Raw genomic sequence first — 52,206 nt, forward strand, 5'->3', positions numbered from 1 at the left:
TCCTCAAGGCAAGTTGTAGGCATATGGCACACTAAGGTCTTAATACGTCCACTGTAAAGACACCACCACTGATGGAAAACTGTTTATGTACTGGAGACGCATCAGCTGGCAGGAAAGCAGAGGGCAGCACATGGACATTGCTCATCCTTCCTCTGCACGAGGCAAGCCCCAGCCACGCAGCTGGCGTGACCGCTGCCTACAGCTGCGTGAGGGACCGAGGCTGGGTGCCCCATTTTAAATCTATGGCATCATCTGCCATCAGCACCCTGGCAACAACACTAAGATGCTGGACTTGATTATTTTTTTAAATAAACTGTCTACAGTATTCACAGTAAGTGAAAAATAAACACAATGCAAATACAATTTTTCATTTGAATGCAGAATTTATTTCAAACAGATTTTAAATATGAAAATCCTATAAATTATGAACATTTATAGAATATACTTTTGCCAAAGAAAAATCTTGGAAGAGTGACGGTGTCAAAATCTGGCTCTGCTAAACCGAATGAAGCTGATCGCTACTCAAAGGGTATTTCTCCTTACGTTTTCATGCAACTGGCTGTTTTACAGAATACCATTACTCAATGCCAGTATTACTTTACAGATCCTCAGTAGGCTTCACTCTTCCACAACTGATTCATGACCAAAAGCAGCTTTTACTTGTTTACATTAAATCAAGCCACCTGGTTTCCTGTACATACATAGCATAGCAAATGAAAAAAAATTCATGCCAACAAGGTGAGAACTTAATCCAACATCTGTTGAACAGGCAGAAAATATTTACAAATAAAAACATTCTAAACCATCCACTTCAAGTCAAGAAAAACTGTATGACCATTTACTTCCCCTGTAAATGGTAATTTTATCATTCTTTACCTTATGTAGGCTGATATTCCCAATTTTTAGATTAACACACTTTGCAGAAATGTACAGCAGCAGAAATTCCTCACCGACACTTAGTTGGTTTTATTGTCTTACTCTACAGAATCCTGTATGTATAGAATACAGCCATTTACAGAAAAACATAACAGCTCCTTAGAATACCACATTTTACAAGATTGCAATTACATGGTAGTCATTTCCTTCCAGCATTGCATATGACAGCGTATGCTTATATCCTTCCAAAACAGGCATGTTGTAGAGAGCAATTCTGACTATAAATACACAGTTTATATTAGTCCTTCTATGTACAACAAAAGACAAATTACCCCAGTATACAGTAATAACACTTATATATCGGTGCAGATTTGAACTACAGAGCCACTTCTTTAACGAAGTTTACAGTATAAAAAAATAAGGATACCAGTTACCTATTACAACATTTTCATCTTTTAGTTTCTTGCGGAGTAGTCAGTGATACAAGCATTGCTTGCTTTGTGTAAAATATATTATTTTAAAATAGCAGTATAGTGTCCTTCCAGTTACAAAAATATAATTATGTCCTACAGAAATTTTGTTGAATTAAAAAGTATATAAAAATATGGATCATAATTTTAGACCATGTGTGAAATTAGAAATAAAGTAGAAGTAAATCTGTAAGTATTTTTAAATACTATCTCCTGGCTCAGTGAGCCACTTCTGATTTTTCATAAAAAGAGATCAAAGCTTAGTTAGGAATTTAATGGGCAAGGACCAGTTTTGGCTACTGAGTATATAATACTACATTATTAGTGCGGCCAAAGAAGAGCCACTGGAAAATATTTAGGGCTTCAGTTTGAAAGATAAAAAATATTGTGGTGACAGCAGGAACGGTTGAAAAATACCAAAAAGGGATGGTAATTTAGCAAAAGGCAAAGAGCATTTCTTACTGGTTTTATTTACTTTCTATGTAAAAACCTGCCAGACTGTAGGGTACAGTCAAGACCCAGCCAAGTGCCCTCTCAGGCCGCTGCAGGTGGTGCTGCCTTGGAGGAGCCCAGCGGCTGCAGGTGCCTCACCCCGAGACCGGTCGAGCACAGAGGCAGCAGAAGAACTTGGGGACATACCAAGCTCTACTGGTTGTCTTCCCACTATTAGGACAGCTTAGGATTCAATGTATGAGGTTTATATAGGAAATAAATAGGGTAAATCTTTTCACCTTTTGCATGGTTTTAAGGTGTCAGGTTATTAAAGCAAATTAACCTGTTCCTAAGTCCAAGGCAGAAATCTTGCTGTTCGCTCATCTGTGACCAAAGCTGTGCTGGTTATGAACCTCCCATGTCTGAAAAGCAGATTTCCATCCTCAGCCATGTTCCTCAGCATCCTGGGGAATTCTGGTGAGTTTTCCAGTGCTGTGCCCTTGGCTGAGCTGTTTCCCATGCGCTAGCAGCACTTCCCTAACTCACATTGCTCACCGCTCTTACAATGCTCAGGAGAAAAATCCCAGTGTGGAATCCACCTCAACTGCACGGCAGAACAAATGCTACTGGAAACATTGCTGCTACGCTTCCCAGGAATGCAGAAAAAGAACTTTCATGCAGAATACGCTATAAAAACTGAACAGGTTTCATTTTTGGGGGCGGTGGGGGGGTGGTGTTTGTTGCATGGGATAGATTGGCTTTATCATGCTTCATCTTGTAAACAAGGAAAACTGGAGAAACAGCAAGTTATTAGCAAAGCAACCCCTTGTTTTTCTGTTCAGTCTTGTACGAAAAAGTAGCTCAAGCTAGAATTTATCCATTCCAGCACTGTGTAGCTGGCAGGAGCCTAAGCCACTGCTTGCTGACTCAGAGGAAAGCCATCTCTGGAGTTACACACTGCCCAAAGCTCCACAGTTGTTTACCTTCTGTTATTCTGGGAAAGGATTTTTTAACACTCTTCCTTCCCTGCTAGGAGAAACAATGCTGAAGCCACACATTTACTATGAAAGTCAAACGCTCAGCTAATGTAACATACTAACTTCTTTAAAACTAATGAAGTTGTACCAGTTTATAGCAGCACAAGAACTGGCTCAAAGTATTTGACATGTTTTTGCCTGCCCAGAAACTACCAAGCTATCGTGCTGTCTTAGCACCACAGGCCCTTCATAGCTCCGATTCTTTATCTATCTCATCTAGGTAGTATTCATCATCGGTGGTGGTATCACTGTCTGAGTCCGAATAAGCTGCTGGGTATTCCCGATGGGTATCAGTCAGCTCTTGGGGGGATGAAGCAGCCGATGACATTTTGCTCCCAGCAGAACTTGAGCTCAAAAGCTCAGCCCTATTTATAGAAGGGGTCTCTCCATCTCTGAGAGCACCAGGGTTGTTAAGAAGACATGGTCTCCACAATCGCCCTTCTGTGAGTGACCTTTTGATATTTTCCAGGAAAGCCAACTGCTGTTCTTTGCCAAATATACCAAACTCAATGGAAGGATACATCAAATTTCTTGTGCTGTAACACCTTTCATCATCCGATGCCCAGTTTTCATTTTCATCACAAGGCAACAGCTCTGAGTAAGACTTAAACCTCTTCCCATGTGTACCAACTTCTGGCAGAATATTGCTTCCCGAGGCAAAGGTCTCAGGGGAATCTTGAGCACAAATACTCTCAGAAAGGTGACGCTCACGCTGACTTTTGGCATGACTCTTGCGCAACTGATAGCTATGCAAGTTAGCATTTTTTAAGCTAGCAGACTGAGAGGTATTTTGACACTGACCACGCACTGTCTGGGGAGTCAAGTTTTGCTCTGGATATATGCCTGCCTGCAAGCAGCTATTTACGTATGTGTTCGAGTTTTTGTCAGTTAGAAGTGTCAGGGGAGGACTGCAGGCACAACTGCTAGCTCTTCTTTTCTCATCATCCACTGGGTCCGATGTAGTAGCACTGGGAGAGATGGGCTGGTTTTTGCTTTCTAACCTGAGATCGAGGCTATGGGAATTCTTATTTCTTGTGGTTACTGCTTTATCTGGAAATAGGGTTGTAACACTTGGTGGATTTTCCACTTTCCCTGTAGATTTTTGGGGACTGATGGCTTCTTTCTGGATGTATGAGCTTGTAAAAGACCTCCACTTGGTGTTATTAACAAGCAAGGAAGGATCATTCTGATTTTCAGTCTTCTTATTCTCAGCTGTTCTTGGTCTGGGCATATTCTTATCAGGGTCCAGACTGTGATTCTGACTTTCATTGTCCAACTGCAGGAATGGCTCACGGCAATCTGTTGAAATCTGTGAGTCAAGGGACACGTCGACCTCTAAAGAAGTGGCACTTCCATCGTTCTGTGAAAAAATGTTACTTATATGTGGTTTGGGGGGTAAATTTTTACTTGAAAATTTTCGACTTGTTTTGTAAACAGCTGCCAGTTTATTTTTAATTGAAGGTCTGTTTTTCCTTTTTTCTATATCTTTGACTTTGTCTCTCGTGCAGTCAGAGAGAAGCTTGTTCTCGTCTTCTGCACTCCGTGTTATTTTCTGATCTTGTGTAACCCTGAGGACTTTATCTTTACAGTTAATGTTCAGGCGGCCTTCACTGTCCCTCTCCAATTCCTGCAAACCACTATAATCTTTACCGATTTGAGTACTCTGTGATTTTTGCTCTTTTTTAATTTTTGAATTCTTTAATTCATCTGCATCTGTGCTAACCCCTTCATCTAGCTGAAGTAATGGGTCAGCACTGGAAGCTGTGCTTACCTCAGGTACTTTGTTCCGAGACTCTGAAAGAACTTTGCTACAACACTTTAAATCATTTGCATTTTTTCTTGAACTGTCAGCCCTTAATTGCAGTCCACTACTTTTATTATTACACAGAGGTGTGCTCTGGTGTAGGAAATTTACTTTCTGTTTGACTTCGGTACTACCCCTGTACTTGTCTTCCACAGGAGGAAGCAGCACATCAGCACGCTCTGTGTTACCACTCCTTCCAAGGAAACTTTTCCCTCCTGGGTGGAGGAGTAAATTGTTCAGATTTTTATTGGTGTTCACCTTAGGGGGCTGACAGCAGTTTTCAGAGTTTCCCTTCTGTATAGTATTTTTATTTGTTGAAGTAGAATACAAAGGCTTTTCTAAACACCTGCCTGGCTTGGGAGGGGTTGATAAAGTGGACATTAGCGGTGAAGTTGTTTGTAAAATTTCCTTCTTTTCTTTTAGACTTATTTCTGTATTTTGGCTACTTGCGGGATCAGAAATAGTCTTACCTGACTTAGCCACTACTGCAGTGGATTGTGGACCACCTAAAGAAATTTCTTTTGTCACCATGTCAGAAAGCACATTTTCTGCTAATGGAAGATCTGTTGAACTATCTTTCCTGCTGTGTATCATACTCATTGACTTTGAAGTACTTATCTTCTCAGAGCTAGGAGATAAGTGGGAATTCTCTCCTTCACTATCAACAGCAGTTCCTAAGTTTTGAGGTGTGACCACAGCTGAAGATACTGGGTCGGAAGAATATGAAGGCACCTCTTTTTCCGAAGGGCTGGGGAAAAAAACATTTGCTAAACTCACATAGCCTTCATTTTTCTTGTTTTGTATTCTTGGTGACTGAACATTTTCTTTGGGACAAGGTAAATCTGCATCCTCTGGATTATCTCTAAAGAGGTTACAGAATGTTCTTGAATGCCTCCGTGGTAACGTGTAATAAATTGAAACTAGTTCATGATACTTGACATGATCTTCATCAACACAAACTGTAAATGTGCTTGTAGTTTTATATTTCTGCAAAAAGTTTCCTCTCTCCTTACAATCTGAAAACACAGAGGATTCTCTTCTGCTTAGATGTTTACATCTGTCTGTCAGTTCAACTGATGTACTACTACTTACTGAATCATTAGGACTTTTGGTTAAAGGGCTGGGGCAATCTTTTTCTTTGTTACTTGTAGCAGCACTTAATGATGCTGATGTTAAAAAGGAATGGTTTGAGTCTAAACAAGACACATCTCTTCGATTAGAACAAAAGGCATCAGCTCTACGTGGAGTTTCAGACCTTAAGCGATCATATATTGTTCTACTTTCTCTAGGTAAGGAGATGGGCTTATCTGACATAATACTACCAGCAATGCTAGCTGATTTTCTAGGCAAAGTGTAATAAATAACAAGTGGGTCAGGAGATTTGAGGCTGTTTCGGCTAGGGGAGCCAGTAACGCTGCAGCTACTGGTGTGTCTCAGTAAGCTGTCTTGCTTGTGAAGTCTTTCAGTACAAGGTGAATTACTCCTTTTTTTTCTGCTTTCTTTTTCAAGGCAAAAATAACTTAAACTCTGTTCAGAGGGCTTGGGGTCTCCATCAAAGCTACGCACGTAAGTATTTCCAGAATTTGCGTTTTGTGGAGAACTAGTAGTGCATTGTCCATTACAGTCCTTAGTAACTAAAGTGCTTGTCTTTTGCAGTGTTTTCTCTTTGGTAACACTTATTCTGCTCACTTGACTTGGTTTTCCATCTTCTGCTTGAGATTCAGGAACTGTGCAATTTACTGAAGAGCTAGTTCGTGTTCCTAAGCATTTAGAGTTGTCTTTATGACAAAGTGCTTGTGGAGAGCTTTGTGAGGAGCTAGATGAGCATTCAGGAGGACAGGAGAACATGCCTTGACAGTTTGCTAATTTTTCAGCGGATGGAGCAGAAGCAACATTCAGCAGTGACGACTGTCTCTTCGGAGTAGCTTGGTTCATGGCTTCTGCACTCCAATTATCCTGTGTGATGCTCTCTCTTTTTGCTGCATAATGCAGATTATGTTCCTGTTCTTTCTGACTTGGAAGAAGAAGTTCCTTTCTGCTGTCATCAGCTGGCAAATTACAGGGAGGCTGATTGAACACACTGTTGGGTGGGCAGTAATTTTCCTTCATTTGTATATTTCTTTTATCACCATTTGATGTATATATTTTTGCAATATCTTCTCTGGCAGCGACTTCGGTTTGTCTCTTTGATCTCATTGTATTAAAGAGAGATGCACTGCGTTGCAACGTGGCAGAAGCAGGGCTCTTACAGGGAAAACTCTGGGTGTTGATGCAGCTTGTATCTCCTTGTTGAGAAACTGACTGTAACGGCATGTCTTTGTCTGGCAGTTTCATACCTTCAACTTTTTCTAGTTGTGTGAAGTCTGCCTTAGTACCTCTTTGGGCAACAACAGCTGAATTCCTGTTCAGTCCTATAGGTTTTGTTTGGTCCTTCAAATTAAGGAAGACTGGCTCATCGGTTCTACTATTAGATGAAGAAACTGAAGAGTTACAACCTAGCCAGGGCTGACAGCCCTCTGTGCATTCTGAAAAAGTTCTATTTGCACTTCTTGTTGTCCTTTTGATATTTGTAGTTTCTGGAGGATACATGTGAAAATCGTTCTGGAGGCGCTGTGAACCAAACTTGGCATTCTTTGTGTGTGCCCACTGCTGGTCATTTAAATTAGCCATAATCATTTCAAAACTGGCATCAGGGGAAATAAATGTTTCATCATTGTAGTACTGAGGAATATCAGCCCAAGAAGGATAGCTGTCTTTTTTTCCATATGAAGAATTTTGCTTTGCATACAACTTGCCGTGAGAAGAAGTATCTCTATAGTAGGATCTAGAGAGATTATTTTCTGATTTGTATAATGGATAGTTTTCCCAGTTATCAAAGGGCAATGGAGAAGTAGCCTTGTCAGGGCAACTAACTCTACTAAAGCAATTACTGCTTGAAATCGATCTTCTGTAATGGTGTTTTGAGTGGTAATATGCATATTTCTTGGTTTCTTGCAAACAGCTAGGATATCTACCATGGTCTGTAGCATGAAACTCCATCAGTGATTGGGTTCTAAACATTTTTTCTTGAGCTGATGTTTGTCCAGGAGAGTCTGGTGTGTTGTTCCATACAATAGAAGACAGAGGAATTCTCTTTGGGTTCTGTCGACCAAACCTTGGTAGAAAACCATTGTTGCTCTCCCTTGCCAATGGATGTTGTAAACTAGATGATGATAGTTGGTCAGAAGATACTGATGATGGACATCTCCGAAGGGAACACACAGAGTAACTTCTGCCAGCTGTATCCCTGTTCATGCAGCTCTTGTGCCTAAATCCACTGTTCTGTGTTATGGAAGGAGGATATAAGCTACCTTCTGAAGACCGTCCAAAAGAAACAGAAGACAGCCTGCTGCTCAGCCGATGAGGATTTCCATCAGCTGGATCACCATATTTGTAATCTTCTTGAAAGGCTGCCTGGTGCCAGTTTATATATGCACTGTGTAATTTCCTTGGTCTGATGAAAATTTTGTGTTCATCTTTGGCTCTTATTGTTCTCAGTCCATCTGGGAAAAATGTGCTAGGCATGTCACTCCAGTCATTTCTGTGTTGCCCTCTACTAGCAGTCTGTCTCTTTGAAGTAGGGAATGCATTAATGTATTGGACACTTGATGCACTGCTAGTAGACACTGTCCTGTCCAACGGGTCTTGGGCTTGTTCCTGGGCCAGCTGGTCATCCAGATCATTTAGAACTGCACAGGGAAAAAGATAATTGAGTTTGTTTTCTTTAATAATTTATGACTATTTATGTTAAAAGCTTTCGTGTATTACATTAATAATCAGAACTGGTTTTGAAAGGAGTCAGCTTCTCAGCATTCAAAACCCTTCCCGAACCGCACGTTCTTCATCCATAGGACCTTTCAGCAGTTACCCATTAATGACTGCAAGGAAAAAAACACACTGCTTTATGACTGATCTTAAAACTGCTCTTTATGTAAATGTTAGTCTTTATGCTATTTAAAAGAAAAACAAAACAATTTGAAGTCTAAATCCTTACTCATGCCCTCTATACATATATGTCTGTGTCTATGTGTGTGTAAACTTTCCAAATCTAGTTTGTAAGCAAAAAATTCCTGAAAAGAATTCACTAGGAAAACATGGACCTTTCTGTGTGTATACAAAGCACAGTTATGATGTGACTGTAAAGAACACAGAATCCTGCAAACCATCAAACAAGCATATTCAGTGGTCTGGCATGTCCACTGTTTGTTTCATTCAGAAAAGAAGTTCTCCACTAAATTGTAGCTTTTAACTTTAAAATGAGCACTGAAAATGTCATTTTCTGGATAAAAAATGGTAATTAAATAGTTAGGAACCTATGATTCATCATGGCAACATAGACAGTCTCAGTCTCATGAACTGGAATTAAACACTGTAACAGCTCAGTTAACCAACATATTCAGTCATAAGACTAAGCCACAGCTATGTATTTAAAATATTTTTATTGGCAAAAACAATTATGCCTTTGCTAATTGTATTATTTTTGTATTTTGAAATATTATGTGTATTAGTACACATAAGATAGAAACACAAATGGGTATGGCTGTTTTGTTACAGCATTTCCTAACCATTTAAATAAAAAAGACTGATCGGTCATTACAGATCTGTGCAAATAGTACAGACTGATTAAGAAAGCATTGCTAGGTACGTATAGGTGGGGTAAAAGGCAGTAACAAAAGTACTAAAATTTTCCATTTTTCTAAGTTTCTTTTCAGCACAGAGGAGATAAGGCTCCTGAGAGAGTCAGCTTAGAACAAGGAAAACGATGTGTTGATTCTGAGTCTTCCATTTGGAGGACATCAGCCAAGCTGTGTATAGTCTTTCTCTGTTAGTGGGCAAGTGTGCAGTTACGACTGACACCCAAAAGCAGTGCGAGGCCTGTGAGTTGCAGAAGAACTACCGTCCACCATGCAGGGGTCTCCTCTTCCAGCACTGCTGACTGACCCACTGCCTCCTGATCATGCTTTCAACCTGTGATCACTTGTAATTTTGGGTGGTATAAAGTAATATTCATGGACATATTTTTTTTTTGCATATATCTGAGAAAGTTTATGGAAGAACACCTCTGTAGTCCCATAGGCTGGGTCTGACCTTGCCTCATTTCCCAGCAGTGACAGGAAAAAAAAGGAAGCAGCAGCTTTTGACTGGTGCTATAAGGGCTGCCAGAAAGCTAACTGAATGCCATAATGGCTCTTGCTTCTGTGGTTTGAGGCTTTACAATTCATAAAACCAGGCCCAGTAATTCATCATTATCAAAATTATGCATGCAGGAAACTGGGACGAAATTCTTTCACGTAACTGTATGACTGCACCTAAAGGATGCAATATGGGCTCCTGTCAGAATCAGCAGAGAGCAATGTACGCTTTTAAGGTGCGATTCTTCTGAACTGTATCAGTATGAGATGAAATGCACTCTAAGAGTAATCAATGACACATCTTGAAGTCAATGTCAAGCAGACATTTTGCTGGCAGACAAAGCCTGCAAAAAGTAGCCACTGTGCTAGAAAGTGATGACCCATATTTTTACAGCCTCTCTTTTGCAGAAAATTCTCTGAAATCAGTCACACAGTCACTTCTGGCAAAATAATATTAGAATAAAGTAAGGACACACACTTACCACTGAAAAACTCTTTCTCCAGCTGTTCATTCCATTCCTGTGTACTTTTCTCCATCATTTCATTTTCATTTGCACCAAAAGAATGATCACTTGTTTCAGTCGACATTGGGGAATTACACATTTCAGCCTGTAAAAAATGTGAAGGCAACATGATATTAGCTCTACATGTTGGTTCAAATCATGTTTCACATGTCACACCACAAATAGTGTCACAAGTCACAGAGGTCAGTAAACTCTTTGTGGGTCCGTTAAATGCTGCATTATTAAAATATACAACTGAGGACTGTAAGGTTGCATGCATTTTAGAGACTTTTACATATGTAATAAGGAGATTTCCTCATCTTGTCCTCATACCATAGCCTATTTTGGATACATGAGTTATAATGACCTTATAATATAGGGCATCATTTACCTATTTCCTCCATATGCATCCTTACTGCATTGTAGCTCTTAATTTAGTTTTTCCTAATACTTCTTCCTTGACCAGCACATTTTAAAATTCCCACACTGACCTCCCAACAGAGATTCACTGAATCAGTTTTCATATTGCAATACAGTACTTTAGGGGGCTGTGATAGATTACCTTAGCAGTGGGGGAAATGTCATCCTGTTCCCCATCTGTTAAGCTTTAGTTTTAGTTAAGCTGGAGAGGTTCCTACCACATCCATATTTCTCTCAGTTCACAGTTTCAGCTGGTAGAACTGCACACAACTGCTGAACTGCTGATGCATTTTAGCTGAGACTCTTCCTCCCTTTTTAAAATAAAAACTCTTACTACTTTCTAGTTCTCAATATTTGTAATATTTCACTTGTCTAGCTACAATAGTCTACTTATAGGCGGGATTCTCTGATAAGATCTTGGTTCAGTCATGTATTAATATAGATTATCCCTTTGTTTTTGAAATATGAGAGAAGAGAGGTGGCCAATTTACCTCCTCTATACCTTTGATTATATACTGTGTACCTTCTTAGTCCCCTCTGTGGTTATACCACACAATTGAAGAGGAGGAAAGATGTGTTAGTAATACAGGGCAATAAACTAATTCAAATAGCAAATATCATCCTTGGAGAAAATCTGTTTATTTCAACAGCATGCACCTGAATTACATCAGAAATAAATCTTGTTTCATCCTTAAACTGAGCTTATGCTTCTAAGGTGGCACATTCAGCCAAAAAATAATTTCCTACTGTCAACATTTACATAGTAATTCTGTACATGGAAATGCTGCAGGAGAGGCTCTAGCTTTCTGCCTGCCCAAGTCAGTTACTCTTTTCCACCCTTGTACAAATGAAAAGAAAAAGTAAATACACGAGATTATTCATTCAGTGTGAGTTTTGCAGGTTGATTACAGTTGCCAAAATACATGAGGGTTTTGGCCTAGAAAATTATCCATGCAATTATTCCGTCATTGAAAGAGAATTGAAACCTGATCAGAGCTTACTTAGGAAAGCTTTGGACTTCTATAGTTTACAGGGCAAGTTCATTCCACTGTGTTCAATAGGTTCACAACACAGATATTTTACTCAGCGTTTAAAACAGGAACTGCAAGAATACTATTTAAACAGGTGTTATATCAACAGCCTAAACAAAGGGGACTAGCTTTTGAAAAATCTGTGGTTTAAACATTGCTGACAAGAGAGTTGATAAGCTACTCACCGCTGCCATTTCTTCCCCTTCTGAAGATGGACTAGCAGAACTGTCATATCTGTAGGCAGAAGGATTTAAATGTCGGCTTTGAAAAGGAACGTGATGTAATTCTACCAGGTAGTAAATATGCAGCAGTTTCTCTTCCACAACTATTGAGAAGCATCTGAAAAAAGACTGCTCTATGAAGAATCCACACTTTCCCACAAAAAAGTCCTGCTAACGAAAAAATGCTGGGGAAGCATACCATTCAGTTTGGCCTTGTCAGCTTGCAAATGTAGCTGCACAGCCAAGAATGAGCTCAGCCTACTGATATCTCACTGTCTGCAATAGCCATAAAGTAATTGTTTCAATCCAGCCTTACTTTGTTGGTAGGTACTACTAATAGCCAAAGTTAAATCTGTAAGTGGTTTGCATCTGCAACTCTATTGTTTTCTTCTACCATTTCACCCTGCACAGACAGAGCTGTGCTCTGCCCCTGCAAAGGAGGACAGACAGACTGCAGATTGTTTTCCGTGTGAACTTTGGAACTTGCTGCTACTCCCCTGAAATGGCTTTTACTTAGCGATTTTTAACACATGGTAGAAAGCTCATCTGGTTTCCTAAGCTATATAGAACTGCAAGGGCTTGGCAGAGAACTGGCTAGAGCGTCTGTGAGTAATGCAGTGGTTAGAACAAGCTAAGAAGCCCTGAACATAAAAGGTATTCTGTTCTATGGGGTGACTTGCAGACATACAAACTAAAATAAAAAACCAAGAACAGGACTTGTCTTCACTGAGTCTATTTGAGTCTGCAGATGCTTATTTTACAACTAAGCAAACCCAGTCCCTTAAAAAGCCCTGCAGGAAATGTTGCTCTGCTCGTGCTTATTGCTAGCTCTTCCTTGTCTCAGAAACTGTTTTTTCCCAGGAAGTTAATTCTTGAGAGAAAGTGAAGTAGGGTAAGACGGTTCTGCTCAGTCCTGTTTGTCTCAAAGTCTTTTTGAATGACCTTGTTCTTAGGCTCTTAAAACCTTCTTGTGCTCCGGTAAACTACTTTATTGTGCTTCAACAGCAAGTATAAACCGGCTTGTTGGCAGGTTCTTTGTGGCCCAGCCTTTCCTCCTGAAGTGCTTTGTCATTTGTTTGTAATGTGCTTGCAGGCAGGGAAGAACAGTTGAAAGGTGCAATTTGTTTTTGCTTCTGTAATTGTGAACTGTAAAACCAGGATTCCTCTCTGACATGGGGTCCAACTGAAACCAAAGGAAACAAGCCTGTTGACCTCAGTGGGCTTAGGATCTGGCCAGACAATCTGAATCTGAAATTCCTAATTTTTCCTCATAGAACCCAGTATGAACAGCCATTAGTTCAGTGGGCTGCTGCCCCCGGGAATGGAATTTACAAAACCAGGACTCAGAGATGCATGTAGCTCTTCCTTTAAACTAAAATAATGTTGAATATGTTTTAACACTTCTACAGCGAATTAAGAATGAAACTTAGGTTTCAGAGTTTTTACGGTGATTTCCTGCAAACCAAGTTCAATGAAAGCCCATGGCTTAGCAAGTTACCTTAATTTTAATTATATGCATAACAAAAAGGTAAAAGCTTTGTTAGAAGCTTTCTTCTTCAGCTTTACTGTGCAAAGCCGCTCTACAGTTCTTCCCACTTGGTGCTGTGCTTGGTGTTGCGTTAATTGCTCTTTGCAACGAAGCTACACAAAGCAGATATGTTAGTCAGAAATGTCTTCTGATAGTCTAGGCAAAAATTAACTTTTCATTTGAACCTCTGGCACTATTCTAAATTTTTCCATGTCTTTGTTGTCACTGTTCTTTCAGAAATAACTGGTCATTGCATCCTGCTTTATTTTCCTCCCTGCCAACTTACACAGACAAGGGTATTTTAATCTTTTCCCTATGCCAATCCCTCCACTTCTCAAACTGTTTCATTATTTCTTCTTAACTCTTTTAAGTTTTGCAGCATTTCAAAATTAAAGTTTTGCTTACTTACAGAGAAATGTTGCTTAATTTTAGGAAAAAAGTAATTCAGTTTCTTTTTTGGTTAAGAACATTGAACAATGTTTACATTATTTTGCACACACATGCACACGCACATACACACTTGTAAACATTATCTATTACTCATAAACAGAAAAGAATTCATAAGTATTTCCCATCGGAAAAATACTACTTGCTATGGAAAATAAGAAATTATATTTTATACTTTTTCATTTATATACATATGTATCTTTTTATGACAACCAAATGTTAAGATTAAAAGATGACTCCACTTACTTCTATCAATACTGGTAACAATAATATAAATCCACAAACCAAAATCTGCTGCAAACTAGTATTTTCACCGAGGCACCTGTCTTCCGTAGGCCATCTCCCAATTGTCTAATGTCAGAGTGTAATCCATTTTCTTCTATACTACTCTTATCAGTACTACGTAAAAAGCCAGCTAAGCAACAAGCATATAACTCAAATATGCTGAAAACACAATTAAAACAGCTTTTCTTTTCCAGCATGAAACACACTTACATATTAGAAAAGAATAAGTATGAATTCAAGAACACCAAACACCTTTGAACCAAGTCATCAAACATTAACTACCTTCAGACTACAGTTACAAAGTTACCTTTTACTAGCATCTTCTGTATCTCCACATAAGCATTCTCTTTTTTGCAGCATCCATAATTTATTCTTACAGCAAAACACCACCGCAGCTGATGAAACTGTCTCTCCAGTACAGAAAGGACCCTCTAAACAGCCATTAATATTTAGCTATTTCAAAGCTTCTGCCGGTCAAGCTTACTTACAGGATTCACAGTGCTGCCTCCTATTGTATTTCACTAGCTCTCCAAAATAACTCTACCTGTGAGAGGCAGATTATTTTAGTGCTTTGTCTATGCATAAAGCAAACCACATGCCACGGCAACACCTAGAAGAGGGTGGGGGAAGTTTTCGACAGAGAGGCGTGACTAGAAAATGTAGCAATCAGCTCAGTTACACGTCAGGATTGACTTGTTTATTTTTCAAGCTGTGCTTGGTAAGAAATCAAAGGCATCTGAGCCTGAGACAAGATAGATTTTTTTGTAGAAAAGCCAGATAAACACATACTAGAAAAGCTGATGCAATGAGTAGGCACGGTTTATTTTTTTGCCTTCTTAAATTAAGAAATTGTTTCAATGCTTAGATTCTACAGCAAAGCCTAGACCTTCACTTGTGCATGGGCTACCTTAAAGTGCACCAGGATAAAGCGCTCTTGAAACCTGATTCTCAGTCACACAAGCCCCCCTTTATTCTGCACGGAGGCCTGTGGTCTGGTGTTGGTGTGTCCCAGTGTGAAGGGCTTTACCATAGAATCATAGAATCGTTCAGGCTGGAAAAGATCTTGAAGATCATCGAGTCCAACGGCTAACCTAGTCCACCACTAAACCCTGTCACAGGAAAGAGGAGGGAGCAGATGACATGTACAGAGCAGTGTTAAAACTTCGCAAATTTTTTTTGTATGCTGCGATGCTACGTAGGAGAACTGTTACCAGTAAACATCCGCAAAGCTAACCTCATGGCCTCTATTCAAACCTCTCCTTAAATCTCCTGCTGCTTTGACAGAAACACAATGGCAAGCTTCTGTGTTACAAAATCTATGGTATCAGACTAACCATCATTTCTTTAGAGGCTTGCTGTCATTGTTTATTATAGCTGTTCCTTGTCTCAGCATCATGCCACCTAGGAGCCCCAGGCATGGCCCAGAATACCAGCCGGAGACTCTCTAAACAGAGTGAAAATCAGCTGTTTGTGCCAAAGATCTTGCAGCTTCCTACTCTGATTTCACAGCACTTAGATTGCACAATGCACCTTTACCTATGATTGTCAGTCCCAAGCATTACCCCAAGATGCACATAAAAATACTACTACTTCACTCAGGTGTTGCCAACATACAGGACCATACCAGGACCAAAGTTAGAAGAGTCAGCCTAACTAGCTAAGTGTAGCCCCTGCTGCCCAGTTCCCTCTGAACAGCAGCTTTAACCCTGTGGATGTCAAGAGAGAAGGATGCTCTTCAAACAGCAGCTCCAGTGCTGCATATAAGACCATCTTTAGTTCAGATCCAGTTGAAACCAAAGCCCTGTTGAAGTACAGAAGACAAAAGCATTGCAGAACCACCCTCTTTGCCCAACTACAGCTAAAGCTGCAGGCCTGACTCTAAGCTGCCTCAGGGCTAGAAATGGTGGGAACTGATGCAGCAGAGCTGCCTGGGGCTGGTACTCTCTGCCATGGCCTGCGAAGACTATGCTTTCCTGTTATATCACAGCCATAGGGCACTAGATCCCCATGCACCTTACACTTTGTCCTCTTGAGAAGGAATTAAATAGGATGCAGCCGCTGCGAAGTCTAGGGGCTCTCATATACTTAAAACCTTTATGCAAAACCTGAGCAAAATATATTTAGCCAAAAGACTTTACCTATTACTTGCCACTTATCTTCTGACACAGAACAGATAATCTTTCATTACATGACCAAGTAAAATCTCAGCGAGGTGAAAGGCAAGAGACTGGAAAAATAATTTAAACAAATTTTTCTAAGCAAAACACAACAATTCATAGACTTTTTAAAAGCTGGACATAATGTATGTTCTGGTTATAGCTCACCGTGGTTGCTGCTGAGTCTGGGTTTTCCTTGATTTTCTAAAGGAGAAAAGCCAAGCAAAAGGTGATCTGAAGCCCAGAAAGGAAGCTGAAGTGTTCTTTTGTGCTTGAGGATTTGTACGGGATGACATTTTCAATTCTTTATGATCTAAAAATAGTGTAAAAATTGTATTTGTTTCAATTTCTTACTAAATACAGCATTAAAATATATAGTAAAAGTTACATCTTCATAAACAATTGTCTTTTGCTTACCTTTTACACCAGGAAAATCCAGTTTTATTGACATTTTTGGATAGACTGTGTGACATAGTGGTTTATAATGACTAACTAGAACACTAAGAGAAAGATAAACAGGTTTAAAGTTTCCAAAAGTATTATTGGTTTTGGGTGATGTGAGATAAATGACGCTTATTTTCAGAAAGTAAGCCGCATTCAACCATTTGAAAACCTGAACCATTTTAAAATACAGTCAAATTAGATATTTGAAAATTCAGGCACCCACAATCATTAGTCACTTTTTTTCACCTTTGTAAGAAATATAAATATGACAACCCCGACTATACAATGGTGTAATAGACTGTAATGTAACTACATAACAGTAGTTCAGACTACGATATCTTCTGTATCATACAGCTCTATGATGGGATTTCCATGGCCACTGGAGTACATTTTTTCTGCTACAAACTGCATATCAGAATTGTGTTGTAAATGTACTATATCATGAACGATTTCTTCATTATGGATAAGATTTGATTTCTTCAGATGGAACATAAACCCAGCCTGCCTGTAAAAGCAGCTGACAACCGGTGTGAAGGAAAGGATAAGTATTGCTCACAGATTAGGGAAAGAAACTGCAGGGTCTGCTATTAAAACATGCCACAGGAAACTGGAGGACATAAGGAAGTAAGACTTCTTCACTCAGGAATAAGGCACTGTATCTTTTTTTCCATTGAAAACATTACATGCCTGAAACAATACAACAGCCTGAAAATGGCTCAACCAACGCCTGTAGGGAGAAAGCAAAACCAGAAATGACAGCAAAGTGTCACAGATAACAACAGCAAGGGGCAGCATTTTGGACTAGTGAATGATTCATGTAATGTGATTTTAAATCTTGTGTGTAAGGCTTTCACTTCGGTGACAATCATTGTGTATTACAAAATGCTGCATCCTTTACCCCTTTCAGAGCCTAACCCCTTGGTGGCATTGTTTTCACTTGACAATGAAGGTGACATCAGGAGAGTCCTAATAGCCTGGATGGTCAAGGGATGTAGACAGGGCAAGGCTAGCAGGTAGAAGTACCACCTTTTGTTAAACCAACTTACACAGTTGGAAATATCAGACAAGCCTCTGAGGCATGTAACCCCTTCTTCAGATCTGAAATAGAAACAGCAGCTTTCAAAGTTAAATACCAGAGAACAATTACGCAAACTTTATTTAGCTACTATATCAATTAGATCATTTCTGAAAGAGAAAAATAGTTGATGGCTGTGGACTGGAGGGGATGTTTGGGAAAAACAGTCAGGACAGACAGAGATCTGTTCTGTATAGGTCTGTAGTATCAGGAAAATTTTTAGGGTTTCACTTTTCTTTCGAAATACATGACTCTGCTTCGAGGTGCTATGAAGCACAAATAGAAGGTGCTCAATGAAGAACATGCAAAAATGTGAATGGAATAAAAGCACATATTATCCATGAAAACTATCTGGATGGAAGATAAAAAAAGACAGTACAGAATGCCGTGCTTCATATAGAGACACCATGTTTCTTGTGCATGTCCATTTTGGATGGGCAACAGAACCTGTGAAGGGAGATCTCCGGAAGTTGCTTCCCAGTCAGCCCAACTTGCCAGGCTTTGTCACCCACCCTGATAATCAGCACTGGCATGCCTTTAGCCCAGTGTTACTAGGAAAAGTCTTCCACTGGTACAGTCAAATCTCTTTCACCACATCCAGATTACCTATGTATTCCAAATGTCATTTAGGTGCCTGTAGTTTCTTTAAGAAAACTAGGTAAGACTGAAACAGGTTTTTGTGCTGGTTTTGTCTGGGATAGAGTTAATTCTTTCCATAGTAGCTTGTACGGGACCATGTTTTGGATTTTTGCTGAGAAAAGTGTTGATAATGCAGAGATGCTTTTGTTACTGCTGAGCAGCGCTTGCACAGAGCCAAGGCCTTTCCTGCCTCTCACCTCATGCCCACAGCAAGTGGGCTGGGGGGGCACAAGGAGCTGGGAGGGGACCCAGCTGGGAAGCTGACCCCAACCAAACAAAGGGATGTTCCAAACCGTATGATGTCATGCTCAGCAATAAAAAGCTGGGGGAATAAGAAGGAAGGGAATGATGGTGTTTGTCTTCCCAAGTAACTGTTACGCCTGACAAAGCCCTGCCCTGCTGGGGATGGCTGAACACCAGCCTGCTGATGGGGAGTGGTGAACAAATCCCTTGTTTTGCTTTGCTTGCACACACGGCTTTTGTTTTACCTATGAAACTGTCTTTATCTCAGCCCATGAGTTTTCTCACTTTTACCCTTCTAATTCTCTCTCCCATCCCATCGGGGGGCCGGCAGTGGGGGGTGGGGTAGGGGAGTAAGCAAGCAGCCATGTGGTACTTAGCTGCCAGCTGGGGTTATACCATGACATTTTTGTACAAAGTAAACATCACTGCTTTGACTGGGAAACCACCACTAAATTTGCTGTAATTACAGCAACTTCATCTTGATTAAGAAACAATTTTTTTCTACAGTGAGGACAATCAATCACTGCAACAAGCTCCCTGGGGATGTGGTGGAGCGCCCATCACTGGAGGTTTACAAGATGTGACTGGACAGGTGCTAGGCAATCTCATCCAGGCTCCCTTTCCCACCAAAGGTTGGACTAGGTGATCTTCTGATGTCCTTCCAACCCGGGCTGTTCTATGATTCTAACTATGGGATAAGAACACCAGGGATTTTGCGTTGTGGCTCCCAGCTGTGCTTTTAACAAAATGTGCTTAAAGAAACATAATCTTTTTGAAAATATATGTTTGGTAAAACTTTGACATGAGAAGAAACTCAATGCAATTTCAGAAACTCCTTAGCTATCACATTCTGAAATGCTCTAAGACATTGGTTTGGTGACCATTGTCATGTATATAAAGAAATGGAAAAATGCAACTCACTGGTGGTTTTGCTCTTCCTTAGCTGATGTTCTAATGGTGGTTTTAGCATTCTATTGACATCAACGTAATTCTGAAACTTTTTTCTTTGTATTTCTTCAAACCATTCTCCAGTCACTCCCTGCAGCCCTGTTTCAGACTTCTTTCTTTTCAAAAGTTTGCTAGAATGGAAACAAACAAAGAACAATTTATTTTTAAGCCATTTTAGATATTACAGGCACATCATTAGGAACTCTCCCTGTTGTTCATTTAAGCATTTACAGTATATTTCTACATATAATGACTTTGTGAACGATACAGTGTAACATGATACATTCACAGCAATCACATGAAAGTTTTAGTGACAGCAGAATTTCTCCAACTTAACAATAAGATTATGTGTCCAGGTTAAGTGGACGACTCATATGTTTGCATTATTCTCTGCCTTGAAGAAGTGCATCCTTCTTCCTTGCAAAAAATGAGGTAATAATTCATAAGCATTAATAAACTAAGAAAGTAAGATTAAGTTCAGCCAATAATTGAATTAGAATAAATAATACTCTAACAAAGCAGTTCTTGAAATATTTATTCACTCGTTTAAGCAGAAGCAATAACAAGATTATTCTGATTTTCAAGAGGAAGCTCACTGAGGCCCAGACGGTGAGGTGCCCACCACACATTTTCTATGTAAAGGAGGATAATAAATTGTGAATTCAGCTAATAGGTATTCACGCAACGTGTTCAACGAGTTTATCACATATTCCTCTTTCCCTGCTGTATAGTGATTCTGCCTGTCTTTAATATGTATGGAAGCAACTAATAATGAACGTGAATGTTCTGCCACACAGAGGCGAAGCCTGAACAAACTATACACATGTGGCTGCAACTGAAGAAGCAGTTTAGTAGCAAGTTAGGTTTTAGACCAAGAAGTCACAGGAATGCATTGCTTATCTGGACATAACAGGGTACAGTCGCAAAGGAGTTGGAATGACACACCGAGTTACTAGTTTTCAAATTACATTGCAGAAGTGCCTAAAGTAGAGATACAAATGCAACAGATCCACACCCCAACTGATTGTGACGGCAACAGAACTAGACTTTGTGCATCTGGAGATGTAGTGCCAATGTTTTAGCACAGCTTTGAAGTAAATTTTCTACCTTAATCAGTGGTAGAAGCCATGTCTAGGAATACAGATGTTCTCAGAGAACATGCATTAGTTCATTAAAACCTCATATTCTCTGAGACAACATTACTTCACAAAACAAGATTAATTATCTAGGCTGGAAACAATGCTTTTCCACCTGGAACTGATACAGTTACATTGTCCATACTAGCACCTACTGTTCACCTGGTGGCATGTGAAGAACAGGAGGACAGGAGAGAGACATTTTTGGTAAATGAGTAATTCCCTTGAAGTAGATTACACAGAGACAGGCACAAGTACTAACCATTTGAAATAAACTCATTACAAAGGCAAACATGTTACTCATCGCAGATATTACCGCACCACGGGCCTGACTAAACACGGTGGAGGCCACCTGCAGCGGGCAAGGCTGCCGAGCAGTGACAGGGCCAGGAGGAGATGCACGAAGCGCTCCCAGCAGCGCCAAGTTCATACCTCACTGCTGGGGCCTGGGCAAGGGGCGCCGCGGCACCAGGCGCAGCGAGAGCACAGCGGTATGTCGGGAGAGGCTGCCGCCACGGCGACTGCCCGGAAAGCAAGGCCACAGCAGCTCAGCTGGCGTCCCCAGCGTGGAGACCGGCTCCCACGAGGCTCCCCGGCGGCCTTTCTCAGCGCGGGGAGGCCGGGTGGGTTCGGCCCGCAGAGGGGCAGGCGGGGCCGGGCGCACCCGCCCGGGATGGGGCACAGGCGCCCCCTAGCGACCGCCGCCGCCCCCGCGCTGCTCCCGGGGCACCACCGGCCGGCCGCGGGCGGGCTGACTCGGGTGGCGTTAAACATCCCTGTCCTATACGTTGATGCGTTCCAAAGAGGAGGAAAAAAAAAAATACACAAACGCCACAGTTACTCTAACATCGACCCTATCGGGCATTGCACGAACATGCCTTTCACTGAAAATTCCATTAAAAATCTTGCACAAACACAGACATGAATATTTAAACACTGTGAGGTCTTTACGGGCACATGCCTGGTGCTACCTGCAGTCATTATCTGTTAGCGTGCCGCTTTGGAACTGCGCTGTCACCCCCTACTCGGGAAGTAAATCCTTTAAATCGCTTGTGCGTATTTATACTTGCACACATGCAGGCCCATATACTGAACCCTAGATACATCGTTATGTGAGCGCCAAATAATACTAATACAATACGTAATATGTAATTGCAGTATTGCATGACTATTAAATATTTCTCATTTGCAGTGACTCCCTGCCAAACCACATCATTTCCCTGTATACCTGCTCTGTCAAGTCTACAAGTCCCTTCATGATACTAATGAATGACAGTTGTGAACCAGAAGGAAAGCCCGTCTCAAGAAACAATTACAGCAGAAGATGGTATCTGCAGTCAGTATTGCAATGAACTTGCCTTTGAGGCAGCGCTATTGTTACTTGGATTGCAAATTATATATTGAGACACTGCTCCGTAGGAGTGTCAAAACACCTAATGCCCTCTAAACCAAATGTACTAATCCAGCTTCCCTGTCTGCTCCATCCATCCTGCCGCCTCATTTCTCCACAGCCACTTTGGACGCACGGAGCTGCTTCCTTTTGAGAGGAGACACCACCACTGTGGGTGGGAAAAGTAACCATAAGCTGTTACAGGATCAAAGGCAACTCCATTCCCCGGATAACTTACAGGAGACTGCTCCACAAACTGGAGCAGGCAACAAGCCTAAATGACCTCACAGGCTACACCTTGTGTTACCTTTTCCCATCTATTATCCTACACAGCATCTAAACTAATGAATCATTCGGGAGCAATTCCTCTGCGCTGTTTTTAAAAACATCTCTTCCTTATTGGCGCAACGATGTCCCAGTATTTTATACAGACATCTCCAGGGAAAAGTTAACCTAAATGTTTGGATGTACTTTCATGTGGGTTATCATAAATATTGTGAAAAGAGCTATAGCCTGCCCCTGCCACTTCCTGTTAGGGTAATAAGGAGCCTTAACTGCTACTGTAAGAGGAAAGGTATTTTCTCCACCATCTTCATCCTGAATATAAAGCAGACGACAGATATGTAAGGTAGTAGAAACTGGGTTGCCAAATAGGACGTCTGAGGACACCTCTGCTGTTTGCAGGGGACAGAGGACTCAATTCCACTTTTGCCAAAGCAGAAATTATGATTCCTATTGATTTCAGGAGAAGCAGGATCTGGCCCTAAAGGACTCTTACCACACGGCTCATGAGAGAACAGATACACAGCAACCACCAAGCACAAGGAATTGCACCGGGTAAAGGTGCAGCTCACTGGATCACAGCTTTCATGTCTGGGAATACAAGGCTGGAAGGACTGCAGATAAAAATAGTGCCAAAAGCATTAGATAAAAATGATGGCAGGGCAGATAATCTGCAAAACCAGTTACCTAAAACAAGCTTATGCCTTTAGTCTGTTTATATTCCTTACTTTGTCAGTGAGAAAAGGCTAGAAATGTTAAAAAATAGTGCCTGAAGAACCAGTTCTTTCCCTTTTTTTTTTTTTTTACTTCATCTTACTGCCTTCCCACTGCTTTATATGTTATGCCGCACTGGTGAACCATGCATCTCTATCATTTCTATGGCCAGTTAAATTTCTAGAAAACTCTAGCTGTTATCACAGCCATGGGTAGCTCTAAAATGCATATGCAAGAATATTTTCTTACTTATAGTTCCTTATAATTTTATAAAGATAATTTAAAGACATACTTTCAAGTTATCATTTGAAAAAAAAAAAAAGAGGGGGGGAGAAATACTACTGATAACGGCAAAGACTACAACAGCTGAAGTGATTAAAAAAATTCTTATCCACCATTTAATCTAAACATGTAACAGCAATAACAACATTCTGGTTTCCAAGGTGCCAGAGATGCTTCTGTGGCAGGTTAATCCTACCAGGGAGAAAAATAATGATATGCAGAGCCAAGATACTCTTTCCTAGCACATCAGACACACAATAGATCTATTTTTTAAGGCAGTCTTTATTCTTAGTAGCTGGTATATTTTTACTCACATTAAAGCAATCTTTTGTTTATTTTTCTTTCTTACCCTTTTCTGTTTGTCTAATGTCAATAAACCAAGTCAGCTTCAGTAAAACATTACACAGAAGTAGATGAATCAGAGACAAAACCTGACTAATGTTTTGGTTGCGCACACTACAAGACAATGTAAAAAGATATAACTGAAAATGTGCTGATTTTTTCTTTGGCTTTTATATGTGTAAAATTAAGCACTTCTGCAGTAATTCTCTGAAAAATCAAGGCCTCCTCTATTTTGATGAACAAAATGTTGTGTTAGCAATAATGCTTGAATCTAACCTGCCAGGTCATTGCTAAGCAACCACTCAGATTTGATTTTCTCTTCCCTCAAAACACCAGTTTTCTACTTAAGTCTACATCCTTTCAATTATTGCTACTGCTGCTGTCATTTTTGTTATTTTGTTGATTTTATAGTGCCCATTAACCTATTAAGTTGCCTACAGAAGATATATTTGTCTGAGTATGTCACCAATAAAACTAAAGATGTGTCTGGGCAAAGTGAAAGTGCCACAACAAGGAAAATCAAAAAGTGTGTTGGTTCAGTGCTCCTTTCTGACCACGACCTAAATACCAATAAATGTAACGGAAGGACTTTCACTGTCCTGAGCAGGCACCAGATCAGGCTGCTGGAGAGTCACCTAGTGGTGACACTCCTGGGTGGAAAGAAGTAACGTAAGTACCAAGAAAGGTTCACCTCAAGGACAGGGGAAACACTTCACAGCCCAGAATTGAACTGTATGGCATATGTTTTCAATCCCACATTGATGGGTGCATTAAGTTGCCAGCTCACAATTATCCATCCCTACATATTTAGATCGCAGAAATGTGCAAAACCAGGAGATGGAAGTGGGGAGAAAGTGAAAAGGGAATGAATCTTCCCTAGTTATCCCTCCCAGGCTGTTCGTTTAATAGGCAGAAGTACTTTAAACACAAAGATACCACTTCTGCACATGATTTTGATACCCATCCTGTAGCACCCTTCCAAGCAGCAGCAGAAGCAGATAGCTGCAGACAGTAAATGTCAATAGGTATCAGATTCACACATTAACTCATGTCATGTGTGTCAGGGATACAGGTGGGGAATATGTGCGTTAATGGGAAGACATCTTTTCCACCCTTACTGAAGTTTCACCTTGTCTGCTCATGGGGAAAATCCTTCCATTTCCACGTCTTTTCTTTTTAATTAAAAAGTAGAAAATGCACAAAATGTGACATTATTACACTACCTTTATTCAGCAGATTTAACTCTTTTAAATTAAAGCTTATCACTTGCTTTGAGATAGCCTAATACAGTGGCAATGTGTACATTCATTACACACAATCCACAAAGACAACGAAACTATCAGGATACATGAAATGTTCTCATCAGACTCCCACTATGTGTTGAATACTTCCTTCCACTCTATAACTCACAGTGACTTTTGTGTCTACTATTTTTTAACTTAAGCACCATCTGTAGAGTGGCTAAAAGTTATCTCTGTTTTTTTCGCAAAGCATTAACTTCTCATATTAAACTATATGAAATTAATATACTGCAGATTATTTACTCTAGCTGCTCTTTTCCTTCACCAAGTCCAACACTCCATTTCTGCCTGAAACTTTTGTCTGTTCCCCTGGGCAAGAGCACAGACTGACATTTTCCTTTGAAACAGAAAACTAGGGCAGGGACGAGGTTCATGCTCATGCTGACACATAACTCCTCTCTGCTCTGGCAGCTCATGAATCAGAAGTTCTCAGTCTAAACCTCAGAAATCAGCTCAGTGACTGTCTTCATGAAGTTTAGTTTTTAAAGCACAGAGCATTGAAAACTGAGATCACGGGAGCTGAGGGTGATTAATCACCCATGTCAAGCTGTAACAATGCCTCAAAACATTACTTGTAACATGAAACTATTTCTTGAGCTGCTACCCCGGGGTTTACAGTGAAAACATTATTTCAGCCCTGCTGGAACAAACAGAAAAGACTAATAAGTATCTATCTTTTAATTGAGTTTCTACATACTCAGAATACGAAAGCTTTTAGTCCTCTGGGCAGCTAGTAAACAGGAGTGTATGAGTTGAAATGCCACTAGTAATGTCACAATTGTCAGTGACTCTCCAGCTCGGGCAAATTCTGTCATTTCCTCTACAGTGAGTGTGAAACAGGGGAAAGGTCCACTCAAATGTTTTACTGATGATTTACAATCTCTCTGTACAGGCTGCAAATGACAGGTCAAAAACAAGAGAGTGTTACTTTATTATGCTGTCAATGCTCACAAGCTACCTACCAATATTATATGATAATAACAAAACAAATCTATGATGCAATGGAAAGGAAGGCTACCTATCATTTTTAAAGTGTGTCACACAGCTTCTGAATGGTAGTAATTAATATTTCTAATGAAGATGACTTCATTAATAGGAATTTCCATTAGCATTATTACATGCTAATAGGTGCAATGGACATAATTATCCATGTAAAGATTCTGATTAGCTTGCAGGGATAGATGTAGTCTCAATCCAAAAGCATCGCATGACAGGAGTAAGTTTTGGGTTCCTGAATTTCTGTCCTGGAAATCTTACAAGGAAATGCAGATGTATACCATGTGTGTGACACACGATGGGTTGGAAGGCTGGGGATCAGGTCGTCTTAGGCCTTTCAGTAAATCTGAAGCTAATGATTAACAGCAGACATGCTCACTCTTCCAGGGTAAAGCTGCTAGTTGATTGTGAGACCTTTTATAAATATTGACAGCATGCAAATAGACAACCATCTATGCAAGTAATTTACAGCTCAGCCATGTATTATAAATTCACTGCCTTACAAATACATACAATGCAGATGCTATTCCTCCTGTTATTGTATGACTTTCTTTATGCAAAACATTTCCTAGGTAACAATATAAGGGGAGAAACAAGAAAATGGACACAGGCCAGATGGGAACTCTGAATGAGGGGAACTGGTTTCAAATGAAGACCAAGGTCTCACCTCTGCAAGCAGGTTTGTGTATGATACCCCATGGGTCTGAATAGAACTCTAAAATTGAGAGGCTCCAGACAGGCTTGGACTTTTGTTTATAAAGAGCTAAGCTTGAAGCCTAGGGCTCTCAAAATACACCTTTGCAATCTCAGGTGATTGTGCAGAGCCTTACACAGAGCTGAGTTAACAGTCCTGGTCAACAGAAATACGACAGAAGGTCAGAGTGCACCTGCACACAATTTATGTGTTACTGTAACACAAAAGCCCTGTTTACATTGCTTTAAATTAAGGGAAGCAGTCATAAGAATGAATGTAAGCTCTAAAAGTTGTCACAGTGGATGTTTCTCATTTGGAAATATAAAGCTTATATACATGTATGTAATGAATACTTACACAGATCCTCTGCTCTAGTAGCTTAGAATGTCATAATTTATCACAACTCTTCCACTGGAAATAGAAAATATTATAGTATAATAATACTTTAAATATAATAATAATAATATATATTATTATTATATATAAACATATATTTAAAAGCATGCAATATAAACATATATTTAAAAGCATGCAAATCTATAATGCAGGAAGAAACAGACTGCAGAGCGTCCCAGCCACACTGAAGCAGCTTTGCTTGACTGCAAGCTCTCTCCCCCTATACCTAGAAATCCAAAGACAGGGCAAGCAGAAGTATTGCAGTTCCTTGATTATTCCAACCACAAATTGAACTGTATAATTTATGTGCAATAAAGTGTAAACAGACTGTACTTTTCATCATGTACTCTTAGCTTTTGTTTTGTGGTTTTGGTGTTTTAGTTTGGTCCTGGTTAGTATGGTACCGGTACATATACCTATATATTTCTGAGGTAAGACTGATAAAAAGAATATAGTTTCTGGTAGGAATTCAAAATGCAGGCATTGAAATACAGCTTATTACATTTAACAGTGTTAATATAATAATCTAGCTCCAAAGAAGGATTAGAAATATGTTTCCTGTGAACATTTAGATACACACATCCTCAGGAAAAAGTCCCAATTTTTCCCTACCTGCTTTAATGCATTTTTTACATGAAATATGTAAGCTTTGAAACTTTTCAGGCTGCCAGCTTTAGGGCACTAAGTCACTTTTCAATTTAAAACAAGTACAGGAAAGACTGAACTGAAGTCAGTCTAGTCTATATAGTCCCGCGTGCAAGTTAGGGAACACAGAAGAAAATGGGGTCTCTGTGCCCAAAGCTTAAAACTCCATTGGGCCAAACTCCACTTGATTTGAAAACTAGATTCAGAGAGAAAAGAGATTTTAAAGGATGATTAAATTCAGTGTATGTAAAACACTGACAAAAACTAAATTTTAAAGACGAAAAGGAGATGGATGCATGCAACATTATTCAGAATGGTTTCTGATACAAACAAATGAATGTCAGCTGAGGCCTCGACACACAGCCCAACAAGCTTTGCTCTCAGCCATTGGTGAGGTCTCTCCAAGAGCCACGTCCAGAGATGGTGCAAGTGGTGGATGTCTAGAGGGACCCAAGAATCTGAAGTATCTCAGGGACCAAACCCAGCAAAACTCCAGGGCCCCAGGCTTCACCACAGAAAGCACGTGCTGCAGACTTCGGCAGGACTACAGGACACACGTAACCTGAACACACCACCGGAGCACAGCACTGCCAGTGCCAGGGGAGGTATCCAGCCACTCAACATGAATCTGACACATTTCTATGCAACATTTTTTTGACTTTCTGACATAACCAATTTAGTATTTCTGAAATATGTGTGAGGACTTGAAGGTGTTGGGACACAGACAGTGTGTAGAACCTATCAGTACCTGAAAACATTTCTGGGGTCCTTTCAAGGCAGCTCACTGCAGACTGATACTCATTCCTTTCCTTACAGCAATGACAGGCAGTGCATGTTACACTTCACTGGCATTACCCTCCAGAAGCCCAGTGACTCTGCTGCACGTGCCACTGGCATTACAAACTTCTGACATCTTTGAGAAAGCTGAGCTAAAGTGAGAGTGACCATACTTTGTTGATGTTTTCAGCATTTCAGACAGTTCTCCATGCACCTCCATGACTCTCTGCTTGCTTAGTATGGAAAGCTGTTTTCTACCTGATGTTCCCACTGATGTCAATTATTAACTTCTGCACTTGAATTGCAGAGGAGACAGAGGGTGTTGAGAACACAGAGACATTATTATCGGAAAGGTCAAACCTAGGAAGTGCACAGACTTCTTGCAAGGTGTACAAGTCCTTAACTGGGTCACAACTCCATCGAAAACCTAACAGATCAGACTGTTCTGCATTAGCTGTTCCAGAATAACTCCCCATATTGACTGCCTACTCGGTAGTTAATGCTAGCTTGTACTGCTGTCTGACCATTTATTCTTGAAGTCTGTTCAATTTATCCATATAGACAAAGCTCAATTAATTCTCCTTTCACCATTAAGCCTGGATTTAGAAAATGTCTACCTGTGGGCTTAAGAGTAAGCCTTGGCTTAGACCTCATCAGTTGCAACAAGTGTCTTCCTTTTGGCAGCCCTAGTGACATCAGAAAGTCGGCTAGGTAATAATAATAGGAATTATTATGATGATTTTCACTTTTACAGTATTTTGTCACTTGAAAATGCTAACATTAGTAGTTTGAACCCTGGCATAAGCCTATGTTTGAATGACCATGAGTGAAAATGCCCTGAGCATGTCCTTCCCGCTCCTGTGGGTTTGGCCGCCTGGACCCAGGGCCAGCTTGGAAAGAGCAGAGCTGGTGGCCTTGGAGAAAGCTGTTGGGAAGACAGCCAGAAGCCTCGCAAGGGCCACCCCTACTTGCCCCAGGAGCTGCTTTTAAACGGGGAGGCTGCCTCACTGGGCCTTGCCGCAACTACAGCCCCAGACACGTCCTAGCCTTGATCCCTGGACTGACATCCCAACCTAGCCTCAGCCCAGCCATCACAGGGCCATGGATGACCCTGGTCACCATCGTCACCAGGCCTGACCCTGATGTGACTTCATGGCTTGACCATGGCCCTGCATCATCACCACAGCCCTGCCCCGTGACCAGCAGGCTGCGGCGGACCTGGCTGCCCTCACCAGGCCTGACCCTGACTCAGCCCCACAGCCTGGCCTGGGCCCTGCCACACCACCATGGCGGTTGGGCCACGGCTGCCCTGTCTCGCGGGGTGGGACAGGCCCTGGCGGCATGGTCCTGCCCTGCCAGCCCTGTGGGGAGCCCCCATGGCCCCCGTAACATGAAGAAAGAAGAAAAGTAACGTGAAGAAAGAAGAAACACATTAAGTGCACTACCAGACAGGCTCTTCCAAACGTAACACACCTGAAAAGGTGCTTCTGGGTCTCGTTCTGCTGCCACACACACTGTAGAAACCCCCTTGCTCTCAAACATAAAGTGCAAAGCTTTGGAGGAAGGGATTGACCTTTGTTAGCACTGAAAGTAGTTTACTATGAAAAGACAAGACCAACAAGCTAGCAGCAATGCCAGTCCAGACCCTGTTCTATAGATGTAAAACTGGAGTTACACCTCAGACTTCATATTAGTTAGCCCAGATGCACAGGACTAAAAATCAAAACAGAAAATGGCACATGCCGTGCCCACCTGCCCCTGGCTGTGACTGCCCAGTCTTCCTCAGCTCACATGGAGCCCCAGTCCTCGACCCCAGGCCCCACCGCAACACAGGATTATTAAAAAACAGCAATGAGGAAGCAACTTGATAGGCAACTTAATTGCCTTTGGTTTCAGTACCCCCGCTCAAACAAGGGGAGTCCCAAAGTGGGATTATTTATGTCAGTAATTGTTTACCAAACTGAGTAAAGGTTTTTAAACTACAGTCTTCCCTGCCATTCTTGCTTCCATTTACACTTCTTTAGCATATTAGAACTTCAGGGCTTCAAGGACCTGTTTACATAAGTGTTCTCAAACCACTAAACATGCCAGTGGCACAGTATCAGCAATAAATAATAATAGTAACTCCTCCACAAACAAGACACAATAGAACACTTGTGCCCTGAAACATCCCGGGGCGGAGTATCTCTTAGGAAAGAATTTCTTTATTAATGCTTTGTTCAGATAGGGAGCTCCACCGGAACAACAATACACCCAAATGGTGCTGTCCTGGTATCCTGCCTGCTGTCCTCACCCATGGAGCTTATGGGTGTTTTGGGGATGATTCTAAAAATTCTTTGTAACTATTTTCAGTAGTGCCCAGCAACAGGACAAGGGGCAATGGGCACAAACTACAACACAAGAAGTTCCATCTGAATATGAGGAAGAACTTCTTTACTTCAAGGGTGACAGAACCCTGGCACAGGCTGCCCAGAGAGGCTGTGGAGTCTCCTTCTCTGGAGACATTCAAAACCCACCTGGACGTGACTCTGTGCAGCCTGCTCCAGGTGAACCTGCTTTAGCAGGGGTTGGACTAGATGATCTCCAGAGGTCCCCATACCATTCTGTGATTCTGTGATAAGGAGTTGGGCCCCTAATCTAGACCTCTAACACCCAAGAAGTTATTCTTAAGTCTTTGAGAGGCTGCAAGAAGGTCAGGAGTACTTCTGTGACCAAGCCAAAAAAAAAAAGCTGCAATGTCAGACCCCTAAAACTGTACGCAAGACAAAAGAGTTGAAGCACCAAGAGGGTGCTGAGTATGTCTGCACCTCTGCCACAAATGCCTTCCAAGGTTATGAGTATGGAAAAAGGTGAAAAAATACATTCCCCATGCAGCGTTATATTCCCAGCCTCTATTGCCAGACTCGTGAGAGCAAACGTCAGTCAAGAGAGTACAATATGGAATTACTTGCAACAAACTATGAACTCAGTAAATGATCTGCTGTAAGGCAGTAAGAACAGTTGTGTTCCTGTAAGCAGTAACTACATCCAAATGATTTGTTGTGGAGACTGTCTAGAACAAAGGAAGGAGGGGATTAATCTTTCACATAAGAATCTTATGTTGTTAATGGGTCACCAAGAGAGGAGCAGCAAGTGGTGCTGACTGTACCTCCTAATTAATTTCTCTTGCTTTTCATCTTTAAATTTGAGGATAAATTAAAAAAAAAACAAACTCTGCTTTGCTGCCATCTATTTGCATTGTCATAGTTCTGTAAGAATAAATCTACTAAATAAAAAAAGCAAAAGCATAAACCAACCTGGAAATAAGCAAAACAAATGAAAGCAGAGGGAACAAGTACTCTTCTTTCTCAAAAGCTCCGTTTCCCTTTCCTCTTTTTTTCAGTTCCTATTCATAGACAGTGGCTGATGCCTAACATATGTTCTAGAGCTGGTAATTAAGTTTTTTCCATTCCTCCTACTGAAAAAAAGAAAAAATTCTTTACACAATACAAACATGGTTACTTCTCGAAACATGATCTATCAGGTAAACTGCTATTCAGGCAGGCAGGTTCATTTCCATGGTCAGTGGCTCAGTCTCTGGTATTTTCAGTGTCTCATTTGAAAGTGAAGATAACAGTATTTCCCTTTTTCTCAAGGATTAATAAACTAAAACAGCACAAGGCTACTGTATGTAGTCACAATAGAAGCATTATATAAACCAGACAAATCTCCTAAATAGAAGTCAGTAATTAAAGAAATCTGAGCTCTTCTGCCCTTTTAAATAGATTCTCTATTTATCCGTAGCTCTTCTGCTGTAGCTCCCAACTGCTCTTTTTTTGAACAACCTGCAAATGTACCAGCCACCTGTTCCCATGCCACAACCCCCTACCTGCTGCCTCTTTTGAGTAGCTGGCTCCATGTCTCCTAGCTCCTGTCATCTCAGCTGCTCTCTGAACCTTGGTGCCATTTCACAGTGGAGGTGCATCTCTGCACCCAGTGCTCAGACGATCTGAGGCAACAGAGCCCCAAAGCTGACTGGAAAGACACCTGCTTGGGTGCTGTCCACCTCTCCACGATCTGCAGAGGGAGGAGCTGAGCTTCCTCAGAAAATAAAAGGCAGCAGCTCCACCTCTGTATCCCATAGCTTCATGCCCTATTGCTCCTGAGCCTCCCCACAGGGATTGCCAGTCCCTCTGCTACCTGCCAGGCTCTGAACTGCTGTCCCGAAGAGATGGGAAGCAGCCAGCCTCCCTTGTCACCCTCCCCATCAGCTTCTGGGAGAAAGGACAGAAAAGAGAAGCACCTATATGTTTGTTAAGTCTTTGGGACCTGGGGCTCTGCATGCAAGTTATTAACTGTCAATTCTTCCTTAATTTCTGTCCTCAGCAGCTGCAGTACAAAGCTTGAGAAGAGAAGCCAGGTGTAGGCTGAAGCCTTGAAACCAGAAGTTAAATAAGAGACCTGGAATGTTTTTATGTCGTGATTTTCAGGCCTATTTCATTATGTATGGCAAGTTGACCTGTGGTATTAATAACTGTGCCTACAGAAAGCATTCATTGTGTTTTACGGAAACTGAATTGTCAGGGAGCCATCTGAACATGATACTGCTCTCTGAACATGCTGGATTCCTCCTTATCTCCTCCTGGGCATCTAACTGTGATTGAAATATTTGGGAGAAGGAACCTTTTTCCACAAGCATCTGCAAAATCATCAGTTTCATTAATCAGGCTTATTAAAATAGCATTTTGTGACATGGAGTTCTGTCTTTACAATGCGTGTATATCGATATACAGACCCATATTCCATTTTTTCTCCCATGCTAACATTTATGATAAATGAGGTTTTCTTCCAGGTGGTATTATGAATGAGACTTGATTTGATGAACAACAAATAACAGCTGGGTGTTACCCAAGTCAAAATTAATGTGTATTTATATATTTAAAATTATTAAATACTTGATTACTAAGTTTCTAAATTATTTTCAGTGTATATAGCAGTGAACAGCCATGTGAGATATACCAAAGCTGACTGCTGCTGCTTCTCTGAACCTGTTTCGTGGGGGAAGCAGTCAGGTATGGCTGGTTTGCTGTTGCTGTTCAAAGGTACTGCTGAGAGGAGCCACGAGAGGGCACTGGAAAAGAGAAAACCGGCAAAAAAAAAAAAAAGCAGTCCTGGGAACAAACAGCCCAGGGCACATGAGAAGCTCAGCTCCCTGTCAGTAACAAGAATAAGTAAAGGCCCAACGGGTCACACAGTTCATTTCTTCATAAAAGGGAAAGTAATACTGAGAAGTCTTCCAAACAAGGCTTAGAGATCTGAAGCCTGCCAAGGGAGCTGAGAAAGGGCCAACGGTTCTCAGAGGGTGTGCTGGGGCACCAGGAGGAACTGGGAAGGCCAGCACGAAGCGGGGCCCACACCTACACAAATGTGCACAATTGGCCAGGTAGGTCACGCATTCCTGCTCTAAAGGCTACAGAGAGAAAAGGAAGGGAGATGAAAAGGGGTTGTATAAAGCAAATAGCCTTTTCCCAGAAAACACCCCCAGGTATGTGTTTAATTTCATGAAGGCATGGGCTGTCTGGGTGAAGAGAGATCCAGAGGTTCTATAAAGCAGTGTAGGTAAGCAATAAGAAAAGAAAAAAAAAGTATATATTCGTCTGGGAACAGTTACGGTTACATAGCTGAGGAGGAGCTTGAGAAGGTCAGTATTTCATGCTGTACTGCAATACATTTGCATTTATGTGATAATCGACTCCGCTGAACCATGGTTGCCATTTGTTGGACATCACAAGCCATGCACAATGTCAGAATTCATCTTTTGATCTTATTTCTTATTTTGCCTTTCAAAATTAACTGGTGTTAACATTTTTTTTATATACAAACTGCAGCTTGTAAAAAGAAAAAAACCACGTTCCTGTTTGGTTTTTTTTTATTCCAGAGTTGTATCTGGGAATGGATTTCCATTTTTCATTGATCTTTTAAGAGATCTGCAGACAGCTATGTGCTTGTTCATATGACATCAAATAGCACACACAGTGTCAGAGAAATCATTAGAACCTGACTTGTGGTCTGCCAGGAAATGCTTTATTCCCTCTGTCAATCCAGTCTGGAGTGGTCTATACAGGGACATAATATATTTTAAATAAAGATGGTCACCAAACAAACTTGACCAATGAGTCCACTGGTGATTACTGACTTGCTCCCTGGCCCTGCCCAGCTCCAACTAGATCTTTCCAAAACCATGCTCAGGAGCACTCTGCGGGATAACTCACTTCAGTGACTTCATGCAAAAAAGTAGTATTGATGAAACTGCTCCCTGCTCCTTCCATTCCATAGCATCTCCCTGTATGCCTCATTTGACTGATGGTGTGAATCAAATAGTTTCAAAATCACGCTCTGAAAGCATCCCAGGAGGGGGCTGCCACAGTGCTCATGCATCACTTTAAAACTTTCGAACTGAAAAAAATTTGTATGAAGTTAATTACCAAAATAATAGTAATAAGAATGACATAGAGCCAAGGGGGCAGGCATATGGGACCAAGAGAAGCAAATGAAATTTTTGTTAGAGCCTCTGAAGCTCACTGAGGTCATATAGGAACTGCAGGATTTGGCCCTCCAGGGTGATCGCTGTTATTACTTAGATTATAGTAGCACAGGGCAACATCACACAGACTGGAATCTGCCTGCTCCTGATGGAAGTCCCCTGGCCTGAAGAGCTTACAGTCTGAATAAGACCAGTAGATGAGTGGAGTGAGCAAGAGAGTACTTTTATTATGCCCAAGAGAAATTATGAAACTTGCCAAAGGACACATGCAAAGCCTCTGAGAGATTCTGTGTTTAACCTAGATTTCAGTGTGGCACCTTGATCATAAACACCTGTCTTCTGCTCAACTTCTGAATGCCTCTTCAACTGAGATTTAAAGTTGACTCCATCTCAGCAAAGCATCACCAGAAACGTCCTCTTATACCATGTTTATTTTGACAGCTTTTGCATAAAGGGAGACCACTTCCTACTGACAAAGTTCTAAGTCCATAGATGGAGAAACAAACAGAAATCTGGGGACAGGTGAGAGCCCCAAGTTCCAAGAGCAGGCTATCACTTCACGAGCCTTTCTACACCACAGGCAGCCTCACTGCACTTGCTCCTGCTTTAGTGTCACCCTATTAAAATTAAAGAGTTTTAAACTTAGAGCTATCCAGCCATGTAATTCTCCATATACAGCAAAATATTCATTCTTTTTTGCAGGGGGGCTTATAATGGGACACATGGCATAGAAATTAATCAAAGAAACAAAGGTAATGCCAAATTACAGAAGAAAGAAATCACTAAATTTAACTCAGTCCTGGGTCACATGCTGCAGAGAACTAAGACAAGCTTTGGATGCAAGTCAGCATTGACACATGTTTAACCATGCCCATCATAAAATCAACTTGACTGAAACAAAAAAAATGCACAGTACTAAAATCCACTCGATGGAAGTGTTACTCATTAACATTCCGCCTACATCCTAGATGAAAGCATTACTCGTGAAAAAGTGGCCACTTGTGAATCTGAGAGGACACTACCTCTCAGCTGCAAACTGCCCACAAGGTACCTCCTGTCTCATCCAGAGGAAGAAATGATAACCTTTAATAACACACAGCTCATTTCCCAGCATAGATTATATTACTCCTTGACCTGTGCTTTCATTATCAACGCAAATTGCTTGGGTGACTGTGCACAGGGGAGATGGGAGCTAGAAACAAAGTCGAGGCTGTTCTATTTCTTCATACGGCTCAGGTAAGATGGTATAACTTGCGCACCTGAAGGCGGAGGGGATTCAGTTAAGTCACTTGAAAGGGTCTTGCGAACAACCTTTCAGGCTGGCGAGTGCCGGGCTTGGTTGCCAAAAGCTGTCTGGATCGGCTCCGGGATCGGCCCGGGAGCCGCCACGTTTCCCTGCACGGAGCCGCCAAACCTCGGCACCGCTGCCCGCCCGGGTGCCAGTGCCCGGCCCGCGCCCCGGCCAGCCCCGCGGCGACAGGCTGGGGTAGCCTGGGCCCCCCCCGGGGCGGGAGGCGAGCCGCGGGCAGCGGCAGCAGCACCCGCCGTGACTCAGAGCCGGCTTCGCCACAACACGCGTTTCCCAGACGTCCCGATGCCGCCGATGCCCGGGACGGGCGGCTCCGCGGCCCGGCAGCAGCCGCCGCTGGCGGAGGGCAGCCCTCCCCGCAGGTGCCCGGCAGCCCCGCTGCCCCGGCCGGCGCACAGCCCTCCCAGGGGCGGCCACCCGCCCCTCTTCCCGCTCTACTCGGCGGGGCGAGGCAGCTGCGGGTCCCGCCGCCACCCGGGCCGGGGCCGTGCGCGCCCCGCTCCCCGCCGCCCCCCGCCGCCCAGCTCCGCGCCTCCCAGCCCCCTCAGGCGCGGCGGGCAGCGGCGGGCCGGTGTGAAGCCTGGTACCTGACTCTGTCCTTCTCAGCCCGCCGAAGCTCCGAGTCCCTCTGCAGCACCTGAAAAATCGCCCTAGCTTCCTCCTCGTTTAAAAAACTGAGATCCAGCCCCCCAGGCGCTGCGGTCATGGCTTTGCTTGTTTGCGGGCGGGCGGGCGGAGGCAGGCGGGCAGCGCTGACCCCCTCGGAGCCTGGAGCGACACCAGCATGGCCGAGCCCCGGCAGGACGGCGCACGCCGGTACCCGCTGCCCTCTGCACGGCGGGAGCCAGGGCCGGAGCCGGAGCCGCGGCCGCCCCGTACCGCACCGCACCGCACCGCACCGGCGCGCGTCGGGCAACACCCTCCGCAGGGAGCGCGGCCCGGCGGGGCGGGGCGGGGGCCAGGGCCGGGGCCGGGCGGGCCGGCGCTTGAGTCAGGTGTTTGCGCCGAGCCTTTGGCGCGGTGTTTGCCCTTGGCGCTGCCAGGCGGAGCACACGCCTGCCCAGGGGGACCGGCTGCTGGACGGTGCGGAGCTCCCCCCCTCCCGCCGCCGGGCAGCCCCGTCACGCCTGTGCCTGGCTGGCGGCGCCCGGCTGCGGCCGTGAGGCGGGGCCGCCGTCGAGGCGCTCCCCGCGGCCCCGCAGCGCGGCCCCCCGCTCCGCCCGGGCGCCGCTCGGCCCCTCGCCCGCCCCCGCGGGGCCGCCGCCGCGCCGCTGCAGAGGGACTTGCCGGCAGCCTGGCGGAGCGGGTGCGGAGCGGTGTCTTCCCCGTGGGGGAAGAACGGGACAGTGCTTCTATTTACCCTCCGTTGAGGTTTTCCCGAGGAAACGGTAGAGAACAGTTGTTCTTGCTTGACCTGGGCGTTACAACCACATCTCAGGAGTAATTTCATCCTGATTCCATTCTAACGGCCCTAACGCAACTCAGCTCTGTGCTGGTGGGAGCAGCACCAACAGGCATGTCTCTGTGAAGTACGTGTGTCTAGTCCGCTGTACTAGTTGAATAGTTAAGTGAAATTTTTCCATCAAAGAAAGGCTTTACTCAGGACCGAACTGCAGATGGGGGGCACAGCTGTATGGAGAAAGAAAACTGAATGCAATTTTTAGTACAGAAAAGCAAATCTGTGGAAATGTCAGGGTGGCAGTGTGCAGGGGGAGCGGGGCTGAGCGGTGCGCAGCCACCTTCCCACCCCACAGCAGGCTGATGTGGGGCCAGGGAAGAATGCTTCCCCGCTAGGAAGTCGTGTGGAGCAAGTGGAAATAAGGACCTTAGAGCACAGCGGGAATAACAAGTTGCAGGAGGCTCCTTGTTTCGGTGTAGCTTCTGGCATCACTAGTCTGTCCCAAAGAGGAACTTACCAGATTCCTGGTGACCAAACAACATAAACAAGGCTGTGAGACAACTGACGAAACGTAATGAAAGCTGTGAAGGATTGTGATGTTTAGAAAACGTCAGGAGGAAATGTCTCTCACAGAAAAAAAGACAGTGATTTTTTAATAGGGTATAGGAGATGCTTCTGGGTGAAGTCCAAGTGTGTTGTTTCTAAAGGTGCAAGAGCCGCAGCCATCACTGGTGCATTAGGAGCTTACAGAACTTCTGTCTTCCTGAATCTGTTGCATTAAGCATACTGGGGTGACTGTTTTGCCAGCAGAAGCTAGGTGTATGGATTTCTCCCTGGGACTCTCCCAGGCAGTGAATTAGGTGGATGGGACATCACTCTCCCTTTCTGCCTGGCACCTGCAGGATATGGGAAGCAATTGCTCATGGTAGTTGCGTCACACTGGATCTACTCCCAGAGCTGAGGGGGAATGTGATAATTTTTTTCTGTACATCCATTGTAATGAACCTCATCAATGCCCACTCTTGCCTTAAAAACTCCCCACAGTGCCTCACCAATGCCCACTCTTGCCTTAAAAACATTTTATCTTATGGGTCAAGTGTTTTTTTAACTTCACGCAAACATCTAAAGTCAGGTTGGATGGGGCTCTGAGCAACCTGATCTAGCTGAAGACATCCCTGCTTATTGCAGGGGCGTTGGACTAGATGACCGTTAAAGGTCCCTTCCAACGCAAAACCTTCTGTGATTCTATGACAAAAAAATAAATAAAACATACATACAGAATACATAGAAAGGATGTGCATGTTCTTACGAGTTTGTAAAGGAAGTTATGTGCTACAGGCCTTACAAAGCAAGGGTGACATTCCCCCATGAATTTGGTGACTTCATCTATAATTGTATTTATCCTGCATGTAAGTCCAGAGTGGAACTGTATTTCTAAGTTTCTGCCATCCTTTTTCTTCATATCGATCTGGTTTTTTTCCCATCATCAAAATGTATGTTAGCATATTTTCAGTGCTAAGAGAAGCAGGGGCAAGTTGTTCATTTGGCAGATGAGCAACACATAGTCTTTCAGAAAACAACAAAGAAGTAAGTTTTTCATTCTGTGGAAAGCGATGGAATTATTTAGAAGAGTAACAAGTATGTGCACTAGTGGCTTTTAGAGAGATGCTACCAGACACCACAGTGGTTATTATTTCAATGGCTTTTATCCAGAATATTTAGTGATTTGGGCATAGCCATCTTATATGGTAAGAAGACCTTCATTTTACACAGCATCTTTGGTATGTCATACGAGCATTACCAAATGTGTGTTGGATCAGGACAAGAAACAGCTATCTATGGAGTCTTCTGTCAGAAATTTATTTTGTGAAAAATAACCACTTTTCCATATGTCTCTTCGTTACTCCACCTCACTTTAAACTTCATGTCTTTTTCATATATGGATCATGATGCAAGGAAACACTGCCTTATTCCAGTATTTAGAGCCTCCAGCCCCTTATGTGCTTTAATTTCTGCTGCATAAACCTAAGACAGGATACACACTCTAAATTTTATTCCAGGTCTTTTAACTAACAGCTGTTCCAGGAAGATACAGAAGTGTTTTCTTGTAAATAAATAGCTTTTTTTCTGTTTATCAACCTGAAACAGAGGGCCAAAATAGTATATGAGAGGCTGCAGACATGAGAAGTCTATTAGTAATGTTAATTGCCAATGCCACTAAAGAGGATGCTGACACACATACCTTAATTATAGGGCAAATTCTTCAAAAACTGTATTTCACAAATACTGTTGTACTAATGGGTGGTGTTAACTCCACTTAATCTCAGCAGAGGATTTCAAAGTGTAGGGCTCCAGAAAGCCAGAGGGGCTGTTTCTGACAGTTGATCTGTAGCTAAGGAATTGAGGGGAATGTGCAGGAAGGTTGGTTGAATCTTGTAGCAATTGGCCTTGAGGCTCATGTCAGCCTCAAGGCCTGGAAGAACTGTAAGGTCTTGTCTATTCCTGTTGAACTAATTACTGTGTAAATTGTCACACAGATTAGTGAAGGCTAGTTTAATTAACTCCCCGCATTAAGTGAAAAAGGCTTCATGGCAAGGCAAAGAATAAATATGAAGAGTCTTTCCCTTAAAATGTATTAAATCTGCTTATTGTGTTTGAAATAAATATTTCTAACACTAACCTATGTCAAAAATAGTTTGATCACGCTACTTGTAAGAACAAAAGCAGTGTCTCTCCCTCTGTTTAACAAGCCCATCATTTATATCTCAGTTTAGTCGAATAGTCATTATTGATTCACGTATATTAAGTTAACAGCTAGAGGTCCAGCTGCGTTTCAGGGGACGTGGTGGCTTGCAGTGCATGGTTCCCCCTGCCACAGGTAGACATTTCCACTGAGCAGTGAGTGTTCTCCAGGATCTGTCACTGGGCCCTCAGCTCCCACTTCAAAAGAGCTTTGGACTTTCATTTAGGCGTTTTCACTGTGAAGTAGTATGCTTTGAAGATTGCCTGGACGTTGACATCCAAACACTGCTGGTGTTATTATAGCTGTTTGCGTGCTACGCGGCCTCTTGTGAGGCAGGGAGGGAGCCAGGACCAGGCTGAGCAGGTTGCCGAGTGCAGGCCGCTGTTGTCCAGCCTGAAACCACCACAGGCGCTAGGCCTGCTGCCACAGGGAATGCCAGTCTTCAAGGGACACCCACATTCACAAGTCACATCTTGCAGCCTGTGTGGCTGCAGACTGCTCCTTTTCACAATTTCCTCAAGCGCTTCCTCTCGATGAGTCTCTCATTCACCTGGTTTTCTTTTCCTCCCAATCCCTTCTCCCAGTTTTAGACTCTGCCCTACCACCATGGCAGATTTCCTCACCTTACAAGTACTGCTTGCTGCTACTGCTACCTCTCATCCTAATGCCTTCCCACCTTCCTACCCCATACATTGTCTATAGGAGCTCCTCAATTTTTTCCAGTACAGAGGTTTTTTTTCTGCTGAAGTAGACTTGTGGATCCCTTAGAATGGCAGAAGGGCATCATGGCAAAATATGGATTTTGCCTACCAGAAGAAAGGTAAGAGTGATATCCCAAAAGCATATTAACACCATACGGCAGCAAGGAAAAGTGGTCATGAGAGAGACCTCTGAAGCAGCAGCTGCAGCCTGACCCTCACACTTTGTGACAATACTGATGGTGTATTTGGTGCTGCTTTGGACACTGACTCCGTGACACCCCTTTGTTTTGCTTTTTGCTTATGACTAGCTTGTCTGTCCTCCTTCCTCCCTTACTTTTAGGATTCAGTTAATCACTAATATAACTTTGAATACTCATTGGGACTCCACTTCCTCCAGACTGGTGAGAAGATTTTGAGCAGAATTCCTCACAGGGATTTTAGGGGGGTTGCTGCAGAGGGCTGTGGCCTGGAGAGGCATATGAAGAAGGTGGTTACAAGTACATCTCTGGAGTGCAAGAGCACTGCTTGGAATTGGAGGAGCAGCATGTGTTGTTGAAATGATGCAGGATTTCTGCTTTATTGTAGGTCTGATGTCTTGACTGTCAGGGCGATTGGTTGGCTAGTACTGCATATAACATCTGCTCTCTTGGCAGAAACTATGTAACCTTCTCTTCCTCCTTAACTAATATGTGCATAAACATAATCACCAGAGGCCATTACCTGGGACACGGCAGAATTATGCATTTAATATATTAAGCTTATATGCCAGTGCATGCAACCTATTAAGTCAGGCTTGAGTAAAGGTAAAAAGAACCAGGCATGACTAAACAATAAGGAAAAGATGTTATTAGAAGCAAGAAAGCAACCTTCAAAACGCTGAAGTCATATTCAAATGAAGCAAATAGAAAAATTAATAAATCCTGGCTGATAACATGTAAAAATAAAATTAAACAGAGGGAAAAAAAAAAGAGCTGGGAGGAGAAACTTACTAAAGGACCCAGCATGAAATCCTTCTTGAAATACATCAAGAAGCTCATCAGGGAGTCTGTAGGGCTGATCAAGGGTATATTAAAAAAAAGGGTATAAAAGAAGCACTACAGAGAGCAGACCTTTTCAGAGAAGAAATGGATATTCACTGTGGAAGAAATTGCAAAAAACCACATGCCATAATACTTTTCCAGGAGAGATCTGACTGAAATGGAAATGACTGTGAAAGAGATTATGTAACAAATAGGCAACATGAACATTAAAAAATCATCAATACTAGAACTTATTTCATCCAGTGGTTCTAAGAAGACTTACCATAGCCTGTAACTGCTCACTGTAGTCCTTGATACCTGAGAACTGGAATGTGGCAAATAGATACCAGCTGTAAAACAGTTTTCAGGGCAAATCAAGGGAACTATGGGATTGTAAGCTCTCTCTATCAAGTGACCTAGAAGAACAACAATTTCAAATGGGGCCCAGAACAAGCCTTTGAACAAATTAAACAGGAAATAGTTCATGCATTAGCCCTTGGGCCAGTCTGGACAGGACAACATGTTAAAAAAGTGCTCTACACCACAGCTGGGGAGAATAGCCTTACCTGGAGCCTCTGGCAGAAAGCACCAGGGGAGACTCAAGGTCAACCCTTAGGCATTGGGTGTTGGGGATACAAAGGATCCAAAGCCTACTATACTCCAACTGAAAAAGAGGTATTGGCAGCATATGAAGGAATTAGAGCTGAGAGTCTCCTCTACACGTCGTGTAACTGATGCTGCGTGGAACAAGTGGGTCACACTGGCCATGCAACAGGCTTAAATAGGAAATCCCAATTGCCCAATTTTGGAAGCGATTATGGGCTGGCCAGAAGGCAAAGATTATGGAATATTGCCAGAGGAGGAGGTAGCATGTGCTGAAGAGGCCCCACTGTATAGCAAATTGCCAGAACATGAGAAGCAATGTGCCCTGTTCACTGACAGATCCCGTCGTATTATGGGAAAGCATCAGAGGTAGAAGGCAGCTGTATGGAGTTCTATATGGCAAGTCACAGAAACTGCTGAAGGAGAAGGCGGTCAAAGTCAATTTGCAGGAGTGAAAGCCATCCAGCTAGCTTTAGGTATTGCTGACCGAGAAAAACAGCCAGTACTTTATCTTGATACTGGCTCATCGGTGGTGGCAAATCCCCTGTGTGGGTGGTTACAGCAATGGAAGCAGAGCAGCTGGCAGTGCAGAGGCAAACCCATCTGGGCTGCCACATTGTGGCATGATACTACTGCCTGGGTGGGGAACATGGTTGTAAAAGTCCATGCATCATGTAGGTGCTCACATACCCAGGATTTGTGCCGCTGAAGAATGTCAGAACAACCAAGAGGTAAATCAGGCTGCTCAGACTGAAGTGGCTCAAGTGGATCTGGACTGGCATCATAGGGGTGAATTATGTATAGCTCAGTGGACCTATGATGTCGCAGCACTCTCAAAACTAACCAGCTGCAACAAGGTCTTTTACCACCCAATACCAACATACTTTTCAGGCCAGTCCCTCTGGTGCTTTCTCCTCGTCTCTCCTCACTCAGGGTCCATGTTCTCTCTCCCTCTTTCTCCTCTTTCTTGGCTGCCCAACCACTTAACAGAAGCAGCCACACCTGCACTTTATCTACCTCAGCCAACCACCCCCAAGCCAGCCCACAGCTGTATATTATCAATGTTAATTAACCCAGCTTCATCCCTCTACACTATGACACATCAGGCCATCAAGGAAGAGATGCAACATGTAGAGCGGCTTGTGATCAAGAGGTGGACTTCAGCATGGACACTATTGCACAAGTTTTCCCTAAGTGTGAAATATGTGCTGCAACCAAGCAAGCCAAATGGTTAAAACCTCTCTGGTATGGAGGATGACAGCTGAAATATAAATATGAGGAGGCTTAGCAGGCTGAATGTATCACACACAAACCCTCCAAGGCAAGCACCATGTGCTTACAATGGTGGAAGTAACCAACTGATGGCTGGAAACACACCCTGTGTCCCATGCCACCACCTGGAACACTGTCCTGGACCTTGAAAAACAAGTCTTCTGGTGACATGGCACCCCAGAAAGAATCGAGTTAGACAGTAGGACTCATTTCCAAAACAACCTTGTAGATGCCTGGGTCACAGAGCATGGCATTGAGTGGGTATACCACATTCCCTATCATGCATCAGCCTCTGGGCATATTGAACAAACCAATGAACTGTTAAAAGACAACGCTGTGAGCAATGGGTGCTGGGACATTCAGACATTGGGATACACATTTAGCAAATGTGTACAAATGTCAACGCTAGAGGATCTACCAGACAAGCTGGCCCTACCCAATCAAAACTTGTGTGCTGTAGAAGGGAATAAAGTCCCTGCAGTGCATATAAAAAGTATGCTGGGGAAGACAGTCTGGGTTATTCCTGTCCCAAGAAAAGGCAAACACATTCATGGCATTGCTTTTGCTCAGGGGCCTGAGTGCATTTGGTGGGTAATACGACAGGATGGGGAAGTCCAATGTGTAGCTCAAGAGGATTTGATTCTGGGCGAGAATAGCTGATATTTGACTTGTATGGTGTGAATTGCTATATAACACTGTATGTCATCACTACTGTGCTTGCTATATGCCATATCAACAGTATTATAGTAGAATTGCCCAGGTTAATAAAGAATGAATTTTGATGATAGAACCAGACAAGTGCAGCAGTGATGGAACTAGAACTGGCTTGAGCATGCAACAGTCCAACACCACACACTCTCTCTTTCCTGCCCTGAAGGACTACTATGACAGATGGAGTCCGAAGTAATGGACTAAAGTAACTCCACAGATACTGTGTAGGCATGGCCCATAGACTAAGGGTCTGTGTGTAGATCTGTGTATATATATCAAAAGACAAGAAAATGATGGTGCTTAATTGGGATGTATTGGAAAGTGTGGGACCGGGGCATGGTGTAAATGGTATAGAATAAGGGGTGGGTACTGTCCCAATTTCAGCCGGAATAGTTAGTTTTCTTCCAAGCAGCTGGCATAATGTGTTTTGAGTTTAGTATGAGAATAATGTCGATTACACACTGATGGTTTTGGTTGTTGCTAAGTAGTGTTTATACTAAGTCACAAACTTTTTGGCTTCTCATGCCCTGCCAGCAAGTAAGCTGGGGGGCATAAGAAGCTGCAGGACACAGCCAGGACAGCTGACCCAAACTGGCCAAAGGGATATTCCATACCATATGATGTCATGCTGAGTATATAAACTGGGGGGGAAAGCTGGCCAGGGACTGCTGCTTGGGAACTGGCTGGGCATCGGTCGGATAGTGGTGAGCAATTGCACTGTGCATCACTTGTTTTATATACACCAATTTTATTATTATTACAATTATTATTATTTTCTTCCTTTTCTGTCCCATTAAACTGTCTTTATGTCAACGCATGACTTTCCCACTTATACTCTTCTAACTCTTTCTCCCATTCCACTGGGGGCAGGGGAAGTGAGTAAGTGGCCGTGTGGTGCTTAGTTGCTGGCTGGGGTTAAACTAGAACAGCATCATAAAGCCATCTGTAGCCCCTGGAATTGCTATAGCTGTGTAGGGTGATATATCTGGTTTTTCTGCACAAAACCCTAATAATATTTAAGCAGCCAGCATGCCTTTACCGCAGATACCTGGCTGCCTTCAATGATGAGATGACTGCTTTGGGTATGAGAGGCAAGCAACAGATAGTGGTTATTTTGACTTTGGCAAGACTATCAAGACCATCTTTGCTTGTATCCTTGTGACCACACTTGAGAGAGGTGGACAGGATGGGTGGACTCTAAAGTTGATGAAAAAATGACTGGTCCATCAGGCTCAAAGGGTTCTGGTTAGCAGCTGAAAGTGTAACTGGCAGCCAGTTAGGAGTGGTATTCCTCTGAGTTAGATACTGTGTTCTGGTACTATTTAACTTCTTCACCAAAGATGTGAATGAGGAGGAGGAATGCATCCTCACTACATTAGCAGGTGACATTAAATTGTGGGGAGAAGATGGTGTGCTGGAGGGTGGGCCAGCTATTCAGAGGCATCCCAACTGGCTAGAGCCCAACAGAAACTTCTTGAGGATCAAAAAGGCGAGTAATCCCAAAAAAGCAAGTAAAAAAAGGCAAGTAAAGCTCATCTAAAGCTCTATCTGGACATGTAAAGTACTATGCCGCTGTACAATTCGGGAACTGGCAGGCTGGAAGGCAGCCTTTCAGGAAAGGACCCTGGGGGTCATGGTGAACCACACGAACATGAGCCAGCAATGTGCTCTTGCAGCAACAAAAGCTAACTGCATATTGGGCTGCATTAATAAGAGTATAGCCAGTAGGCAGGGGAAAGTGGTTATTCCCTGTGAACTCAAGAGGCTGCATCTGGAATATTGTGTCCAGTTTCAGACTTCCAAATATAAAAAAAATCAGCATACTGGAACAAGTCCAGTGGAGGAGCACAAAGCTAACTGGGAGGCTGCAGCCTGTGACACAAGTAGAGGCTGACAGAAATGGGTTTGTTCAGTCTGAGGAAAAGGTTAAAGGGATATAATTGTTGCATGCAACTTTCTAGTGGGTGGTTACAGAAAGACCTTCTTGGAGGTCCCCCACAAAAGGGCAAGGAACAATAGATATAAATTGCATCAAAAAATTCTTATTCACTGTTATGAAAAAAATAATAATCATAGAATCATGGAATGGTTTGGGTTGGAAGAGACCTTTATGGATCATCTGATCCAAACCCCTTGCCATGGACAGGGACATCTTCAACTAGACCAGGTCGCTCAAAGCCCCATCCAGCCTGACCTTGAACACTGCCAGGGATGAAATTGTGGTTGATCCAACATTGTAACAGGTTGTCTAGGGAGGCTGCAGGTACACAAAAGTGACTGGAGAAGGCACTGAGCATTTAACCCTGAAGTTAGCCCTGCTTTGAGCAGGGGATTCAACCTGATGACCTCCCAAAGTCAGTCTAGATTATTTTATGCTTCTGTGATTCCAAGAGTTTTATAGCATATATGTCACACTTAAATCTTCAAAAGAGAGATTGGCAGAGATGCATAATTCTTCTGTGTACTGACTGCAAGATGTACATGTAAGCCATCATGATGAAGTTTGTTTCATTGTATCCATCAGCTCATCTTTTACCAGAGAGTAATAACCAGTTTATCAGAGATAGTAACTATCAGCAACAGTGACTGGTGTCCTTGGAATCTCATCATTTCCAGTGCTGGGTGAGGAGGGAAGGTAGAAAATCTTACAAAAAATATTACTTCAATTTTAATTTAACTAAGAAAGATAATTAAACACAACGAAAATTTCACAATCTAAAATAAAGTTGCATAACAGAAAAACTTAATAATACTTTGGTTGTTTGAGCTAAAAGCATATCATGCTTTGTTTAAACCCTGAAGCAAGTACAGTTATTAATGTCCCAGAGAAAACTCTGGTTTTATGAATGCAAACTGTTATGGAGGACAAAGTAGAGCTACTGTGATACAGTAAAATCAGAATACCTCTGTGAATACACCAGGGGAAATGAATATAAATTGTGGTGTGAAAATGCCTTCCATTCCAGCTAAGAAGCAGATGGTCTATAACTTAATTATATCACAGATAACTCTGTGATCTTTCTTAGCACTTAACTCCAAGGATGCTTTTATTGCAGGAGGATCACTAGAATCAGGCAAAATCCTTACTCTATTTGATTTGCATGAATACCCCTAACAGTGGAAGTTGGAGGAGTAGCCCATTCACATCCTTTTAAATATCAGTGGCTATTGATTTTGGTCAGCTATGAATATAGTACATCGGAAGAACAAACATAAAAGAGAATTATTGACTAGAAAAATATTTTACCATTGCTTTGTTTATGGCAAGCAAGTTTCACATGGAAGATCAGGTAAAAGACACATTTGTGCTTCAGTTCAACTCACTAGCTAATCCTCTTCTACATACATTGATGAGTCTAAATGCCTTCAGCTGCCAGTGAAAGTATTAATTTTACTAAATGTAAACACTTGTAGTGCAGACAGCTCTCCTTAAATGAGTTTGCCTAATTATCTTTATTCTCAATGAAGAAAAGCAGATGCTTATAGTACACAATTTATCTCATTCTAAAGTAGACATCTAAAATAGGTCAGATGAATCATGCCTTAAAAGAAGCACTTTCCATTGAATATAAAGGGAGTCTGGCATGACTAGCTCTGAATTGTACACTGTATATGTCTAAAGTTAGGTGAGAGGAATCCCATCCCACCTGTTTGTACACTTAATAAAAGAAGTATACCAATACAGTATAAAAATGAACAAACTGTCCCCAGGCTTTAAAACAAGTTGTTTTAATCTTGAGCAATTCAGCTGTTAATTTAGGGTTTGAGTCAACTCCCATTGAAGTCAATAGCTGTATGTTTTAAGAGGAATTTAATGAGGCTTGTCAATTATTTTTGTTTACTCTCTCATCAAGGATACTTAACTAAATTCAGTGAGAAATGGATAGTCAATGCCTAATGAGAAATTATATTCTATAAATACAGGTTATACTTTGAACAGGATTTTTTTGTAAATTAGTTTTTTTTTCCTTCCATCTTTTAAATTAAATATGTGAGCAGTATAGATAAATCCTTAGTGATAACTGTCTTTAATATTTCTAATTCAAGCAAGACCAGCAAGTACAGCTGTTATTTCCTTCCACAGGATGATTAGCTCTTTAATTAATATGTGTAATATATTAAACAAAGTCCAGCAGGATGTTATTGCTTTGTTTAAGTGATGACTCTGAAACTTGATTTGCACTGTCAGTTTTGCAGAGCTCAGCAGACCCCAGATAACGATAGGCATATAGTACTGGCTTCACCGCCAGGCCGGATGGGGCTTTGAGCAACCTGGTCTAGTGGGAGGTGTCCCTGCCCACGGCAGGGGGGTTGGGACTAGGTGATCTTGAAGGTCCCTTCCAACCCAAACCATTCTGTGACTACTTAAAACACGGAGTAAATGGAGTTGTAATTTAAAAGTCTGATAGAAACTTTAGGGGCCTAATATAGGTGATGAAAATGAATGGCTATGTAAATGAAACCACTGAAGATTTACTCTGTAGCCTGAGTGTGATCCGGTCCCGATCTCAATGTGGGGAATTGAGGAGACAGTGGGCACGTGCTCACATGACTATGACCATGACATATAACACAGGAGCCTCTGCTGGCACTAATGGGAGAGATGAAGCCAAATGATTTGTGTTCTCTTTTCTCTGTGCTGAATTCATGCTAAACATCTAACTGGCTTCACAATGCATTAATTTGAATATGCAACTGGTACGGAGATCTCCAAGGAGAGGAGAGAGGGAATTCTGCCACAGAAAGGATTTAGCATCTGAGTGAGATTTACAAATTGTAGAGTTAAACTTGAAACTTCTGTTCTCTAATTCAGTTTCTATTTCTACCTGTAAATCTGCTTCAGCGTAACACAGGTTTGAGATCCTGAAGCCAGAGCATTCCCAGGAGCTGTGTGAGCAGTGTGAGAGAGAAGGCTGGCTCTCCTTGGCTCTGCGCTGAGAGCTGTGCATTACAGGTTCCCCAGCCAAGCCCTGTCTGACAGCCCTGGTGCAAGGGTAAAAGTGGTCAGCTGGAAGGGTTTTTTTAAAATGTATTAAAAACCAAAGTAGAAACTCTGCGTATTAATAACAGGATTAAATTAAAAGCACTGGATCAGTATGGGAGTGGCTGAAGGCAATGGACTCCCTCCAGTGCACCTGGTAGTAAAAGAAGAGGATTTAACTAGATAGGGAAATATAAGCAGCACCTGATGCTAGAAATGAAATCAAATGCTTTTATTTTTGTTCTCCCTACCCCATTCTTGTGGCATGAGATTTTTGCTAAACAAGCAGTTCTCCTGTAGAATAGCTCTGCTGTGCCATTCCAAGCTTTCATCCACTCAGTGTCCTGGCTGCCTTTGATTGCAGCACAAATCCAGCCTCTTATGAATACTCGATCTGTATAAGCGTGTAAGGGAGACCTGTGTGTTCTGCAGAGCTCTTTAATGGGGAGTCCTGAAGATGATAGCATGTAATGCTAGTAGGGTAACTTCAGCACCTTTGGTGCTGTCATCCCAGGTATATCTGTGCTTGAATTGTTCCAATTGTGTCAAGCTGTAGTTAAGAAAATTTAGTGCAGTTTAACTGAAACTCTGGGTCCTGAAGGGATACAGAATTAAGAAGTCTTTCCTGTTCCAATTGAATTAACTACGTTAGTAGTTTTCCTGCAGATTATCACTCTGTTAATGAACCTTGCAGACTTTGTATTTCATGCTGAAGTTTGAGCGTTAAAAGTGACAGTGCTATGTAATCCATTACTTACTTTTTTTAAAAGCAATAATGAAAAACAGTTAAATTGTACTAATAGTCCACAGGAAGGTGTTAGAGGATGCATATGTATTTATTGATAGAACTGCAGCATTTTCTGGTACTTTTGGTACAGTGACATGCTGAAGAATTTGTATGTGATTTCATTTTCCTGTAATACCATCCATAGATTTTTTCTTATACAGCTTTTATTTCATCAGATGAAAGAATTTCACACAAGTTTTCTAACACTTTAAAGGTAGGAAGAATTTCACTTTCTTAATTACTAGCACAAAAATGCTAGTAAAAGCATTTTGATGTCACAAGAGCTGTCAAAATAACTTAGTGTTAGTTTCTTCTTTTATTTACCAGCTCACATGCACCATCAGAAAGTTCCTTTCTTACATGAAAAATACAGAATTAAGATTGCAAAGCCTTAGTAACGGCTGGGCTTTAAAGGCAAGAGTATTTATCTGAGATGTGTATGTTCAGTAAACAATCATGTTCATCTGCTGTGCTAAATTTGAAGGTGGAAATGTTGCCACATGATCAGCATGGCAACAGCCATTACCAAATCAGTAAAATTGCACAATAATGATTTTATGCCATATACAGCATAGATATTTTATGTAATATCACAGGCTAATTTGCCAGGACTTGCCTACCCTGCAGGTCCTTTGAACACCCGTCCTATTGCATTATAGAGATCCTTATATAGTGGTACTGGTATACCTGACAGCCTGTTTTTGAGATTGGTTGCTGCCCCGGGAAATGGAAAATGGCACTGGTAGGATTGACTACCTTAATCTGGCAGGATTGACTACCTAAGTGTTTTAGCACGTTAAAAAGCAACATGTTGCATTACCTGGATGACACACTATTACTCAGCAACAGCAGCAGCTTACAGCAGCAGTGTAAGTAGTTGTATGGATCCTAGCTGGACAAATAATTAATCTGAAGGAAGTTAGGAGCTGCCTATCACCCTTAACTTCTCTCACCTGTATGGGCAGCCTCTGGTGGTGGTAGCTACTTTTTGGATGGTCTTAGAAATCACGGTGGTGTTAGCAGTTGGACGTGCTGTCCTGGGGATGGGGGTGGGAAGCATAGTAATGAAAAAACAGTCTGTTTCTAAGGAGGAACTGCTACCCAGAACAGCAATTTTTTCCCCTTGCTTTTTAATTTCCTTGGCACTGTGATGCTCAGAAGATGCTCAAAATGGAGGCAGAAATAATTCTGTGCCTTTGCAATTAACCTTTTTCATGGATGAGTAGGTCACAGTAGCAAAAATAATTTTTCAATCAAGTACCTCCTCATTCAAGATGAGAAGCAAAACCAGTTCTTCCTCCATGCCCTGATGGTGACACTTGTACCTGTTTGCCACCAGCCCTGCTGACAAAGAACAGATGTGTATTCAGGACAACGAGAAGACTTTCATCAGCCAAGGCCAAGGTAGTTTGAATGCTGTGGTGGGCTGACTCTGGCCAGCAGCTGAGCCCCCCCACCCAGTCTCTTGCTCAC

At 42.3% G+C, this 52,206-nt stretch overlaps 1 protein-coding gene across 3 annotated transcripts; it reads right to left on the reverse strand.

The window, feature by feature from the left end:
* Positions 1 to 358: 358 nt before the first annotated feature.
* Positions 359 to 37,418, reverse strand: EXPH5 (exophilin 5). 3 transcript variants are annotated; one of them, XM_055702786.1, is made up of 6 exons: positions 37,105 to 37,418; positions 19,704 to 19,861; positions 16,550 to 16,694; positions 11,930 to 11,978; positions 10,273 to 10,399; positions 359 to 8,347 (listed from the first exon to the last, which is right to left on the reverse strand). In XM_055702786.1, exons 1-6 carry the CDS (start codon positions 37,221 to 37,223, stop codon positions 3,003 to 3,005), a joined length of 5,943 nt encoding a protein of 1,980 aa, XP_055558761.1. In that variant the 5' UTR covers positions 37,224 to 37,418; the 3' UTR covers positions 359 to 3,002. The 3 variants fall into 3 exon arrangements, with proteins under 3 accessions (XP_055558761.1, XP_027654905.2, XP_027654906.2); XM_027799104.2 differs by lacking the exons at positions 16,550 to 16,694; positions 19,704 to 19,861; positions 37,105 to 37,418 and adding an exon at positions 14,533 to 15,612; XM_027799105.2 differs by lacking the exons at positions 16,550 to 16,694; positions 19,704 to 19,861; positions 37,105 to 37,418 and adding an exon at positions 14,187 to 14,486.
* Between the last annotated feature and the right edge of the window lie 14,788 nt (positions 37,419 to 52,206).

The sequence above is a fragment of the Falco cherrug genome, chromosome 2 (genome assembly GCF_023634085.1).
Source record: "Falco cherrug isolate bFalChe1 chromosome 2, bFalChe1.pri, whole genome shotgun sequence".
Classification (NCBI taxonomy): domain Eukaryota; kingdom Metazoa; phylum Chordata; class Aves; order Falconiformes; family Falconidae; genus Falco; species Falco cherrug.

Coding starts and splice junctions, on each gene's coding strand:
- EXPH5 (XM_055702786.1), bottom strand. CDS start 37,223: ATGACCGCAGCGCCTGGGGGGCTGGATCTCAGTTTTTTAAACGAGGAG. Junction 10,400..11,929: donor AAGGGGAAGAAATGGCAGCG/GTGAGTAGCTTA, acceptor CATTTTTTACAG/GCTGAAATGTGTAATTCCCC. Junction 8,348..10,272: donor GGAGAAAGAGTTTTTCAGTG/GTAAGTGTGTGT, acceptor TTCCCTGTGCAG/TTCTAAATGATCTGGATGAC.